The sequence below is a fragment of the Cornus florida genome, unplaced genomic scaffold (genome assembly GCF_030987335.1).
Source record: "Cornus florida cultivar Cherokee Brave unplaced genomic scaffold, ASM3098733v1 CherokeeBrave_3.0.0_Hap2_Chr07, whole genome shotgun sequence".
NCBI classification, from domain to species: Eukaryota; Viridiplantae; Streptophyta; class Magnoliopsida; order Cornales; family Cornaceae; genus Cornus; species Cornus florida.
Window position 1 is genome coordinate 56,425,824 of NW_026775577.1, and position 72,089 is coordinate 56,497,912.

Sequence of the window (72,089 nt, forward strand, 5' to 3'; positions counted from 1 at the left end):
ATCTAGAAACAAGCACATGAACATCTATTCTAACATACATAGACATATAGATAAAATGAAATGATCAATTGAAAGCATTTAAGCACATAAATCATTGAACAATCAAGATCTATATATATCAAAGTGTCAAAATATTAATTACAACACTAATCCCACAATAATACACAAGATTAAGATATAGAAAGCATGCCGATGTCTAGCCACTTATGGTGATGTTGCTCCAACCCTCAAGGGCTAACTCCATGGAAGAGATTTGCTCCTTGGTTGATGAAGAGTCTCCAATGGTGTCTCTAGCCTCCTCCTTCTCTAAGCTTGCTCTCCAAGAGATGATATGAAAATGATATTGGCTCTCCCTTGTAAAAAATAATCTTTATCTTTATATAGGTAGGTCAAATGACACCAAAAAATGAGCTGGGGTTGTGCACACAATATTCCCTATTGATTGGATAAAGGATAACTTTCAATGAGCTGGAAATTTAACTTTTTTGCACTGGAGGAAGTTCGATCGATCGAACCTTGGACTTGGATCGATCGAACATTGCTGAGATCCATCGAACTTAGGCTGGATCGATATTCATTGGTGACGCTTCTTGGATAATGACTATTCTGAGATATTTTGAAGATATTTTTTGGAAAAGGACAAAAGTGGTTGGTAGGGTGGTACAACTAGATAAGATCAATCATTTGGATAAGGACAAAGCAGTTTGATCGATTGAAGAATGGTATTAGATCGATCGAACTTTTGAGATCTCTGAAAATGTCATCATGGCTCTGATCCATCTTGAAGTGCTGAAATCGATCATGTTGGATCGATTGAACTTTGATCTGAGATCGATTGAAGATATTGATTTCCACCTTTTTCTTCCTTTTGCTTCCACTTGGCTACTTTCTTTGATTTATCCTAGAATTGCTTCAATTAAGCTCTTATTTGGCTAAATTAGCTTATTTTCGGGATAAGTGCCTGAAAATGGAAATAATACTTAATCAATCTAAAACGGTAAAGTAAGATAGATAAAGGTATTAGATTGCCTAAGCTTAAGGGGTTTAAATACGTACTTTTCAGCGCTCATCAGATTTACCGGCGATGAAGGACAGTAGCTGAGCTCTGTTTGAATGGACTGAACAAAACGGCGGCCGTGGAGAAGATTGAATGTTAAGATTAAAGCTCACTGAACTGATTATCACCAGATTGAAGCTTTTGGGTCACTACAATTCACGACTGAAGTTCGCCGAATTATTGAACGAAGCTCACCAAAGCTAATGGTATTAAAGCAGCTTTTGGGTCTAACTGAAGATCATCGAAATTGTTGAGTCTTTGAGTGTAGCTCACTGATCTGAAGTGGAGTACGTCAGAAATGGGTCTCATATGTAACTCTGGCCAGAATGATTCTTCAATGAAGAACACTATTGGTTCATCTTTGAGGCACACTAGTTTGGTCACCAGTGGTAGTGCATGTAGATGGTGGAGCTTGCGTGGACGTTATCGATTTTATTCTCTCTATTGTTAATTTAGATGAAGCTAAGTTGGAGCACGCTGAACTTAGTGAATGTAAAGCTTGCCGAACTGAATTGGGTGAATGTGAAGCTTGCCAAACTGAACTGGGTTCGCCAGAATTCGGATTGTTGTTCGCTATGAGCTTCTTGGTTTGGTAGTTGAAGCTCAATGGTGGAAAATGCAGTTTGTGGAGGTCACAGTTCTGTCACCAGTATTGTTCTTATTGCTTAGAGCCTTCAATGCAACTCCAGACGAGATTGGTCTCTAAATTCAGCTTGTCAAAACTGTTGAATCTTCGATAATGGGTCACCGACAAGGTAGAGCAATTAAGCTTACATGAACCGAATGATTAAACTGGGTTTCGTTGAGGTGGGTTCGAAGGTCACTATCACTGGTGGAGCAAGCAGAACTTGGGTTCACCGGATTTAATGGATGGAATGAAACTTAGCCGAAGTAGTTGATGAGGAAGAAAACAACTGATTTTATTTGAGGGGCAAAATGGGAAAAACAAAGGGCAAAATTGGGTTTTTGTATTTTTTTTTTTGGCCAAAAAGTGGTCAGAGGGACTAGTTGTGCACCTTTTTTGAATTTTGTGGACTTACATGCACATTTTCAAAAAATAGGGACTAGTTTTGCACAAAGTCTATATATCAGGGGGTTTTTTTGCACTTTACCCTTATTTCAAAACATGTAGTTAAATTACACAGTGCATTTAATTAAATTAAGGCTATGTAGTTGTAATCAAATAAATAGAGAATGAATTAAATATGGAGTAGTATTTACTAGTGAATTGTCAAATCGGTCAGAAAGGAAATGTTCTTGAAATGAGATGTATCCTCTCTTAATTAATATATATGGAGTTCCCTAGGCCAGCATATACGTATATGAAGAGACGTGCAATATTGGTACATTTCTCAACGTAACAGCTAGCTAGCCATCCTCCAAGCTCCTCCTCCTTTTTCCCCTTTCCAATGGCAGAGAACTCAAAGGATATAAATCGTCTCCAGTCGCTTCTCACTGGAGCCGGTCCAATTGTGGGACCCGTGGCAAGGCAGGTAAAAGGGAGAAGCACTGTAGTTTTTCGGATACCTGCTTATATGTTTTGCTTTGCTTATACTCTGTTACAGCAATACATTTTGCTTATAATCTATATTTCATTTTGATCTCAAAATGCCCCCCAAAACCAAAATTAAGGTTGGAGCCAAAACTGATCTGATATATATATACAGATATATGCCTCTGATATGTGATATTTCTCTGGTCTGATCTATAAACCGAAAATGAAGACGTGAAGCCTCTGCTCTGTAAACTAACACATAAAATCGAAGCCTCTGCTCTGTAAACCAACACATAAAGATGAAGATTTATGAAGAGAAGGTCAATGATTTAGGCACATAAAGATTTTTGAACATAAAAAGGACCCAGTTCAAAACCTCGGTTGGGAAAAATCGTCATACATTCCGGCAACAAGCTGAACTTCTTAATTTACCTTCCGACGAGATGCTGAAGCTACGATCATCCATTCTGGCAAGAAGGTGAAGGATTCCGGCGATAAGGTGAATGTCCGATCATCCATTCCGGTGATCAGCTGAAGTTCCGATCAACTAGTCCTGCTAAAAGCTCCGATCATTATAAGTATTAGGTTGTAATTTTGAATTTTTTGTAACTTTATTCATAATGATATATGAAATCCGGCGGTGATTATTGGTAATCCAAAAATCTGAAGGCTGGGTTATTAATCCTGATGAGCATGAATGCTTCTTATTTTCAGGCAACCCGAGAATTGGGAAGCTTGTTGTTGTGCGTATTTAATGTTCCTATTTATCTTTTTTAGCCTTTTTCTCTTTTTCTGAATGAACCCAATTAGTCATCACTGAACAAAGAAATTTTTATATTGTATATGCATATACCAGATTTTGATGTTTGTTCTTCTGCCTATTATATGTCCATATTTATCTATTTTAGCCTTTGTGAAATAACTTTATTTGTGAATGAACTATATTAGTGATCAGTTATAATAGAAGTTTACGATTGTATATGCATATACCATTTTGAAGCTTGTTCTTGTGCCAATGTTATGTCCATATTCATCTGTTTTAGCCTTATCCAATCCTAAACTTTATTACTTTTCAATTTGAATAAAATTGTAGAATAGTATTTGTATATCCCAAATATTGAAACATGTGATGTTGTATTTATGAAAGTGTTGACATATGTTATAGAAAAGTTATGTTGTGAAGGTCAACATATGCCACATGTAATAAAACGGTTGCATTAATGGTAATGCATTATAGTAGTGTAGAAGTCAATTATATGTGCATATGTTAAGTTTGCCACCAACTGTGTTCATATATAGTGTACAGTTGTCGTATTTGAGATGTATTTGATCTGTTAACATATGGCACATGTTAGGAAATGGTAGCATGAATGGTAAAGTATTGTAGTAGTATAGAAGTAAATTTTATGTGGGTATGTTAGGTGAAAGATGTGATGTTGTATTTATAAAACTGTTGACATATGTTATAAAGAAGTTGTGTTGTGACGGTAAAATTATGTTTGCCAGAAAATGTTTGCATATCTATGTTAGATGTATTTGTTATAGCAACAGACGCCACATGTTATGAAAAAGTTGCATTAATGGTAATTCATTATAGTAGTGTAGAAGTAAATTTTTAATGGATATGTTAGGTCAAATATGTGATGCTGTATTTATGAACTTGTTGACATTTGTTATATAGAAGTTGTGGTAAGAAAGTCAAATTATGTTTGACGCCAATTGTTTTGATATCTAATGTACAGTTGAAGAAAGTTATATGAATTTTATCTGTTAACATAAAGCACTTGTTAGAAAATGGTTGCATGAATGGTAAAGCATTATAGTAGTGTAGAAGTAAATTTTATGTGAATGTGTTAGCTAAAAGATGTGATGTTCTATTTATGAAACTGTTGGCATATGTTATAAAAAAGTTGTGATGTAAAGGTCAAATTATGTTTGCCACCAATTGTTTGCATATCTAATTTAAACTTGAATTATGTTAGATGTATTTGTTATGGCAACATATGCCACATGTTAGAAAAAAGTTCATTAAATGTAATTTATTATAGTAGTGTAGAAGGAAATTTTTAATGCATATGTTAGGTCAAATATGTGATGTTGTATTTCTGAACCTGTTGACATATGTTATATAAAAGTTGGGGTGAGAAAGTGAAATTATGTTTGACACCATTTGTTTTGACATGTAATATACAGTTGAAGTTTGTTATATGAATTTGATCTGTTAACATATAACACATGTTAGAAAATTGTTGCATGAATGGTAAAGCATCATAGTAGTGTAGAAGTAAATTTAATGTGAATGTATTAGCTGAAAGATGTGATGTTCTATTTATGAAATTGTTGGCATATGTTATAAAAAAGTTGTGCTGTGAAGATCAAATTATGTTTGCCACCAATTGTTTGCATATCTAACTTAAGCTTGAATTATGTTAAATGTAATTGTTATGGCAACATATACCACATGTTAAAAAAAAGTTCCATTAATGGTAATTCATCATAGTAGTGTAGAAGTAAATTTTTAATGGATAGGTTAGGTCAAATATGTGATGTTGTATTTCTGAACCTGTTGACATATGTTATATAAAAGTTGTGGTGAGAAAGTGATATTATGTTTGACACCATTTGTTTTGACATGTACAATTGAAGTTTGTTATATGAATTTGATCTGTTAACATATAGCACATGTTAGAAAATGGTTGCATGAATCGTAAAGCATTATAGTAGTGTAGAAGTAAATTTTATGTGAATGTATTAGCTGAAAGATGTGATGTTCTATTTATGAAACTGGTGGCATATGTTATAAAAAAGTTGTGCTGTGATCGTCAAATTATGTTTGCCACCAATTGTTTGCATATCTAATTTAAGCATGAATTATGTTAGATCTATTTGTTATGGCAACATATGCCATATGTTACAAATTTCTTGGCTGGATGTTAATTCATTATAGTAGTGTACAACTAAATTTTATGTGGATTTGTTATGTTAAATATGTGATGTTGTACTTATTAAACTGGTGACATATGTTATAATCAGGTTATGCTGTGAATGTGAAATTATATTTGCAACCAGTTGTTTGCATAGCTAGTGTACACTTGAATGGTGTTAGATTTATTTGTTATGGCGACATATGGCAGATGTTAAAAAGTTATTGTTTCAATGTTAATGCATTATACTAGTGTGTAATTAAATTTTTAGTGGATATATTAGGTGAAAGATGTGATGTTGTATTTATGTATTTCACAGCAGTGTACAATTGTAGTATGTTGCATGTATTTGTTATGGCACATGTTAGAAAATGAATGCATGAATGGCAATGCGTGATATTAGTGTAGAAGTAAATTTGATATGGATATGTTAGGTGAAAGATGTGATGTTGTATTTGCAAAACTGTTGACATATGTCATATAAATGTTGTGCTGTTAAGATATACTTACTTTTTTGTAATGTTTTTGTAGGTCTGCTATTATAGTTATGGCTATTGGAGAGACAATTATTAACATTGAAGTGACAGATAGTGATTCAGTTTGTGAAATTCCTGAAGTAGAATGGATATCCCGCGTTGATATGCAGTTTAATTCCGAAGAAGCGGCTTATGATTTTTACAATGAATATGGTGGCAGAGTGGGTTTTAGTATTCGAAGAGAGTACAAAAATAACAGTCAGAAGGATGGAAAACTAACATCTAGAAATTTTATGTGTTGCAAGGAGGGAAAAAGAGGTGAGGACAATAGGGACAGGAAAACAAAGAATTGAAGGGCTGAAACACGCACCGATTGTCGTGCATGCATGCTTATTGCCTTTAATGTGGAATTTGGTAAGTACATTGTCAAAGATTTTAAAGATACTCACAACCATCCCCTCATCAGTGAGGATTGTGCCCACATGATGCCGTCGCAGCGAAAAATAAAGTCAGTGCAAGCTATTAATGTGGAGTTAGCTGCCAATTGTGGAATACCAGTTCGTAAAGCCTTTGAGTTAAGTTCGAGACAATCTGGTGGTAGAGAAAGTATTAGCTTCACGAAGGTTGATGTACAAAATTATATTCGGACGAGAAGACAGAACGACCTTGAACTTGGTGATGCGAATTAGCTGATGAATTATTTCCAGACACAGTGTTTGGAAGATCTATCATTCTTCCATGCCGTGCAATTGGACAGCAGTGCAATGATAGCAAATATATTTTGGGCCGATTCAAAAATGATATCAAATTATGGGCATTTTGGAGATGTGCTGACATTTGATACCACGTACAAACTTGTTCATGGGAATCGGCCTTTTGCAGTTTTTCTCGGTTTGAACCATCACCGGGAGATAGTTGTGTTTGGAGTAGCTTTCATGTATGATGAGACAACCGATTCTTTTGGTTGGTTATTCAATACATTCTTGAATACCATGTCCCATAAAGCACCAAGGACGATCTTGACAGACCAAGACGCCGCAATGGCAAAGGCATTAGTCCAGGTCATGCCCGATACAAAACACCTTCTATGTACATGGCACCTAATGTAGAATGCCCAAAAGCATCTTCAGAATTTGTCTGTTGGTGGGAAAGGCATAAAAAGTGTGATATCAAAATTAATGTACGAGATTGAGGGTGAGGAAGAATTCTTGCTGGAATAGGTGTGGATGGAAAAGGAATTTGCTGTAGAGAATAACAAGTAGTTGGCCAACTTATTTGGTTTGAAACATGTATAGGCCAGGGCATATGTTAAACATGTGTGGTCGGCTGGTATGCGTACCACACAGCTTAGTGAGAGCTTCAATGCTCACTTAAAATAATACTTAGCGAGACAATATGCACTGCCAGAGTTTTTCAAGCATTTTAAAATGCTTTTGTTCGACAAACGATACAAGGAGTATGCAGCTGAGTATGACTTGCTGCATAAGATGCCTAGGCTGAAAGCAAGGTCTCCTATTTTAGATCAAGTTGGATGTCTGTACACTACTAATATCTTTGACATTTTTCAGGAATAGTTAATAGTAGCTGGCATGAGTGAAAATGTCCGGAAGTGCAACGACCTTAGTAATGGGGTTTTTTCATATGAAGTTGCGGTTTATAATGATAACTTCCATCGGGTTGTCACAAGGACAGATGACAACTTATTATCATGTTCATGTGGAAAATTTGAAATAGAGAGTATCATGTGCAACCACACTCTGAAAGTCCTTAAAGATGTGATGTATGGCAATGAAATACCCAGCCACTATATTTTAAAAAGGTGGACCAGAAATGGCAAGGACGGCAGGGTGGAAGACATACTTGGCAGCGATGTTATTACAGATCCTAGATTAGAAATTAGGCGACGACACAGGATCCTTTGTCATTATCTAACTGAAATTTCTGCCACTGCTTTAGTGAGCGAAGAGGGATTCAACAATGTTTTGGTACAGGTGAAAATTTTGAAGAAGATTGCTCAAGGAACACAACCTAATCCCAGGCCTGCATGTAACCAAATCGCACGAGCCAATGCCATGGGAAATAGCTTTACAAATATAGAGCTGAATAGTCATGCGTAAACCATAGAGGGATTGACTCCAAAAGGGATTGCCACGAAAGATACATTAAAAGGAAGAAGACGTAGGCTCATACCTGCTTTGGAGAAAGCCACTGCGAAGAAGAGAAAGGCCGTTGTGCCAGGTCGCAGTCGTACTACGACAACCCCTACGTATATTTTAAACAATGTGAGTCTTGTTTTGTGTTTTATATATCCCCTACCTGACTTATAGTCTAACGCACTGATGAAGTGATGATTTTTGGTGAAGTGTGCTGAAATACCAGTAGAGTTTTTCTGCTCCGATGAATGTTATATGCCAACATGTTCAACACAGGGCCATGATTGGGATAACAGTCCGGCTACTTATTTTGATCAGCCCATGACTCCATTAAATAACCAGGTATGTGATGTCATCTAAATTAATTAAACTCATGAAATTATTTAAGAAATTTAACGACCTATTTTTGCATGCATGTGATATAAAAAGGGAGTTGATGTAGATGTTGTACGTGACACAAATTTCTCGCCAATGATCCAAATGCCAAGCATGAATTCTACATTTGAGCAACAAGGGTTCTAGGAATTACCATGATATGGTAGTAGGATACAATAAGTGTACTTCATCACGATTTCTTCGTTATTGCCATGATTGCACTTCCTTTATTTTGCTAAGTGGTCAAGATATTGTAGAGGTGTCACTATACATGATATCTTCTACTCCAGTATATTTGTTATGTAAAAAATATTGTATTTAAGTCACTCCATTCATTTCCCTATTTATATTGAACACTTTATATTTGACCATTTATTCCTTGCCTTCATTGCAATTGAATAGTTTGTTTAGAACATTAAAGACCCTACTTATTATTTTCAACCTACGCTATGCCTCAGATCTATATTTAGGGCATCTGTATCTCCGTAGCAGTCGTCCCATCCCATTTTTAAATTGACAGCCCTTCAAAGTATAAGCAATGGCTGGCCATCGGTTTTACCTTGTAGTGAAGGGCCGGAATGTTGGTATATACACGAAGTTGGAGGAACCAAAGGTACAGACATGAGGGTATGCTGATGTAAGGTATTATCCATACAAAACTCATGCAGACGCTATTCAAGCCCTGGGTAGATGGAATGCCCACTTCCATGGTGAACAGTTAAACATGGATATTGGTGCGGTAGAAGACGATATTCATGTTGTGGAAGGTGGTCCACCTCCACATCCACCTGATCTAGACAGTGAGTGACAACATCGTATTAGGTATAATGAGTTAACAAATGCTAGGGGTGTAATTGTGGTAGAGTGCAGAAGACAAGGTCTGTCAATTCCAAGACCCCGTTCACTTAAAATGAAGCTCTCAGGTACATCAAATATGGATTCCATGATTGGTCAAATCAAACACGAGATCCGGCAACTATATGTGAGATGGCGTAAGTTCCAGAAAGTGAAACATGCTAAAGAAACATACGAAGATCTAGCAGAACAGTTGGCCACCATCTTCAATGACCCAGACCTAAAATCAGATTCAGAAATGTCCGATTTTTCAGACCTAGCAGATGATGACTTTGTAATTCCACCTCCAAGACATGGTAGAAAGAAATAATGTGAGTGGATGTAACAAATATCATTTGTGGAGTTGTACCTTTATTGTAATAGTTATTATCCAATTAAACTAGTGGGAATAACATCAGAACGATTTCATATGTTTAATCGTAATTAATTTATATGTAATGTAGGAATGATTTCGTAACATAAGTCAAAACATAAATTACCGTACAGTTGGACAACATAAATGAACTTTAAAAAAACGTATTAATGATTAACACGTGGGAACTTCCATCTTAACCTTCTAATGTAAATGGACGTAACAAATGTTATTTATGGAGTTGTATCTTTATTGTAATACTTATATTCTAATTAAATTACTGGGAATAACATCAAAACCATTTCATATGTGTTGTCGTAATTAATTTATATCTAATGTAGGAATTATTTCGTAACAGAAGTCAAAATAAAAATTACCGTTCAGATAAAAATTTATTTTATGATGTACACGTGTACACCTGGACAACATAAATGAACTTTAAAAAAAAGTTTAAATGATCCAGATGTGGGAACTTCCACCTTACCCTTCTAACCGTTGTTATATTGAAACGTTTTGACTATTTAACTGCCCTAGGCAAAGTATAAACGGTTAACTCATGTGTCTATTTATATCGCCATATCTAGTCGGTGCATGTATTCGAAAGCCATGGATTCTGTTCTACAGACTATGATTGAAGATGTGGTTAGACGAGTTGAGGCTATAGCTTTTACAAATAGTGCGGAGAAGCATGCATGGTGAGTTATGTTTATACTTTACAATTTACATGCATTAGCGAGTTATGGGTCTTCATTACTGAAATGAGGAATATGGGTGTTGTTCATATTTTAAATGCAGGGAAACGACAGAACTGGGCACTGGACCATGGAAGACGGGTCTACAGTGATACGCTGCAACAATTAATTTACTTGCACGTAATGGACCAGATAAAAGTATCCTAGCAAGACGTATGTACCTGGAACAATGTTTTTAATCTAGGGATCATGTTGCAAAGTTCATTAGGGGAGTGGTATGTGTAGTAAGATCATGTGTACTCTTTTACGCGTTACACTTTATTTATTTGTAAGGTTTAACATGCAAAAAAAATTTGCACAGGTTGATTGGATTGTTTACAAAGAAAAAATAGAGTTGGCTTTCCTCTGTAAAAATGGTTACCGTCCCTCTATCCTATTTGTATTGCATTATTGTTTTCCAATGAAGCGGACAAAGAGGTGGGGATTAATTTGTTAACGTTGTTGAGGACAAATTCAATACTGAGCCCTTCTATCAAGTTTGCCCGTAGAAAGATGTTAACAATTATTTAAAGGAGTTTTGTCTGCAATCGGTCATTCTTTACACATGTTCCAAACTGTTGTCCCGAAGGCAACCATATTGATTGGCATTGTTGGATCATAAACGAGGATGTCATCAATTGTAATCGTTATTGGTGTGATTTAAATATCATGGTTTTGCAAGGTCGTCTTTCGCAACATCACATAGAAGGATTATTTGGGTAGTTCTGCATTTTTATTAGGTTTGTGGGTGGACTTTCGGCACATCACAATGGATTTTATTCATTAATATTTGTAATTCTTATTTAATTTGTGTATGGATATTTGGGTAGTTTTTATTAATTTTGTTTTTTTTTTTTTTTTTAAATATATTTGGGTAGTACTGTTTTCATTCTATAAATTTTAATTTTTTACTTATGTGAATTGTTCACATCCTTCCTTTTTTTCAACGGTCCCATTACCCCTTAAGGTATGAATTCACACTAACCTTTTACAAATATATTCTTTATATATATATATACACATATACATATATGCTTTAAATGTAAATTTTTCCTTGCAGAGGATCCATTCCCACATCACATAACATATATCACAACTTTATTTATGTTTTAAACATGTGTCACAACTACATAACATAACATAACATGTGTCAAAAGCAGGTAGTTAATGGATAACCTATTTCCTCTGTTTCAAAGAAAACAATTAGCGTTCTATAGGGATATTTCAATTGAAACATCGTCGCCATATCTGAATCGCTGCGGAGCACCATTCTGTCGAGTGTGTCAGGGATAGAAGCATATATGTTCATGGCAAAAGGATGTGGAATAGCACGAATGAATGGCCGTACACATAAATCTTCTAAAAATTTCAGGTAACCATAATTTTCTGGGTTCACATTTCTGATTTCACCAGTATGCCGACCATAGTGAACAATAATGGAAACCATGCCGCGAATGCTGTCTGAAAAGAAAGTGCACAAAACTGACTAGTTCAGTGCTCAGACTGACAAGTATAAATTATATATACACAGTTAAGATAATAATAAAAAAGTATAGTTAAGATAGGAAAACTCACCAACTTCTCGAGTTGCAATTTTATGCCTTGGAATTTTTCTCGGCTTGCAAGAAGTTGCCTTGGATATATTCAGTAAATTGAATAGTAATTAGTAGTTAGCCACTATTAACTTCTCATTTATACCCAACAACTTTATTAAGTATACTTGTTTTACACAAATATCTTAGTTATTAATGCAATACAGCTGCATCTCTTTTTGGCTGAATAAGTAATTGAATGCAGCATTTCCACTCTGTTTTGACGAACAAGTAATTGATTGCAGGTGCATTTCTCCTTCTGCCACACAAACCTCTCTGATGCATCTCTAAATGCATTTATGTATGGTCAGATATGGTAGTTACATTTCCACCCTATAAAACCTAACTATCCACACTTTGTTTAACCACAGGCACAACCAAGATGGAAAGGAAACCTAACCCATCTCCTCCACCACCAGTCCCCCATCCTCAAACAAGCACAGATGAGACTGATGAGTTAGATATGAACCATCCTAACTTTCCGAATACCGTGATAGGTAAGCTGACCCGTGTCATCAAGAAGATGCAGAGGATGGAGAAAGAATTGCGCTTGGTGGAACGTCGCTTAGCAGAGCTGGAAACCGAGCACGACTATGCCTAAATGAACGAGCTCCTTCCTCCATCTCCCATATCCTCTCCAAATGAAGGTCAGAACCCAGACAATGCGTAGAAGGGAACCAATAGTTCAAGTCTTTTGTTATGTCATATATAGATCCATGTATTTTGCAAGCCTTTTGTAGTTCCTATAAGGAACTTACTTTCATGCGTACTGTATGAAATATGAAATTTAAAATATGTGCTTTTTGTATTATATATTGTTTTATGTATTACATATAGGTATCTATTACAAGCAACTAAGATAAAAAAAAAAAAAAAAAAAAACATCATACTATTATACTAACTAACATCACAAATATATTTTATATAATGTAGGAACAAATTAATAACAAAAGATTTATATTACATTTTTACACTATTTTTTATTTCAATAAAGATAATGATTTATAATATTATTTAGTATGAACTTGGGATTATGAAATATAGTGATATTTTTTTATTTTTTTAAAAAAAATTAACGTACATAATAAGATGAAAATAATTTAGAATACGGATTCGGGTTGCTACCACTTAAATGCAAACCTAACACCAATTATATATGGGTTCATATTTTTCAACACAAACCCAACCGTAATTGTGAAATATCAAGCTATTTTGGAAATTTTTTACTTTATCTATTAAGGAAATTTTGACTTTATATATTAAGGAAATTTAAGGAATTGGAAGAGTAAAAGAGAAAATAAAAATAAAATTTTAGGAACTACAAAATTGAGGGGGGCACTGTAGAATTGTTTTCATATATATGGATAAAATATATAAATTTACTAATTATATTATAGCCAAACATAGCTTAGCCACCTAAATAGATATTCGTATTTATAAAACAATATAATTATAATATTGTATTTATGAATAAGAGTATAATTTTCAACTTTAAAATTCTTGACCGTTGCAATACAACCGTTAAGTCTGAAGGCCAGGTGCCGTTGCAACACTGACATAGCACATTCATATACACACACACACACACACACACACACACATGCACACAAATACATACACTTATTTCCTAACTCCTACCCTGATCTTTTTTCTGTTGGATAGTATCCTTGTGACATAGGTCTTCAATGGCTGAATCCAGCAACAGTAGAATATGTCGTAGGGGTGACGGGGCACACCCAAAATGTTAACGTGGAGAATTGAGTCTCTTTCATGTTTCGCACACAAAAGAAAATCCAGGGAGGTGATTCTTCAATTGTGTAGCAAGACGTTCTTTTTTTGTGTGGGTGGATTCACCAGCACCTGTTCAAAACCCAGTTGGTCGTGCAACTACTTCTGCTCCTGCTCCAGACGCCGATCTTCTTAATCTATATTTGTCAATTGCAAAGCCTTTCTTTATCTTCTTTGTTGCAGCAATGGTCTTCCTTGGATTGGCGATTTTTTTACTTATCCTCACCTTGCTGCATAAATGAAATCTGATTTGGACTACTACTTTTGTACTGGGGTGATATGTTATGTAATTGTATTAATAAAATCTCAGATCGCATTACATTGGCGGTTATCTTTCTGCGTGGTTTCTTCTTATTTACATCATACTGTATTAGTAACTAATATCACAAATATTTTTCATCTATTGTATGAACATATTTATAACCGAACATTTATATATATAATATTATAACATAACAGTCATATAGATAATTCAATGCATTAATCTGATTAATTTAATTGTCATACAAACAAATGTTTTATAATGTCACTATATGTCAACTGTTACTTGGATATACCACCACAAACACGTTTTTATCTTATTCGGCATACATCATATTGTATTAGTAACTAATATCACTAATATTTTTCATCTACTGTATGAACATATTTATAATAGAACATTTATATATATAATATTATAACATAACAGTCATATAAATAATTCACTGCATTTATCTGATTAATTTAATTGTCATACAAACAAATGTTTTATAATGTCATTATATGTCAACTGTTACTTGGATATACCACCACAAACACATTTTTATCTGATTTGGCATACATCATACTGTATTAGTAACTAATATCACAAATATTTTTCATCTACTGTATGAACATATTTATAACAGAACATTTATATATATAATATTATAACATAACAGTCATATAAATAATTCACTGCATTTATCTAATTAATTTAATTGTCATACAAACAAATGTTTTATAATCTCACTATATGTCAACTGTTACTTGGATATACCATCACAAACACGTTTTTATCTGATTTGGCATACATCATTCTGTATTACTAACTCAAATCACAACTGTTTTATATCTATTGTATGAACATATGTTTAACGTAACATTTATGTAAATAATATTATACATTTTCGCTTACATCATAGGATTTTATAAATCAACATCACAAATACATTTCATGTCGTGTAGAAACATATTTATAACAAAACAGTCATATAAATATCATATAAATAATTTACTGCATTTATTTGATTAATTTAATTGTCATACAAACAAATGTTTTATAATATCACTATATGTCAACTGTAACATCACAAATATTTTTCATGTACTGTAGGAACACTTTTATAACATAAAATTTCTATCAATAAATGAACAGACGTTTTATTTATCATATGTTTTCACCAACTAACATCACAAATACTAATCAATGGTGACTACCAAATTCTGATTAATGTTATACAGCCATCAATGGTAACATATGAACAAATATTGGTTTTTTTGTTTTACATTCATTCATGGAAGAGATGAGGCCAGCGAGTACAAATCACATCTTTTTTCATTCCTATCGTCATTAATTAATTGCACTAGCGTCTCAGAACGCATTGCTTTTGTGTCTTCCTGCAACATTATCAATATTGTATAAATAAATGTAAGTATCAATTAAATTACTTTAAATATACTTGCTCGTAAAACTTATCAACATATTTACTTATATGTTCAAATTTATAGAAAAAAAACATTCCCCATTCCACGTCTCCATAAACCTCATCACATAAAGCCCACATGATTCGCTGAAACGAAAATAAAAAAATAAGTCAACCGATCAACTGTATTACAATTGGTTTACAACTAACCCGCCAAAACCGTATAACCTCACGTTTACATGAAACACACATTCAATTATACATACCTGTCAGGTTGTTGGGGTATTTTCTTTGGTATGTATGTACGATATTTTGTCATATCTTCACTAACCACAATCCCAGCAAACTCTTTCTGTTGATCAAAGCAAGTTTTTTTAAAATATATTGCCACTAAAAATTCTTTATATCAACTGAAGCTGTATATACATACCAACAAATTAACATATCATTTACATGTATGGGTTGTTCCCTTTGAACAAATGTAATCCACCCTTCACTTGCGACGATTTACCACAAACAACAACCAATGCACATCTATGCATGACGGGAATAATAACTGCACCAAGATCAGTATAAAGTTAATCATACAAAAACCAATGTTTAAAAATTTATATCCAATAAATAAAAGACATACTCACCAACTGTGCTTGCATGGTACGTGGAAGAAAAGTCATCTCAGAATCCTTAAAGTATTTTGACCAGACTTGCTGTAGGACAGGCTAGCGTCCAGCTTTAGTCTTTATCTTCATCACATTGAAATCAATTATGAATTGTACTGCTCTACTACTAAAGCAATACTTCTCCCCAGCAAGTCCTTCCTCCATGTTTAGTATATTCCCAAAGAAATTAATCACCTTTAAATAAATATATTTAATTTAGAAAAATTCAATTTGTATACCATCTATGCAATAGTAATGTGCGAAATTCATTCAACTCACATCATCCGACAACCACCTATCAGGGAATACACTTTGAATCTGATGTCGACTTATAGTGAGACCAAACATGGAAACGATTATTTCACTGAAGAGACAATTCATAACAATGCTTGTAAATTAAGTATCATACTCACACATTACATATAAAAAAATGCAATAATTATTTAAACGCAAACATATGTAATGCAGAAGATGAAAAGTGTGCATTAAAAAACTTACAAACTATCTCTATCAAACTTTCCCACATATGTCAACAGCATTTTCTGCTCCTTGGTGAGATGAACCATTTTATTGTTTTTCTTTACATAGTCAGCGTAAGCATATCCACAGCTCTTCACTTTCCTCTTCCCCCTTGCAACCTTTACAAGTCCTTCATTCTCTGTTAACTCACTGTCTCGACAACTGGCCATAACAGCAGCATTCAACTCATTATTTTCCTCAGTACATAGCAGAAGACTGTGAGTTGGAGTAGAACAGGTCTCATACTTTTCACCCTGCTCCTGCTCATCATCATCATTACACTCTTCCTCACTTCTTTGATCAGTTTCTTCATTTTCACTTCTTTCATTGCCATTGCCAGACTCTCCATCATTTTCTTCATCCTCACATTCCTCATTTTCTTCATTGCCATCCGTAGAGTCTCCATCACTTTCTTTATCATCATCTTCCTCATTCTTCATCCTCAACTTCTTCATCCTCACTTTCTTCATCCTTAACTTCTTCATCCCCACCTGATTCCTCAACATGGTCAACATCATCATCATTACCATCTACATCACTTCGTTGCCCACCCAACCCATTATTCTTCTCTTTGTTCTCCCTTGACAGTCTTGCTTTTTTTTCCCATGTCCCACTTCTTAAAGGCAGATAACATTTTTGTTAGGCTTCTTTTGGATTTTAATACATTGAATTCAGCCATTTGTATATCCATTCGCACTTTAGTTATACAAGCCTACGAAAATTAAGGACAATTAGTTCACATAACTTTTGCAAACATATCCTGTAAATAGAGATAATGTATTTTACAACACAATTACCTCCACATCCAAGTCAGAAAAATGATAATCATCAAAATCAATGTTTAAAGAAGGGCCAAAACCATCTTCGGCTGGTACATCATTACCACTGCTGCTGCTGCTGCTGCTACATGTCTTCGGCTTCAAAGGGATCAACTATTTCCATTCCATATTTAGATAACACTACTCTATCATCAAATTATAATATAGATATATATATATATAACTATTTTCAACAATACCAAATACTATTCGTAAATAGACCTGTCCATACATGACAAAAATAATTACCTGTCCATGTCCAAAACCTCCATTACCCATCTCCCATCTGATTCGTGATTGTACAACCTTTGATGTCCAAAAACCTAAGCTTTTAATATCTCCCTCAGGATAAGCTCGGTATTGCGTATCACAACGCATAAGATAAAACAGCCGATTTAAAAGACCAATAATTAAAGTAATTATTTCTTCTGTTTCATAAAATTAATATGTAATTCACACACATTTTAAAGGCAAATGTATAAAAATCATGACCAAGGATACCTGCAAAAAAATCATACAACCACCGTATGACTTTTTCAGCTTCCCGTCTCCAAATGGTTCCAGGGTTCTCACCAAACAATCACGGACATATCCGCACCAGTTGTAACTGCTAATTGCATTCACATCATCCACAGTTTTCAACAAGCCCCAATGACAATTATTACGACCGGTGGGACTGAGTACAGTACTGCAAGCAAAGAGCACAAACGCTCGCTTGAATTCATCCATTCCCTTTACTGTTAAAACCTGCTCTAACAATACATCTTGGTGCATTCGACCAGCTTCTTTATAACCACCTTCATCTATCCACTTAGAATCAAGATACTGATTATTTTTTGGCAGTTTTGGAACACCAAATGGTATGCCAAGGATCAAGTGGATATCGGCTGAATGGATGGGTATATAACCTATGTCCTCAACTTTTATACAACATTTTTCAGAGTCAAATTTTTTATTAAATACATACATAACTCCCGGGATAAAAAAGAACATTTAAGTTCCAGCAATTTTTCAAATCCAAGCTCCTCAACAGCCTTTATCTTTTCCTCATCAAGCTGTGACCCTGCTTTGTGAAACTTGGAAAGAGAGCATCTGTGCCAGGCACCTTGGGTCCGATTGATCTTTTCCTTTTTCTTCTACTTCAAAGGCATATGATTATAACACATCATGCATACATTCTAGGTTTCGTCATCAAATAAAATATTTACATTAAAATTTAATCACCCTTTCTTTTTTTGGGGCCTTTCTTTCTTCAGGAAGCTTGTCGTACTCTTCCTTTCGTCTTGTACACTCCCTGATCCATGGCTCTTTATTATCTGCAGACTTTGCATTCCATGTCTATCTAGCAGATTTGTGCACCGCAAGCATCACTGCCTTCGGTAACCTGTCATGTTTTGAGTGCTCTTGCCGTTACTTCCTAATGCACTCGACCCTTCATGTATGCATTGCATATTATCACAACTTATTTTTACATGTATCATGTATTAATTCCATATTGCATCAACATATTTTTCTAACACGATAAAATAATTAACTACCCCAACTCAGTTTCACAATTCATAAATTAATAATAAAAACCACAAATACTTTCAACATATACGTACGAAGATTTGCATATTTCATCACCTACTATTTGTAACGCAATACAATACAAAAGTTGGACAGATCAATTTATTATGCTCACAACTTATCTAAACATGTATCATGTATGCATTTAACTTATTATTTTTATTGAATCAACATATTGACCTAACAACTTAAAAAAATTAACTTCCACAACTCAATCTCATAATTCCTAAATTAATAATCACAACCACAAACACTTTCACTATATGTAGGAAGATTTCATATTCGAAAATAACAAATTATTATTATCACAACTTTTTAACACATGTATCATATATCAATTGCATATACCATCATATTATTTGGCTAACACGTTTAATAAATTAACTTCAAAAACTCATTTTCACCATTCCCAACCATAAAATCTGAAATAAATTTCTAAACCCTTAAACAAACAAACCGTTACATAATCAATGTTTACCTATACATTAAGAATACTGTGGGAGGCCGGTTCACCAAATCCTGCTCACCACCGGAAATACCAACACTGTTTCGTCCTTCACCTGAGGTTTGTCCTTCATGTGAGACGTTTTCTGTTCTAGCGTCATTGGTAGAAATTGACTTCTTCTTCTTAGATACCTGGAACGTACGTTTATTGGCACTGCTTTGTCCTTCACCTGAGGTTTGTCCTTCATGTGAGACATTTTCTGTTCTAGCGTCATTGGTAGAAATTGACTTCTTCTTCTTAGATACCTAGAACGTACGTTTATTGGCTTTCTTCCTCTATATAGATTTTAACCTAGCCATTAAATTTTGAAATTTCCAACTTCAGACGAAGACAAAGATGAAGAGGAGACTATAGGAGTTGGAACGAAGAAGAACAGTGGAATTCGGCTTCACAGGACGCGAGGAAGACGACGAGCAGAGGAGAGAGATTAGGGTTCTGTAATTTTACCCCCAAAGGTAAAGTTGAAGGTAATTTTTAACATAAAAAGATTAAATGTAATTGTAAATTATGTATTATGATTTTGTATAATGTATAAGAGTATGGTGTATTAGTATAAGTGTATGGGGTATTTGTACATGTAGTAAATGAAAATAGTATATCAGTAATTTTTTTGGGTAAATGCTAACTGAGTGCTGACTGGATGGTGACGTGGCAAATGGGCTGAGGTGGTTCACCTCAGCCATTGGATGTGCACTGGATCTGCTCCAGTGAGAGGCGTACTGGAGCAGATTCGCGTCCGAATTCAAAAGGCTTGAGTCTCACCACAACCACATTAATTTACTGCTATATCTCTCTCTCTCGATATATATATATATATATATTATATCCAAGAGAAATGAATGGCTTCATTAGCTCTCTCTCTCTCTCTCCCCCCTTCATTAGCGCGCACTCGCTCTCTCTCTCTCAAATGGAAAGTTGATCCATATACCTCCTATGTGTCTATATATACATATACACACGCGTGCGCGCGCTAGGAAAAGGCACTTTTTTTTATTTTTTTATTTGAAACTTGTAAAAATAAATCTTACAAAAAAATACAATTTTCTACAACTCTTTTTATATTAATTAATAAATATTTTTTATATTAATAAATAAATACTGAAATATTTTTAAATTAATGGTAGAATTTGAGTTTTGTAAAATAATAAATTCTTTTATGTTTTTATATTAATACTGATATATTTATATTTTATATTTTATTAATTAATAATTTTATTTTTTCATACTGAAATAGTTGAGTTTTGCAAAGTAATAAATTCTTTTAGGTAATTTAAATTTTATTAGGTAATTTCTAATTTGAATTTTATTAGGTAATATTTAAAAAATTATATATATATATATATATATATATATATATATATATATATATATAAATTTATTATATGAAGTTTGTGGTTTTTTTTGAAAGAACCTAAGTTATATTTTATTTTCTTTAAATATATACTTATTTAATATGTGATAAAGTTTATAGAAAATAAAATAGGTAATTTGTGATAGAATTTTATATAAATTATTTTATTTTCTTTAAATATATCCTTGTCTAATTAGATTTCCTTTTAATAATAAACTCACGAATCAAGAAAAAGCTAGAGATTTTCTTTTATTAAAAAATTCATAATAATAAATAAATAAATAGGTTAATTTAAATTTTATTAGTTTAATTTTAGAGTTTTATAGAGTTTTTTGTTTTTTATAAAAACACTTTTCATATGAATTAATAAATATTTTTTTCTCTTGGAACATTTAATAATTGTGTTGATAAAAACTCTTTTTATATCAATTATATATATATAAATAAATATTTACTAAAACACTTAGACAGAGTTTTTGTATTTTTATTTGAAATTCTGGATTTCAAAAATTCTCAATTTATGTACACTCCTTCCTTCATGCCTCTATTTATAGGTTTCTTGGATTAATAGGATGATGACATGTGTCCCCTTGATAATGACATAATCATAACTGTGCCGGGCCGGTTATATTGTTATAATTATTCATAAAAAATAACTATTCTTTTTATATCAATTAATAAATATTTTATTGTGATTGATTTTAAAAGGTAATTTTTAGAGTTTTATAGAAACTATTTTTATAAAAACTATTAATATGACAATTTATTTCGTCATCTTCCTAATCCCTTTTCATTGATAAAATGATAAATGATAGATATACATTCATATTTAGCGCCGAATTTTTAGCAAAAATAACATATCTGTGACGCCCCAAGTTTTTCAACCCGGTGCGTCAGTGATGAACCGAAAGATGACCCGATAACGGATCCGAAATGCGGAAGCAAAAGACAAACAATGGTCTCTAGAGATACAACATGACTCTAAGACACCAATGTGACCCTCAATGAGGTTACGGAACCCAAAGGAAACAAATACGGAAGCAACGTTTCAAAAATGAACAAGAATGAACCTAGGGGCAAAAATATCATTTCCAGCTTAAAAGTGAGTGCCATCGAGCACACCATTGGAAAGATAATGAAAAATTAATAAACTTAGACTCAAAAATCGCTTGATTCGGAGTCCGGATGAAGAAGATATGGCTAACGGAAGAAATAGGGGCAAAACGGTCAAAAAGTACCAACCCAAGAACATCTAACCGGTTAGGAGATCTTTCTAACCGGTTAGAAAGAAAAAATCAGTGACCAACTCACTGCCCACACTCATCTAACCAGTTACGAGATTCATCACCCATACACTTGACCCGTACACTTGTACTACAACTCAGCAAAAACCTGGCAACAAGGGTTTTTATGGAAAAAAAAAAAAAAAAAAAGAAATTTGAGGGCCTAGATGACATTTTCTGGAAAAACACAAAGAATAAACCCCCCTCAAAATCGAGTTTTCTACATGACATGTGAGAGAATTCAAAAAAACAGCAATGTAAAATGCCAAAAATGTCCCTCCATGAAATCCGGTCATGGAGGTCCAAAAAGCTGTTAAATTGAAAAACTGAGAGCTGAACTTCGTAAGCGATTTTCGATACCAAGACGACATTTTCTGGAAAAACACAAAAAAGAAACCCCCCCTAAAATCATGTTTATATTCAACCATGTTAAAAGAAGAAAATAAAACCACATTAAAAAGTCTAGAATGCCCCTAGATCAGAATATGCAACAAAAGTGCAAAATGAATCTGTAGGAGGCTCAAAACACAAACGATGAGGTTTTGCTCGGAAATGACCATGCACGCAAACGTAACATACCTATTTAGACGCGCTACAATGGTCCATGGCTTAAAAATACTGTCGATGCAAAATCTGACCCCCCAACGGCTGAAAAGGTAAGAATGGACTTGGAATGGAAAACATGGAATCCAAAAATATAAAATGGAGTCAAATAACTGTTTGGCCCTTGGCCACACTTCATACAAGATTAATAAGACCCTATGAAAGAATGAGAATGGAATTCCCACACCCGATGCAACCATGGTGAAGTAATGACTTGCAATTTTTCAAGATTTTCATAATATTTCATGACATTAAAAAGTACATAGAATACAATATAATGGTCATTGGCTTCCGGCCTCATCTCATACATGTCAAATACATTGTAAAGTGCGTACTTAAGTACACATTACATACATGGAATCAAAGAATACAAGTTTTACATGTAAGGCTAAAAATGACATTTCATGCTAACATTTGCATGAAATGGAAACTTGAAAGCTATACAACATCCAAGGAATACTAAGCATCACGAACCAAGTCTTCGTACCTGAAATATGCCCCAGTAACTTTGGGGTGAGCAACACAAAGCTACTCGTAGGAAATGAGCATGCATCGACCTAGCATTTTACAATTTTATCACCTTAAGGTGAAACATATTAAAGGGGCTCATGCTACCTAACGTCTATGTCAAATTAAGACTCAGGGAGCATCCTAAGCTACCTTAGAGTCTAAGCAACAAGAATCATGATATACATACGTATATGAAACGAATCATGGTTGGGAAAATCTAAAGAACATAACAAGAAGAATACTTGAACATAGATTAACATGAATTGCATTTTCAATACAATTAAGCAAGATTTGGAATAATCCATACAACACGACAAGAAGAAACTAAAATACATGGATCACATAAAGCAATGCAATTTACAGGATTGGAATATACCAATTAACACGATAGGGACAATACACGAAATCAAGAACATGGAACAATATCTATGCAATTAACAAGATTAGTACATTCTGATTAACACGAAAAGAGTTATACAAGGATTCAAGAATAAGGCATAATGTCTATTCAAGTTAAACACGGATTCAAGAACAAGGCATAATGTCTATGCAATTAACAAGGATGAGACATTCGATGAAATACGAAAAGAGTCATACATGAAATCAAGAATAAGGCATAATATCTATGCAACTAAACAAGAATGGGACGTTACATGAAACACGAAAAGAGTCATACATGGAATCAAGAACAAGGCATAATATTTATGCAAATGAACAAGATTGGAACATTCCGATTGACACGATAAGAGTTATACAGGGATTCAAGAACCAAACATAATATCTATGCATTTAAACATGGGTAGAACCTGTTGGCCTAAGGATTTTATCTAAAGGTCAATCTTATGTTTTGATGATTACAAACCATTAATGATGTTTATATACTAATGTTTTCATTGAGTGATATATAGTTGATCAACATTCAATCCTCAATGATAAGCTAGAAGATCCATTCCAAGTATTCTAAAGCGTTCCAAACATTCAAGCAATTGATTCAAGGAAGCATCAAAGTTTCAAGAAATCAAAGAAAAACTCGAACTTCAATGATCACAAAAAGCATTTCAAAGAAAGAAAGCAAGTCTTCATCAAGCCTAAACGATCATGGTCAAAGAATGAAGAAAAGGGTAGATAGGATGGTGAGAGCTTAAGATTCAATGTCAAAGTATATTTGAATATTTTTTGAAGCTCAAAATTATAGGAACATGCATATCATATATCATTCATATGCTCCTATGACCATTAGCAATAGACTAGGAACTTCATTTATATATATTGTCATATGAAATCTTTGCTAAGAAAGAGTTAATTCAAGCTTGATAAGCTTTGAAAGAACTCATTTTTTAAGCTAGCAATTCTAGGACCATGCACATTAATCATTATATTTATTTTGGTCTCTAAAAAAAAAAGGAAAAGGCATTGAATTAATTTTTCATCTTTAAAGCCTTTGTTGCCAAAATTTGGTAAATGACTCTAGGACACAATGCACTTGAAATTTATCATCTACATATGTCCTTAGACTCTTAGAAATAGGCCTTGAACTTAATTGAATCATTCATCAAAGTCCTAGGTGCTAGAAAGATGGATATCTCAAAAGAAGCTATTTTCAGCCTAGAAAATTTCAGACCAGCTCGCACTAAAACTGCTATAACTATTTGTGTAATTGGAATTTTTACACAAGGCCAGTGGCATTGGAAAGCTGACTTCGAGCCCTTGAGTTTAGACTTAAATTTTACCTAAATTGGATTAAAAATGACTGAAATATGAGCTTCACAAAATACATGATTCTGGTATGCGAAATTTCTGACCAGGTTGCACTAAAATGGCCATATCTACTTCTGTGGTTGGAATTTTTGAGTAAGGCCAGTTGGATTAGAAAGCTGACTTCAAGGAAATAAATTTAGACTTAAATTTCACCTCATTTGGTGTTTCATGGACTAAGTTATGTCCATTTGAAGTCATACACTCTTTTCTGTCCAATCCTAAAGCAGCCTTCATGTAAATAGAGTTAGTTCTCTCAAGGCAAATGGAGCCACCTCCATTCAAAAAAAGGAGCCTGCTCCATTCTTTTAATAGAGTCGCCTCCATTCAGAAATGAGCCTGCTCCATTTTTTTGGAGCCGCCTCCACTCAAAACTAATGAGCCTGCTCTTTTTACTCCAGTAGCATTTCTTGGCTCGCAAAACAATCCTTCAGAAAAGAGCCTGCTCCACTTTTTTAATGGAGCCGCCTCCATTTGAAATTGAGCCGCCTCCACTTTTGCAAAGAGCCGGCTCCTTTGAGGGTTTTGAATTACAACGGCAATTTTCCTGCATTTAATTCTTCCAACCACTTTTAACAGCTATATTGAGCTGCGATTTTATATATATATACAGAGGGGTTGTCTGCTAACAAATCGACACCATTTAAGAGACATTATATTACATTGCAAAGAGAGCTTTTGTTCTTAATCTTCTCTTCATCTCTCTCTCATTCACTCTTATTCCATCTTGAGAAATTCCAGTAAAGATTAAAAGGGCTTTTGCTCTTGTTTTAATCTTCATAGAGTTTTTGTTCTATTATACTACTTGAGAGAGCATTCAAGAACATTCATTCAAGTGCATTAAAGAGAGCTTTTGGCTCTACCATTATACAGAGCTTTTGTTCTGGTTTTACTCACTCATAGAGCCTCTGTTCAGACATCGATCTTCATCTCATATACAAGCTTCCATAGCTGAATCAGAGTGAACTTCAGAGAGCATTTCGTGAGCGTTTGCTGAACTTTTATTCTAGTATTTCATCAGAGCTTTTGTTCTGCATTTTCCTCATCATCTCTTATACATTTCATACTTAGAGTTTGAGCTTCACTTGATTTCATATATACTCTATTGTGAGGTTTGATTTGTATCAGTTCTTGAGAGGATTTCTTGTACTACAAATTCTATTTACAAATCTGTTGTAAGCCTAAGAGGAAGAGTTTCTCTTAGCAAAGAAATTGTAAGGGCTGGTATGGCCTATGTAAAACTAAGAGGGTGGTCTCTTAGCAAGGATATTGTAAGGGTTGGTGTGACCCAAAGGAAGACTAAGAGAGGTTTTCTCTTAGCAAGAAGTTACTTCTAATCAAGGTTTGCTCTCCACCCATAAGGAGAAGCTATATTGGATTGGGAAGTCTCAAGAGGGATCTTGAGCCGAGGAGTAGGAGTTTTTGAACCTCGCAAAAATCGCCGTATTATAGTTTGCAATTTCTCTTCCCTTATCTCTTTTACAATTATGCTATAAATTATTTACTTTCATATCTTGATTTCATATGTTGATTATTGCACAATAGGTTATATTATTGATTAGAAATTGTATATCTATAATTTGCAAAAATTGGCCATTGACTCTATTCACCCCCCCCTCTAGAGTCAATTCTTGGGCAACAATTGGTATCAGAGCCTAGACTCTATTAAAGGACTTAATCGTCTTAGAGTACGATCATGGCTAATAATAGTAGTATCACACACTTAGAAGGTTATCCCATTGATAAGCCTCCTTGTTTTGATGGAAATGATTATATTTATTGGAAAATTAGAATGAGGGCCTTCTTAAAAAGTATTGATATTGATTTATGGAAAGTTATAGAAAATGGTGGTCATATCCCGACCAAAGTTATTGAAGGGAATGAAATTCCTAAATTAAAAGGTGAATGGGATGAAAATGATCATAGATTAATACAATGCAATACTTTAGCCATATGCCATCTTTATTGTGCATTAAGCAAAAATGAGTTCAATAAGATTATCTTTTGTAAAACGGCTAAAGAAATTTGGAACTCACTTGAATTAGCCTATGGAGGATCAATTAATGGTGAGGAATCATATATGCCTATGCTTATTGAAAAAGATGTTGCTTCCATCATAAATGAAAATGAATTAGTTAGTGAGATGTATTCTAGTTCTACTAACATTACTAATCATTTGAATTTTCTTAGTAGAACTTACTCTTCTTCTTATAGTGAAGAAAATAAAGCAACTCAAAAGAAGAGTATAGCTCACCAAGCTTCTAGCAAAGAAGCAAGTGACATTAAAGAGTTGGACAAACTTTGTCTCATGGCCGATGAAGATGAGGTAAATTCTAATCACGAATTTTTTGATATAGAAGCCTCTTATAATGAACTAGTTGGTGCACATAATGAATTACTTGATGTGTTTAAAGAGTTACATGGTGTCCTAGAAAAAATGACTGTGAAATGTTCTTCTCTTAAAAAGGAAAATCACAATCTCTCTCAAAGACATGAAAAAGTCCAAATGAAAAATGATTCTTTGAAAATGAAAAACTATTATCTTGTGCAAGAATTACAAAAGATCCAACTTGAAAATGAATCCTTGAAAAAGGAAAAGGATAATGTACTATCTATAGAGCCACCATCAATTGATTGTGTTTCCGAGTATAAATTTTCAAAGGAAGTCATTGATGATCAAAATGGCACTCTAGCAAAGACAACCAAAGGAAAAGAGAACTTAAGTCCTATGCTTGGAAATCAAAGAGTTGTCTGTTTCAAAAATGAGATAAGATATGATCCTCATACTAAATATGCATGCTTGTTGAGAAGAAGAAAGCATTTGTATGATCACTTTGTCAAAAGTGGTACCCATTCCTTTAAATGCAATTATTGTAAGAGGCTAGGATACAAAATTCATAATTGTCCATTTAGAAATAAGACAACAACAAAAAGAATTTGGGTTCCAAAAGGAACTTATATGCCATTACCTAACTCATATGGACCCAAGAAAATTTGGGTACCAAAAGAAAAATATGCAACATTTTCTTGTTGGCATCTTCTTCAATCAAGGATTAGGAAGGAAGCATCATGCTTGGAACAACCCCAAGGGTAAGTATTGGGTATCAAAGAATGCCACGTGAGTATGTTTTGTAGGTTAAAGACCTCTTCTTTCAAGAACAAGTGGATTCTCAAAAATGGATTACTAAAGTGCATAAAGAGAAATCAAAGTCATGATTTCCCCTCGCTAATAAAAGGATGAAGGATGCACTACATTGAGAAACCATGCAAAAGCTAATGGAATTACTTGCTTCAGTAAATATCCCCTTCTTCATCATAAATGTGCTTTTAGTTGATAAGCTTAAATATGTCTTGATTATGCTAGATAAAAGGTAATACAAGATTCTTTTCATGGCATAAGTATTGTGGATGGTGATCTTGACATGAATGCTACTTGATAATAAAATGTTTATGGTATAGATTTTGATAATTCATATAAAAGTAGTATGTTATGTCACATTGTTGATTCTTATTGCTACTTTATTTAAAGTTAATCAAATCTATTAAAGTGGCTTTGTCTAAGAAAATAATTTATATGCTTATGTGATGATAATTGTTTTATCTACATTTTATTGGCATCGCTCCTTACATATATGAAAATGAGGTTGTTCATCTTGAAAATGTTTAGATGGACTTGAGAAATGATAAATCATATAGGTTCCATCTTGAATACCTAAAGGAACAAATCTCATTGGAAGAACCATCTCATTAAAATGAAGAATGAGAATTTATAATGCCTTCCTAAGAGTTGAAGTGTTCTCTACTATCCAAGTGATCATTCATTGGAGAACATTTTATATGTGCTAGATAAAAGAACTAATTCTCTCTTATAGTTGTAAACTTTTATCTGTATTTCTTTTCATTCATATCATGATAATCAACATGTGCCATCATTGGAAACTAGGCTAGAATATCTCTCCAAGTCTTCAACCTTGAAGAAGGAATTAAATGAATGACTTTATGCACATGCGTCTTTGGTTAAAGGAACAATAATGCTACATGTTTTTGCATAAAATGATTTTTATCAAATGCACTTTTAAGTGACTTTAAATTCAAAGGTCTCTAAAAATAAACTACCCAGATTTAAATTGCATATATTTTGAACTACATGTTTAAAATGATCTATAGCCTATGTGGTTAAAAATAAGCTCCTAGAGTTCTTTTCAAAAGGCTTTGTGGTTATCTCATGGATGTAGACAGAATACCATTCATTAGCCTAAAGTTTGCAAGGCATTGCTTATTTACACATATCAATTTATGTCAAAGGTTGCTAAATGAGGTGCTTTCAGCTGAAATATACAAGGACATTGTAATCCTTTCTTATACTGGAAGATCAGGTGTATTTCCTCACTGTGACAGCTGAAATATTGCTCGACATTATCCATAGTAGGGTTGGAAGTGTGTGGTCTATATAAAGACTGTTATAGCAAATTGAAAGGGTGAGCCTCAAAGTAAAAAAAAAAAAAGAAAACCCTAGAAAAGAAAGCTAAATGAGAGTGTCTTGAGAGGCCATATGAACACATGATTTCCTGAGTTCTTAATCAAGAATGAAAGCTGAATACATTCTCAGAAATCAGTGAGCAAGTGTATTAACATGAAATATGACTGAGGGCTTCGAATTCAAGGCAGTGGTGCAGTGATTTTACAACTTTGTCCTTGAGTGCAGAGTTTCTACAGAAACTGGTCTATAACTGTTTTTGAGGCTGAAATTAAATTGTGAAATGAATTGTTTAACCTTTGACCTTTTGTGAGAAGATGAACCAAATGTGAGAGAGCAGACTCCAATTGATGTTAAGCCGCATCCAAAAAAAACATTGCAAGTGTGATTCATTTTTTTTTAATCATTATTTCTAACACCACTTGCTGCTCGAACACCTATGTTTCAGGCACCATTGATTCTCGAAAGCTTTGTCTTCATTTTTTTTGGGTTTATTTAGTGGAAGAAAATTGATAGAGCAAGTGTTGTTGCTTACTATCGCAAGAAATTTTTAGTTCCTTAAATTCCTGTTATTATCAAATTGCTAATTGGATTAAAATTCAATTTTACACAAGCATTATAATGTTTCACTCTACTGTTATCAATATGTACTAATGTTACTCAAAGAAATTGCTTCACATGTAAACTTACTGATTGGAAAAGAGCCGGCTCTAATAATTTTTGAGCCGCCTCCAAAATTTTTTTGAGCCGGCTCCAATAACTTTTGAGCCGCCTCCAAATAAATTTTTGAGCCGCCTCCATGTTCAAGTTTGAGCCCTCGGCATTCTCATTATTGGACATATCAGTTGCAAATTCCAGAGAGCAATTCGGCTATGGCATCCCATTATCTTCTTTGAGCATCTTCACATGTAAGTGTCATTCCTCCAATCAAATCTAAATTCCATGTGCTCTTGCTCTTTATTTGAAATTTCAGTCATCAACTTTTAAATGCATCACCCCTAATCTATTATTCACTGAATTTCTCTTGAATGAAATGAATATCATTCACCTCCTCTTATGGATTTTATTATAATTCCATTTTGGGTTTCCATTTCTAGGCTAATTTTATAAATTTCATACCCTAGACCTTGTCACATAACAACTGTTCTTGGGATTTTTCAAGCATAAATTTTTCTTAGCACTTGGTATCAAAATTTTGACTGGATAAGAATTTTATACTAGGATGTTTTATTATTTCAAAATCCTTTCACTTATCACTATCTATCTTCAGTTAAAACTGATTTGAGTTTTGAAATTATCAGTGAGTTTTTCATTGGATTTTTATTTAACGAATTATGTCTGTAATTTTAAGTTAAAAATTTAAACTTATCCATGGCTTCTATATATGTAAAATGAAAATTTGCTTCAAATTTCTTCTTATTTGTTTAAATCTTTCAAGTTTCTCATGCACTACTACTTCAAAATATGGCAAGAAACTAGTTTATCCTCCCACCTTTTTGAGATGACAAAGGGGGAGAAAGATGTGTGATTCATTATGCTTGTTATGCTTATGTATATGTTGTTACATTTTTAGACACATATTGAAAGGGGGAGACTTATACACTTTAATGTCTAAAATATTTGTTGTTCAATGTATGCATATCGATAGGGGGAACATTCTTTAAAAATGCTACTCCACCTTGACAATAAACACATCAATGTTTTGTCATCATCAAAAAGGGGGAGATTGTTGACCTAAGGATTTTATCTAAAAGTCAATCTTATGTTTTGATGATTACAAACCATTAATGATGTTTATGTACTAATGTTTTCATTGAGTGATATATAGTTGATCAACATTCAATCCTCAATGATAAGCTAGAAGATCCATTCCAAGTATTCCAAAGCATTCCAAACATTCAAGCAATTGATTCAAGGAAGCATCAAAGTTGCAAGAAATCAAAGAAAAACTCGAACTTCAAAGATCACAAAAAGCATTTCAAAGAAAGAAAGCAAGTCTTCATCAAGCCTAAACGATCATGGTCAAAGAATGAAGAAAATGGTAGATAGGATGGTGAGAGCTTAAGATTCAATGTCAAAGTATATTTGAATATTTTTTGAAGCTCAAAATTATAGGACCATGCATATCATATATCATTCATATGCTCCTATGACCATTAGCAATAGACTAGGAACTTCATTTATATATATTGTCATATGAAATCTTTACTAAGAAAGAGTTAATTCAAGCTTGATAAGCTTTGAAAGAACTCATTTTTTAAGCTAGCAATTCTAGGACCAAGCACATTAATCATTATATTTATTTTGGTCTCTAAAAAAAAAAAAGGAAAAGGCATTGAATTAATTTTTCATCTTTAAAGCCTTTGTTGCCAAAATTTGGTAAATGACTCTAGGACACAATGCACTTGAAATTTATCATCTACATATGTCCTTAGACTCTTAGAAATAGGCCTTGAACTTAATTGAATCATTCATCAAAGTCCTAGGTGCTAGAAAGATGGATATCTCAAAAGAAGCTATTTTCAGCCTAGAAAATTTCAGACCAGCTCGCACTAAAACTGCTATAACTATTTGTGTAGTTGGAATTTTTACACAAGGCCAGTGGCATTAGAAAGCTGACTTTGAGCCCTTGAGTTTAGACTCAAATTTCACCTAAATTGGATTAAAAATGACTGAAATATGAGCTTCACAAAATACATGATTCTGGTATGTGAAATTTCTGACCAGGTTGCACTAAAACGGCCATATCTACTTCTGTGGTTAGAATTTTTGAGTAAGGCCAGTTGGATTAGAAAGCTAACTTCAAGAAAATAAATTTAGACTTAAATTTCACCTCATTTGGAGTTTCATGGACTAAGTTATGTCCATTTGAAGTTATACACTCTTTTCTGTCCAATCCTAAAGCAGCCTTCATGTAAATAGAGTCAGCTCTCTCAAGGCAAATGGAGCCGCCTCCATTCAAAAAAAGGAGCCTGCTCCATTCTTTTAATAGAGCCGCCTCCATTCAGAAATGAGCCTGCTCTATTTTTTTGGAGCCGCCTCCATTTGAAAAAGAGCAGCCTCCACTCAAAAATAATGAGCCTGCTCCTTTTACTCCAGTAGCATTTCTTGGCTCGTAAAACAATCCTTCAGAAAAGAGCCTGCTCCACTTTTTTAATGGAGCCGCCTCCATTTGAAATTGAGCCGCCCCACTTTTGCAAAGAGCCGGCTCCTTTGAGGGTTTTGAATTACAACGGCAATTTTTATGCATTTAATTCCTCCAACCACTTCTAATAGCTATATTGAGCTGCGATTTTATATATATACAGAGGGGTTGTCTGCTAACAAATCGACGCCATTTAAGAGACATTATATTACATTGCAAAGAGAGCTTTTGTTCTCAATCTTCTCTTTATCTCTCTCTCATTCACTCTTATTCCATCTTGAGAGATTCCAGTAAAGATTAAAAGGGCTTTTGCTCTTGTTTTAATCTTCATAGAGTTTTTGCTCTATTATACTACTTGAGAGAGCATTCAAGAACATTCATTCAAGTGCATTAAAGAGAGCTTTTGTCTTTACCATTATACAGAGCTTTTGTTCTGGTTTTACTCACTCATAGAGCCTCTGTTCAGACATCGATCTTCATCTCATATACAAGCTTCCATAGCTGAATCAGAGTGAACTTCAGAGAGCATTTCATAAGCCTTTGCTGAACTTTTATTCTAGTATTTCATCAGAGCTTTTGTTCTGCATTTTCCTCATCATCTCTTATACATTTCGTACTTAGAGTTTGAGCTTCACTTGATTTCATATATACTCTATTGTGAGGTTTGATTTGTATCAGTTCTTGAGAGGATTTCTTGTACTACAAATTCTATTTACAAATCTGCTGTAAGCTTAAGAGGAAAAGTTTCTCTTAGCAAAGAAATTGTAAGGGCTGGTGTGGCCTATGTAAAACTAAAAGGGTGGTCTCTTAGCAAGGATATTGTAAGGGTTGGTGTGACCCAAAGGAAGACTAAGAGAGGTTTTCTCTTAGCAAGAAGTTACTTCTAATCAAGGTTTGCTCTCCACCCATAAGGAGAAGCTATATTGGATTGGGAAGTCTCAAGAGGGATCTTGAGCTGAGGAGTAGGAGTTTCCGAACCTCGCAAAAATCGCCGTGTTATAGTTTGCAATTTCTCTTCCCTTATCTCTTTTACAATTATGCTATAAATTGTTTACTTTCATATCTTGATTTCATATGTTGATTATTGCACAATAGGTTATATTATTGATTAGAAATTGTATATCTATAATTTGCAAAAATTAGCCATTGACTCTATTCACCCCCCCCCCCCTCTAGAGTCAATTCTTGGGCAACAGAACCTACCACATAACATGAAAAGAGTATTAAATTTTCAAAGAATACAACACTTGAAATTTAAGGAGTTAAATAACAAATGAAGCATAAAATCTATGCAATGAGACAAGATTGGTGCATTTCACATACACGACAAGTTTAAATCTTCAAGGAATCGCAACTTAAAATTTAAAGAGTGAAATCAACCAATGTGGAAACTTGGATATCGCCCGGATCAAAACCGTACTCTTGAGATCACTTTAGGGCTACTAACCCATGGGTACCTTTCCCCTAGTGCGCACTATAGTTGTAGAGGGGCATTCCCCCGTACTAGAACCAAGTCCTAGCTATGTCAACTCTTGAATGATATCCCAAGTTCCAAAATCAACCAGTTGTGCAAGTCAAGATAGTATCAAGATACAAGAAATGCATTTAACCACATTCCATGCACAACCAAGATTTTGGAACACACAAGTCATGCCCTAGATTCACAACTATGATGGCATGTGAAATATCAAGAAATCATCAAGTGCATCGATATAAACTACAAACTAGGATTTAAAACACAAGGAATCCATTGATGTGAATATACCTCTAGTATAAGATTAATGATTTAATTATTGGTTTGGCAACTCTTGAACAATTAAATCATTCCAATGTAAGGGTACAAGTTCATTAGCCACACTAATGGAGCTCAGTTGCAACAAGTCATGATACATGATAATTAGGCAAAAGCCCCATGAAATACAAGTCTAACTCATTAGAATACTAAGTAGAAATTAATTAAGCTAATTAATTAATTTATCTAGAAATCAAAGTTTTCCAAAAATTCTCAAAATAACATATATGAATGTCCATTTCATGGTGATTGCAAATATCACATCAATTTCACAAAGTGAGCAAGATATAAACATGTGAAATTCAATTAATTTAAAATTAATTAAATCTCTAGATTTCAAAGGTTGTCCAAATGATCCAAAATTAATATGTAACAAGGACTAAGTCATGGCCATGCCATATATCAAGTCAAAATTGGAAAACAAGTATGGTACAATTAAGTAGAATTTAAATCACATTTAAATTAATTTCTAGATCGTGAACCAAAAGTGAACATATGATTTGTATAAACATCAATCGCATGCAAGATAGCAAGAATATAACCTAAAACACCCCCTACCTCAATTTGAGATGAAAACCTCAAATCCCCACTGAAAAAAAAAAGTGTTCCGAATTCGCCGAAACCGAAGGGTTTTGTCGGGGACAACACGATCTACATGAATCTGAAGGAAGTCCCATGAAAATCACAACTTGACCTCAAACCCAAACTCAAGAAATGGTCGAAAATGAATTCTAATAGGGGGGAATGATAGAACACGTTGAGGGGAACAATAAATGTAAAGGCCGAAGGATTTCTACCAAGGAAATCAAGTGGAGGAGAAGGAGAAAGGGTGGCAACCAAGGAGCTCCCATGGCTTCCGGCCAAGAGGTGGAAAAGATGAGTGAAAATCTGATTTTTCACTTTAGGGCATCCTATTTATAGTAAGTCTCAAAAACTGCCCCGAAAGGGCCCCGCTAGGTCTGAAAAAGTGGATTTTGAGTAAACGTGCTCAAATAGAAAAACTCTATGAATGAAAAAGATTCAAAATGAGAAAATATGAACAACAGAAGAAACGGCGTTGAAAACTGAGTTCCGACCAGAGAGTTATGCCTTGAACAAGTTCGGCGACAACCGAGTCCAGAAACTCTAAAACTGGAGAAAAATGACCAGAAGGAATTTCAAAGAGTCCATGACTCGACAAAATGTGAAAATGAATCCCATACGAGGATCCAGGCTCCAAACGAGGTATTTTGCAATAACTTTTGTTAATTGCACAATGGCCCCTACAAAAAGGGTTAACTGCGAAACTGCCCCAGAATGAGAAGATATTTTCTTAGATACCCCTGAAATAAAATATCTTCAAAAGATATTTATGAAAAACACCCCAAGAAAAGAAAAAGTTTCTGAAGAATTGTGCATCTATTCCCCTATGGACACCGGGAGTAACCAGAGTACTTTCTTGTAAAAGTAAAGATACGTATTTCGAGGAAACCACTGAAGATGAAGGTACGTGAAGTAAAAACTAACTCCGAGCACGAAAAGTGAGGTTTTGCCAAACAAGTGACAAACGGAGATAAAACAGAATAGGGAAGAGGACTAAATAGCGCATAGTGTCCGAAAAGTAAAAATGTAGAAATGATTCGGTCCTCAAAAGAAGTTGTCAATCCACGGAAAAGAGTTTCAGAAATCATTTCCAAGCACTCAAGACGACACTAAGCGACAAGAAACAGAGTTCAGAAAGAAAAATTAAATGAAAAAAAATTCATTCGTAAAATTTCAATAAAAAGAGAAAGGGAGGTAAATGACCGGGTCGTTACAATATCATATCCTAATGTATTTATATTTGTAATTTTTCTTTTTCATTTTTGTTTTAAATTTTTCAATAATTTATTAAATAAAACATTGAATTATATCTGTATCAATTAATAAATATTTTTTATTAAAAAAACTCATAATAGATAGATAAATATATTTCCTTTTTAAAAAAAAAAAACTCATCATAAATGGATAGATAGGTAATTTGTGTTAGAGTTTTATAGAAATTCTTTTAAAACCTTTTTTTATATCAATTCGTAAATAATTTTTTTATATTAATAATACTTGTCTAATTAGATTTCCTTTTATTAAAAAAACTCATAATAAATAGATAAATAAGCAATTTGTATTAAAATTTTATAGATCCTCTTTAAATATATCTTTGTCTAGTGTAGTAGAATTTTATTAAAAATAAAATAACTAATTTGTGATAGAGTTTTATAGAAATTAATTTATTTTTTTCTTTTAAAACCTCTTTTTATATCAATTCATAAACAATATTTTATATTAATAATACTTGTCTAATTAGATTTTCATTTGTGTTAGAATTTTATAAAAACTCTTTAAATATATCTTTGTCAATTGTGATAGAATTTTATGGCAAATAAAATAAGTATTTTGTGATAGAGTTTTATAGAAATTATTTTATTTTCTTTAAATATATCATTGTCTACTTAGATTTAATTTTATTAAGAAATTCAGAATAAAAGCTAATTTGTGGTAGAGTTTTAGAAAAATTATTTTTATTTACATATCAATTAATAAATATTTTTTATATTACTAATTATTGTCTAATTAGATTTTCTTTTATTAAAAAATTCAAAATAATAAATAGATGAACAGGTTAATTTAAATTTTATTAAAAAATCATAATAAATGAATAAATAGGTAATTTGTGTTAGAGTTTTATAGAAACTCTTTTAAAGCCTCTTTTTATATCAAATAATAAATAATTTTAATATTAATAATACTTGTCTAATTAGATTTTCTTTTATTAAAAAACTTTTAATAAATAGATAAATAGGTAATTTATGTTACATTTTTCTAGAAACTCTTTAAATATATCTTTGTCTAGTGTCATAGAATTTTATTGAAAATAAAATAGGTAATTTGTGACAGAGTTTTATAGAAATTATTTTATTTTATCTAAATATATCCTTATCTAATTAGATTTAATTTTATTAAGAAACTCATAACAAAAGCTAATTTGCGAAAGAATTATAGAAAAATTATTTTATTTTTTATACCAATTAATAAATAGTTTTTATTTTAATAATTTTTGTCTAATTAGATTTTTTTTTATTAAAAAGTTCATAATAATAAATAAATGTAATGACCCTATCATTTTACGTCTTTTCTTTTTTCGGAAATTATCTTTTTTCGTCTTTTCCTTATTTCGTCCTCTTCTCGTTTTTTACTTTTACTTGCATAACCTCATTTTTTGTTCTCGGATTTCATTCTGGTTTTGCATACGTCCATGATATTTAAATTCCATAACATCTACATTTTTACTTTTGAAGAAATGCATATTAAATGCTTACTTTCTTTGTAAAAGCCATGAAAACAAGACTTTTTGTAATTATCTATAACTTGAAGGGTTTTTGGGTAATTAAGTAAAGTAATTATTTTTCGTCTTAGGGACCATTTTACAAATTAATTTGGAAGATATTTTCAAAAGGACCTTTTTGCAATTTCTGAAAAATGTGACAAGTGTCACATTCCTACGGTGCCACTTGTTGATTTTGTGGTGAAACCACTTGGAGGCTTAATCTCATGACACATGGAGGGTGGAGATTCACCCACTTGTTGTCCTAGGATTGGTGCACTTGTTGGCATGGATGGTTGACAAGTGTAGGGTTAATATTTAATCTTGGAAGCTTACTTGGATTCATGACAAGTGTAGGACTCACCTTTAGTCTTGCATTAGTGTGTATGTGTGAGGTAGTGCAAGAGCACCTAGTGAGTGGAGAAGCCCACCAAATTAGCTTAGGGTTTACATATTTTATTTCATTCATCACTTTCCTCTCAAGAACCCTAAGGAAGCCACCATTGGAGAAAAGCTTGACTAGTAGGTTTGACTTCATTTTTGGTGCCCTTTCACTCACCTTAGAACTTTGAACTTGGAATACTTTAGGTTCCTCCCACTCCCCTCTACAAAACCCTTGTTTGGTTTTTCATTTTTAAGCTTAGTTGCCTTGGATTCAAGAGGAACAATCCTCTTGTGAGGTAGGGGGTGTTATCATTTATCTTCCAAGTGATTTTTTTTGTTCCTATAGTGATATCTAAGTTATATGTTTGTCTTGTATTAAAATGAGAAATAAATGATTAATTAAAACTTGAATGTAATTCACTTTAGACTTGATAAATAACATGACCATGGCTTAATTCATAACATATGTTAATTTGAGGTCATTTAGAGTCGTTTTAAAAATCTAGAGGGATTAATGAATTAATTTAATTAATTTTTATTTATATGCTCTTATGACTTAAATCAAGTTTTGAAGTGATTTATATAATAACCATGACATGTACTACAACATGTATTAAATTGAGCATGTTTAGATGAGAAGTGAAATCTAGGGAATTTAGTTATTTTATTTAATTGTTCAAACTATGATTTTAAACTTATATCATACTTGTGAGGCTATGTTCTTGTTGTTGAATGATATTGTTGTAATTAGTGGCAAATTGCATAATGATTATTCAATATTCTTCATGCCATTTTAGTTGAGAACTTAGGGCATGTATTGTGTTTCCAAAATTGATTTGTGCATGTTGATGGCTTTACATTATATATATATGTGTTATGTTGATACTGATGAGCACTGAAAAGTGCGCATTTAAACCCGTTAAGCTTAAGCTTTCTAGTACCTTTATCTATCTTACTTTGCCGTTTTAGACTTATTACGTGTTATTTATATTTTCAGGCACTAATCCCAAAATTGAGCTAACTCAGCCAAATAAGAGCTTAATTGAAGCAATCCTGAGATAAACCAAAGGAGGGAGCAAAGTGGAAAAAGAAAGGAGCAAAACGGAATCAAAGTTGTGCAGCTGAAAAGTTCGATCGATCCAACTTAGAGTTCGATCGATCGAACATCTATGATCGATCACAGTTTTTCTCGATAGATCCAACCTTGGCCTTTGCTGAAATTCCAAGTTGATCGATTGAACATCACCTTCGATCGATCGAACCCTATTTTGTCCTATTCAAATGATTGATCTTATCCACAGCTGTACGCCTACCAACCATTTTTGTCCTTTTTTTCCATAAATATCTTCGAAATATCTCAGCCTTGTTCTTATCCGGAGGAGTCAGACCACTTCGATCGATCCAAGATGCAGTTCGATCGATCGAACCCATCTTCGATCGATCCAAGTTAAGGTTCGATCGATCGAACTTCCTCCAGCGAGAAAAAGTTAAAGTCCAGCTCATTTATTCTGTCCTTCACCCAATCATTGGAGAATATGCCGTGCACGACCACAGCTCATCATAGGGTGTATTTGACCTACCTATATAAGGAATATGATACACTTTTTGGTGAGGAGTCTAGAGTCTCTTGTCACACATTGAAAATCATCTTGGAGGCTATTCTTGGAGAGGAAGAAGGGAGGAAGCTAGAGCAACCATTGGAGGAGATCTTCATCTACAAGGAGTAGCCATGGAGTTAGCCCTTGAGGGTTGGATCATCACTACCATGAGTGGCTAGACATCTTCTTGGGGCTAGAGTTAGCCCAAGCATGCTTTCTATACTCTAATCTTGTGTATTATTGAGGGATTAGTGTTGTATGATACATCTTGATATTCATGTATATATAAATCTTGATTATTTCATGGTTTGTATGGTTTAATGCTTCCAATTGATTATTCTATTCTACCCATATGTCTATGTATGCTAGAGTAGGATATTCATGTGCTTATCTCTAGATTTAGTGTTTTTAATGCATGTCTATGTGTATTGATGCTATAGATCTAGAGATTATCAAGATGATATGCTTAATGAATGCTATTTTGGTTCATTTGATGGTTTATGCCTATTCTTAATGGTTTGTGCCTCTCCCCTAGTCTAGATAGCTTTATTTTCGTGCTAGTAGTGTAGATTTAGTGTAATGGTAGTATAATGTTAGATGGGAGGACAATCTACTCTTGATGTTTGATGTTCCATGCTTGTGAGTCCAAATGGCATATTCCTCTAATATTGTGTTGCATGTGGATTATGAGCTTAATGAAGAATTAATGACTTGTTTTGATCTATTGTGCTATCCCCATGTTGTCTAGACAATATATGCTCTATTGCTTAGATATATTGTGCTCTTCACATGATGTTTAGACAATACTTACTTGATTTGTCATCCTTGCCAATTGAATCAACCTAATGCACACACACCCTTATCATATTGTAACACATCCATTACCCTCAATTGATCACTTGTTAGTAGTATAGAAAAGTATTGCTTGGTGGTGATCTCTACACCCCAAGACCTCTCTCTCTCTTGTTTACCTCATATTATTTTATTTAGTTGAATTCAATTTAGCTTAATCAGCCAACCAACCAATTGTGTGATCACTCGACCAACTAACCCTAATTACCACAGTTCACAATTCGATACACCATCAAATCCCTTGGGACGATCCCTACTCGCCCTATCTATATTTTATATAGAGAAAGGTAGTAGTGGCTTTTTATAAATGTAAAACTTGGCCACCTCCTAAACACACACAACTCTCAAGCTTGACTTGGTATCGCGACCCTTGTAAAAGAGGACCCGGTCAGTTTTTGGCGCCGTTGCCGGGGATTTTAAATTGGCAACGTCAAATTGTGAAATTCAATTAGGATTAGTACTCTTTTGATCGTGTCTTTACTTTCTTTTTATTTTCTGTTTTTGATTGCTTATTGAATTTGTTCTCCATTGACTAGGTGCATTGAGCAAGGAGCTAGCAAAGTAATTCCAAGCTAAGGAGCAAAGCAAAGCAAAGGAAAAATGCTTAAAATGAAAAATTGTTAAGTAAAATTGCTAAGCTAAGCTTTTAATTTTGGAGTTGAAGTGCTAAAGGACTATTGTGAGACCTTCTTACTCAACCTCCTTAGTTAAATCGGGGGCCCACGTGGAGGCATTTATTTTACATACATTGCATTTGAAAATTGTGGTTGTGAAGTTTAATTGCATTGTTGAGAAAGTTGCTTATTCGTGTTGCATTGTGCATGCATGGTCGTCATTCATTGAGACCTACTCTTGTCCCTCTTGATTTGCATTTAGAATCCACTATTAGGAATCCAAGGGGAAGAGGAAGTTCACATAGAACCAATCTACCAATGGATGCTCTCAATGATGATCATGTTGAAGACCTTGGTCACATAGACCAACAAGGCATCCTTCACCCTAATGTGCAAAATGATAATATGCAAGTTCCATTAGGCATGCCTAGGCCATACATTCATCAACCTCCTCAATAACAAGGCCAAATTCCAATGGGAATTCCAAGGCCAATGGATGCACCACAACCCCCCATCATTAATCAAGCTCAATATAACCAAGGTGTCCATGTTGCACCTCAAGTTGCTAATCCACCACTCGCATTGAGAGATCACTATGTGCCTAATGAGTATAATGCACCCACATGCATTCAATTGCCACCATTTAGAGCACACCATTATGAGATTAAAGCACAAACAATCCAAATGCTACCTAACTTTCATGGACTTCCTAGTGAAGAACCTTACAAGCATTTGGATGAGTTTCTTGAAGTTTGTTCTACCGTTCGATACACGGACATGCCGGAAGAAGTTTTAAGGCTGAAACTTTTTCCATTCACCCTTAAAGATAAGGCGAAGTATTGGTTCAACAACCTTAGGCCTTTTTCTATAACTTCTTGGGCAGAAATGCAACAAGAATTTTTGAAAAAGTACTATCCGGTTTCGAAGACCAATGCTATGAGAACCGCCATTAGGGAATTCACACATGGGGAGGGAGAAACTTTCCACGAGGCATGGGAACGCTTCAATGAATTGCTTAGGAAGTGTCCTCACCATGACATGCCTAAATGGCAATTGGTCCAATTCTTCTTTGAAAGCTTATCGGACAATTATAAAGGCATGGTTGATGCTTCAATGGGAGGTTCTTATATAGACCGGCAAGAGGAAGACGTGTGGCATCTTTATGAGAGCGTGAGTGAAAAATCTTTGCATAGAACATTGTCATCTAGGAATGGTAGAAATTCTCAAGGTAGGAAGAGTGTTGGCTTACATCAAGTTGACCACTCAAATGATATAACCGCCGAGATGAAGTCTTTATCTCAAAAATTTGATCAATTGATCAATCAAAACTCGGCGAATCAAGTGTCTTCCTTTCCTAATCATTCTCCTAGAGCTCAAAATGAATCATGTATGACTTGTTCTAGTGTTCTTCATTCTACTTCTAATTGTCCTCATGGACAAATTCAAAATGAACCCATTGAGCAAGTTAATGCAACATTTGTGAACCAAAGGAACTATCCTTATGGTAATCATTACAATCCCAGTTGGAGGAATCATCCTAATTTTTCTTGGAAAAACCAAGGGGAGGGCTCAAACTCTTCCCAAGGCGGTTTTCAAGGGAAATACATTCCACCTCCCCTTCAAAACCAAGGATCCCAAGGTTCAAGACCATATAACTCACAAGGAAATCAATTTACTAATTCTCATTTTCCTAACCAATCATATTCTCAAGGAAATTCTAGAGGTTCCGCTTTTGAGGAAAAGGTTTTAAATGCTTTGGGCACTCTAGAAGCAAATACTCAATTGTTGCATTCTCATTCTCAGTCAATTGCCAAGCTAGAAACCCAAGTAGGGCAAATAGCTGAAACACTTAATGCTAGAGAGAAGGGAAAGATGCACGTGAATGCCCCAATCAAACAACAATGTGTTGCAGAAACCAAATCCTCATTGGAAGGGCATAATGTTGAGCATGTCAGTGCGGTAACAACCTTGAGAAGTGGTAGGGTAGTAGACAATCAAGTTAGAATGCCTAATGAAGAGAGTGAACCGGTATAACCTCAAGTTATCACCCATCCCGTTCCACACACTATTCCTCATTCATTGCATGTGCATGATCTTGAGAATGAGAAGCCCTCAAATTGTGAGTTGAAAGATGATTTCCAAAGAGATTCATTGAAAACAGTGTTGAAAAATGTGTTTGAGAAAAGTTCTTTGAAAAATGTTATTCATGATTCTTCTTTAAAAAGTGATTTGAAATCCAATGAATCGAACAAGTCTAATGCTGAAAATTCTTTGAAAGAAAATGCTGAAAGAGTTTTTGAAAAAGCTCCATTTCCGGACGCCTTGAAAGGGTCCATTTCAAAAGAAAGGCAAAAGACCAAGAACAATGAGATAATGGATATGTTTAGGCAAGTCACAGTTAATCTTCCACTTTTGGATGCAATTAAGCAAATTCCGGCTTATGCCAAATTCTTAAAAGACTTATGCACCCAAAAGCGGAAGAACAAGAGCCAAACATCAAAAAAGGTGGTCTTAACCGAACAAGTGAGTTCCATTCTACAACACAACACTTTGCCAAAGTTTAAGGACCCCGGTGCACCTACAACATCTTGTGTCATTGGTGAACATGTCATCAACCGGGCACTTCTTGACTTAGGGGCTAGTGTTAACCTTCTTCCCTATTCGGTTTATATCAAATTGGGCCTAAGTGAATTGAAACTGACGTCGGTGGTTTTACAACTTGCCGACCAATCCATTAAGAAGCCTAGGGGGATAATTGAGGATGTGTTGATTAAGATTGATAAGTTCTTCTTCCCGGTTGACTTTGTTGTCATTGACACGGAACCGGTGCCCAATCCAAAGAACCAAATTCCGGTTATCCTTGGCCGTCCTTTCTTGGCAACCTCAAATGCCATCATAAATTGTAGGACAGGGATAATGAAGATTTCTTTTGGGCACATGAGAGTGAAGTTGAACATCTTTAACCCCACACCCAATCCATTTGACAAATATGAAGAAAAGGTTAATGTGGTAGACGAATACCATGATCTTGCTTGTGAAAGAAATGAGCTTTTGTGCATGAACAATGTTTCAAAGCCTTCATCTTCATCTTCAGCATTGCATGCCAGAAAAGTGATTTCGAACTCTTGTTGTGAAAGGGCGTGGAAGCCCAAGGAAGGTTTTGACAAAGAACTCAAGACGTCTTTTGAGTTTACCCCAACAAGTTCTTCTAAGAACCATTTGTTGGGAGTGACTCAAAACATCTCTCATCCCAAAAAGGAGGGGATGCATTACAAGATCTTTGATCCAGGCTAAAAGAGCCCAAGGTCTTGCTAGAGACGTTAAAGACTAGCACCGAAACTCGTAGGATGTCAAAACCCTATTCCTCCCTCATTTCTATCTTGCATTTTGATTCTTGCGAAGTCTAGATACTGTTTTTGTGGTTCATATACATTGGAAGGAATTGAGTAAGGGATTGCATGAGCATTCAAGTCATTTTGAGCATTTAGACATAATTTCGATTGATCCAAGTCTTGGTTCGATCGATCGAACTTTGGTTCGATCGATCCAACTATGGACTCGATCGATCCAGCTCTCATTTTGCACCCAACACTTAGAAAAATTTTGGCCCTGCATCCAAATTCCAAAATGCATGCTCTCGGGATCTCCAAATTCTCAAAAGTTCGATCGATCGTAAACCATTTCGATCGATTGAACTACCTTTCGATCGATCCAACATGTGGTTTGATCGATCATGAGTCCCAACACTTAGAAAAATTTTGGACCTGCATCCAAATTCCAAAATGCATGCTCTCGGGACTTTTCAAAATTTTTCATGTTCGATCGATCGAATTCCAAGTTCGATCGATCCAAGGTTCCAACACATCAACTCTTGAACCCTTAAACTTGTACATTCTTTATCCTCTTCGATCGATCGAAATCTTTCTTCGATCGATCGAAATTTGCATCTCAAAAAAAAAAAAAAAAAAAATGCCATTAAGAGTGGAGACCTAAGTTCGATCGATCGAACTCCATCTTCGATCGATCGAACTCTGCATATCGTGTTTTTAAAAATATAACCGAGTTGGATCGATCACTTTGGATCGATCCAACTTCAAAAGGAAACCACAACCTAGTCTCCCTCTTCTCTCAATCCGGCTAACCTCCATTCCAATCATCTTCCCCATCTCCGGCGAGCCAATTCCGGCAAGGTAGAGCCTTATTTTCACCGCGGCTTCGCACCCTCTCTCTCATCTCATCCCTCTCGGTTTTGAGGTAAATCGCGAGCCACTTCTTGATTTAAAAGTTTAATCAATGCATGATTCATGATTTTCTATATTGATTTATGTTGTATGTGTATTAATCATCCATTTTGAAGCATCAATTTCATGATTATGGTATACATATTCACACATGCATTCGGCCGAACCAAATTGGGGATTTTTGATTTGATTTGGCATTTGGGGAGTGTTTAGATGTTGAAGATGGGCTGTTTGGTGTGTAGATGGGCCCACAAACACGTTTGTGTGGGCCCCGTGCTCTAGATCTCACAGATCTGTGACTTTTCAAATTCGGCATTCGCACAGTTCGATCGATCGAACTTGTGCTTCGATCGATCGAAGTAGTGAACTTCATTTCACTATTTTCGATCGATCCAATCTTGTGCACTTTCATGCTTCGATCGATCCAAGTGTTGGATTAATCCAATTCACTTCGATCGATCCAACTTTTGAACATTTTTCACTTCGATCGATCGAAAATTTCTGTGATCGATCAAACTTAAAGTTCGATCGATCGAACTTTCACAGATCATACATACACACTCCATTCATCTCATGTTGTCTTCATGCTATCTTTATATGCACAATGCCTGTGATATTCCATATTGGATGCATTTCATACCTACATTGCTTAGCATGATTCACATATCATCATCATCATAGATTCATGTCATCCGTATTTTGTCTATCTTATTTGACATACATGTTTCTATTATGCACTTAAATTCTTATATCTGGCACTGACTTATATTGAAATTTTCTTGTCTTTTTGCAGATCATGCCTCCGCGGTACAAGAGTATAGCCAGGAGATCTTCGGGGCCACAGCGACCCCGCAGACATATGCGGCCCGGGATAGAGATGGTTGCAGAGCCATCTCATGCTCAGGCGGAGCCCGCACAGGCTACTCCCCCTCAGTCCCCATCCCACGAGGCTGAGGAGGGAGCTGACCACATGCCATCTACATCCCAGGCTCCTCCAGCCTTCACACCATCACCTTCTCCTGTGCGCCACCAGGCAGATGCAGCCGCCATGCCATCACCGCAGCCACCTCTACCGGCTCAGCGCCGTGACCAGTTGCTGCTGAGATATGCAGCTATGACCGTGGCTCAGGAGTCGTACTTCGATACTGCGTACTTCTCCGAGTCTATCCTGACCCGGTCTGGCTATCAGGATATCATGCAGCGGGGCCTCTCAGCCATCTTTGCCCCAGTCACCGGCCTTCTATACCCGCGACTGGTGCGGTTATTCTTTCAGCATCTCTGGCCCTCGCTACGATCTACCGCGGAGATGATCACTACACTGGACGGCCACGAGATTGTCATCACAGTTGACACTCTGGCCCGTGCTTGCCGGTGCCCACACAGGTGTCCACCTGAGCTTGCAGAGACATACCCGAGGCTGCATCGGCCTTCATTTTCTGACATGGCTGTCTCCTTGACAGGCCATCATGCCGGTGGTCAGACATTCGCCACCAGGACCTTCTTGCCTAACGACCTCTGGTTCATTAACACAGTTCTTTTCCAGAACATCTACATGGCGGGCCACAAGATCCAGAGGCGTCATGACTACTTGACAGCTCTTTACGCTTTTTACACGGGCTGCTGGGTATCTATCCCAGTCCTCATCTGGAGCGTGATGAGGTTACTGTATGATTCTTTCATTTCCAGGAAGGACCTTAAGCGGTCCAAGGTCCTGCCCTTCGGACACCTCATCACACAGATCCTTCTTGACCAGCGCTACAGAGTGCCCCCAGATGAGGAGCCCCTTGCACAGTCCAGCTTCTATAGGAGGAGCGACTGGAATAAGAGCTACAATGCTCTTATTTGGAGTCTTCAGGAGCCAGCTGTAGAGGCAGCCCAGGCACAGCCGGCACCTCCAGCAGCAGCAGATATTGCAGCGAACGACACACCAGTCGGTCCGGCTACCGATCACATGGACATTGACCTGGAGCGACCTGCGGAGGAGTATGTCGATGCTGCAGATGATGCTGATGCTGATGATACCAGTGATCGAGCCGCTGCTCAGGAGCGAGTTCGGGAGTCTTCTTCAGAGGCATCTCTGCCTGAGTCTCCTGTTCCCACTCCCGGATTCGGAGCACGCTTGCAGACACTGGAGGAGGACGTAGCAGCCATGCGAGCCGACATCACTGCCCACCGAGCTGAGTTCACCTCTTTCAGGGCGGATGTCATGGCTTGCTTTGCCAATCTCTCCAGCCGACTCCTTACACCTGCATCCGCACCTGCACCTCCAGCCACTACAGATCTTCACGATCAGGCCTCCTGAGACTCCACCTCCAGTTGTTCTATGCTTTCATTTCTTTTATTCTGGATCTGTATTATATTGTCACTGTTACTGTATTATACTTTGCGGCCGGTCTGTCGGCTTTATTATTTTATTGATGTACCTGCACTTTATATTCTCTATATATTGCTTTTTGATTATGGATGTCTCTTAGTATCTCATATTCATATGTTTGACTCCATCAGGTACACCACAGTGACTTCAGTGAGAGATTGCTGCCTAATTTTTCAGGACCACTCTTACACCTCTCTCTCTATTCTCTATTTATCCCATCTTACACTTGCATGTCCACTGTGCACTGATTATCCTATCTTGTTATCTAATGAGTTTATCCGAGTGCAAACTTTTCAGGACCACAGTTTATCCCAAGTTTGGGGGGGGCCATGCCTCCCACTTTGGATACTTTTATCCCGATCATTCATGTCTAAAGCACTGGTATACTCTTTCCTTTGTTCTCTTCACACATTGAGGACAATGTGCAGTTTAAGTTTGGGGGTATTGGTGTATGTTTCAGTGTTACTTTAAAATTCAAATTTTGAGCATGTCTTGTGTATTTGAGGGATATTTCTATACTTGGTCCATTTCTAGCTATGATTTTGATCTTTTGAGGACTATATTGCTTAAAATTTAAAAATTGCTTGACTTGAGAGTCCAATACTCCTTGTATGCCTTGAGGATGCCATTTAGGAGTAAATTTTTCAAAAGATTGATATCTTGCTTGCATTTGTGGTCCACATCATCCTGATTTTGTGATTGTTTTGAGATTCATTCTAGGATTCTACACTAGCACCGGCGCACGCTAGCATTCAATTGTGGGGTACATGCTTTGTTGATTATTGAATTGGTTATATCCCAATTGGGCTAGTAATGCATTGAAAGCTTTCATTCTTGATAAAGGTGGATAACAACCCCTTTTCATTGAGTAGCCGGGATTCTTGCCTCATTAAGCAGTGAACTTCTCGTGCCAAAAGGTGGAGGGCCCAAACTCTAGGTTAATAATTGATTAAAAAAAAAAAAAAAGTTACAAAAAGCAATAAAAGTGAGGACTTCTCCCAAAAGGTGAGAAGTGGGAAATGATTAGATGGTTGTTGTCTTGATTTGTAGCCTAGTTGATTTGAGTTTGTAAGTCTATAGGGGTGTCTTAACACCTAATGCCCTAAAGCCATCTGGTTTGGGAGTCATTGACCTAAAGCTCGCTACATGAATCTTCTAGAAAGCTTAAGAGATCAACACATTGCACAATACTTCCATCTTTGATCCTCAATTAAAAATAAAAAAATAAAAAAAAAAATAGAGTGAAAATAATAAGTGCACCTAGAACAGTAAAGCTTTAATAAAAGGTCCACTCTCTTATCTTGATGATCGGTACTAGATTTGTGTGCTAGTTTGAGGGTAAGGATGTGATTACTTCTCTAGTTGGCTAAGATAGCAACACACTTGATGCTGGACCTCTCACATGGATTCTAGACTTGTTTCGATTTTCATGATCATTTTCTTGATATGTGGAGGACCATACTTGCTTGCTTGATATTGAAATTTTGGGAGATTGTTTAGAAATGGTTGAAAAATTGCATACTTGAGGTAGTTTTCTTCCAATGCTTGTTTGCAATATTGGTGCCTCTTTTGAAAGAATGAGTTTAATGTTTGTGGGTACCATTTCTGGAAACCCTCACGAGACTTTACTCGTCCACTAGGGGTAACCTAGGGGTTAAAAGGCTTGTTGCATATGCTAAATGCAATCGTGTTCCCTACGAAAGTGGCGCTATCATTTTACTTGCTTTCCAGTTTATACTTGTTTAGTTATTCATTTCATTCCTTTACTTCTTAGTTCATTGCTAGGGACTAGCAATATTTAAGTTTGGGGGTGTGATGAGCACTGAAAAATGCGCATTTAAACCCGTTAAGCTTAAGCATTCTAGTACCTTTATCTATCTTACTTTGCCGTTTTAGACTTATTACGTGTTATTTATATTTTCAGGCACTAATCCCAAAATTGAGCTAACTCAGCCAAATAAGAGCTTAATTGAAGCAATCCTGAGATAAACCAAAGGAGGGAGCAAAGTAGAAAAAGAAAGGAGCAAAAAGGAATCAAAGTTGTGCAGTTGAAAAGTTCGATCGATCCAACTTAGAGTTCAATCGATCGAACATCTATGATCGATCACAGTACTTCTCGATAGATCCAACCTTGGCCTTTGCTGAAATTCCAAGTTCGATCGATCGAACATCACCTTCGATCGATCGAACCCTATTTTGTCTTATTCAAATGATTGATCTTATCCACAGCTGTACGCCTACCAACTACTTTTGTCCTTTTCCCCATAAATATATTCGAAATATCTCAGCCTTGTTCTTATCCGGAGGAGTCAGACCACTTCGATCGATCCAAGATACAGTTCGATCGATCGAACCCATCTTCGATCGATCCAAGTTAAGGTTCGATCGATCGAACTTCCTCCAACGAGAAAAAGTTAAAGTCCAGCTCATTTATTCCGTCCTTCACCCAATCATTGGAGAATATGCCTTGCACGACCACAGCTCATCATAGGGTGTATTTGACCTACCTATATAAGGAATATGATACACTTTTTGGTGAGGAGTCTAGAGTCTCTTGTCACACATTGAAAATCATCTTGGAGGCTATTCTTGGAGAGGAAGAAAGGAGGAAGCTAGAGCAACCATTGGAGGAGATCTTCATCTACAAGGAGCAGCCATGGAGTTAGCCCTTGAGGGTTGGATCATCACTACCATGAGTGGCTAGACATCTTCTTGGGGCTAGAGTTAGCCCTAAGCATGCTTTCTATACTCTAATCTTGTGTATTATTGAGGGATTAGTGTTGTATGATACATCTTCATATTCATGTATATATAAATCTTGATTATTTCATGGTTTGTATGGTTTAATGCTTCCAATTGACTATTCTATTCTACCCATATGTCTATGTATGCTAGAGTAGGATATTCATGTGCTTATCTCTAGATTTAATGTTTTTGATGCATGTCTATGTGTATTGATGCTATAGATTTAGAGATTATCAAGATGATATGCTTAATGAATGCTATTTTGGTTCATTTGATGGTTTATGCCTATTCTTGATGGTTTGTGCCTCTCCCCTAGTCTAGATAGCTTTATTTTCATGCTAGTAGTGTAGATTTAGTGTAATGGTAGTATAATGTTAGATGGGAGGACAATCTACTCTTGATGTTTGATGTTCCATGCTTGTGAGTCCAAATGGCATATTCCTCTAATATTGTGTTGCATGTGGATTATGAGCTTAATGAAGGATTAATGACTTGTTTTGATCTATTGTGCTATCCCCATGTTGTCTAGACAATATATGCTCTATTGCTTAGATATATTGTGCTCTTCACATGATGTTTAGACAATACTTGCTTGATTTGTCATCCTTGCCAATTGAATCAACCTAATGCACACACACCCTTATCATATTGCAACACATCCATTACCCTCAATTGATCACTTGTTAGTAGTATAGAAAAGAATTGCTTGGTGGTGATCTCTACACCCCAAGACCTCTCTCTCTCTTGTTTACCTCATATTATTTTATTTAGTTGAATTCAATTTAGCTTAATCAGCCAACCAACCAATTGTGTTATCACTCGACCTACTAACCCTAATTACCATAGTTCACAATTCGATACACCATCAAATCCCTTGGGACGATCCCTACTCGCCCTATCTATATTTTATATAGAGAAAGGTAGTAGTGGCTTTTTATAAATGTAAAACTTGGCCACCTCCTAAACACACACAACTCTTAAGCTTGACTTGGTATCGCGACCTTTGTAAAAGAGGACCCTGTCAGATACATATATGTAATGAGCACAAAATGTTGATTTTGGAAACTTGGGGATGTCGTTGTTATGACTATGGCTAGGGCATGGTTCTAGTACGGGGGAAAGTCCCTCTACAAGTCTAGTGCGCACATAGGGAAGTTACCCATGGGCTAGTAACCATAAAGTAATCACATTGTCGGTTTGATCCGGCGTGACGTCCAAGTATCCACTTTGGTTTGATTTCGCATTTAAATTCCATGTTGTTAACTTTGTGAAATTACATCTCATTATGTTATGTTGAAAGTTCTATTGTCACTTGATAGCATGAATTAAATGGTATTGGATTGTAACTTGGTACAAAGATAAACCCATGCATTCCCTACGAATAAACTTGTTTACTCACCCCTAAGTTAATGAATGTTTTGCAGGTAAAGAAGCCTTAGTGTGGGACGCACAGTATTCTTAGACTTACTAGAGTTCTTGAAGTATTTTTGATGACATAGAATATGCATATGTTAGCATATCTTGTCCTACCTTGTTTACTTTGATAAAGCTTGTACTTATTGTCTAAGTTACGTAATGTGCACTTAAGTGCACCTTTTGACACTCTTAGAATATGTATGTAATGAGGCCAATGGCCAAGGACACATATATGCCATGTATGCTACTTTATCTTTATAGTTTGTATGTGGAACTTAAGGGATTTCATCCATTGAAGGGTCATATTTTGCATATGATGTCCCATGAGGCCGTAGGCCATTGTAGCACGTCTATTTCATCATAATACATTTTTGTGCATGCTCACTTGGGCAAAATTCACACCATTTCATGAAATGAACTTCCTTTGGACACTTTTTGACATTTTAAATTGCATATCTGATGTGAGGGTATTTTAGGGATTTTACCTTGACAAATTAATTCCGTTCTTTACATGGTCACTTAGAAAATGTGATTTTAGGGGGGGGGGGTGTCTTCTTCGTGTTTTCCCAGAAAATGCCATCTTGGCATTGGAAATCGCATCCGAAGTTTAGCTCTTAGTTTTTAAATTTAGCAGCTTTTTGGACCCTCTAAACCAGTTTTCTTGGGAGGGCATTTTGGGTATTTTACATTGTGTATTTTTTAATTTTTCTTATGAATCATGTAGAAAACTCGATTTTGAGGGGAGTTTCTTCTTTGAGTTTTTCTAGAAAATGTCATCTTGACCCTCAAATTTCCATTTTTTCCGGAAAAACCCCTACTACCAGGGTTTCTTGCTACCCATTCTGCCGCCTTCACATCTAAACGGTTACGAGGGGTTTCCTAACTGGTTAGATGAGTGTGGTCAGTGTATTTCTCATGAATTTTGGCCTCCTAACCGGTTAGATGTTCATGGGTTGCCTCTTTTGGACCGTTTTGCCCCTTCTTCTTCCGTTAGCCATATCTTCTTCATCTAGACTCCGAATCAAGTGATTCTTGAGTCTAAATTCATTAATTTTTCGTTGTCTTTCCAATGGCGTGCTCGGTGGCACCCACTTTTAAGCTGGAAATGATGATTTTTCCCTTAGGTTCATTCTTGTTCGTTTTTGAAACGTTGCTTCCGCATTTGATTCCTTTGGGTTCCGTGACCTCGTTGAGGGTCATAGTGGTGTCTTAGAGCCATGTAGTATCTTTAGAGACCGTTGTTTTGTCTTTTGCTTCCGCATTTTGGATCCGTTATAGGGTCATCTTTCGGTTCATCACTAACGCACCGGGTAAAAAAACTTGGGCCGTCACAAGTGGTATCAGAGCCCCTGGGTTCGAAAACCTTAGGACGACGGGTTTTGGGTGCATAACATGCTTTTGTTAGTGTACTTTGATTTATTAGCATACCTTTGATAACATGTTTTTGGCATTATAACATAATTACATGTTTCTTGGTGACATACTTGTTATTATGATATGTCTCTATGTTTATATGCTTATATGTTTAAGAAGCATCCTTGTTTGACATATTGCTTAAGTGCTTAACTGTTTAAACTGCCTTCCTTGATTGCTTTATTATGACCGTATGTTACATACCTCATCTTGCTTCGTATCTCTTACTTTCATAGTACGAGTTGCATTTGGTCATAATAACTTGTGTTATTGTTAACCTCTTTTATTGCATATGCTTAGCATCATGGTTGTCACACGTGGGGAGTCTTCGCGTCAGGGTGTTGAGGAACAGGTGGATGACACCGAGTTTACGAGGGGTCCAAGGAGGCCTAGGATTCCAGTTCGTGGCACGGGTCTAAATCCACCACGAGCTCCGACTTACGAGGAGCAGATTGCACAGGGAGTGGCTCTAGGGATGTCAGAATCCAATCAGGCGATGTTTCGCCAGCAAATGGCGGGGATACAGATTCTGGTACCGGCACCAGCACCGGCACCAATTACTAATGAGGCATTGGACTACTTCATGAAGTTACAGAGGGTTAAGATCTACCAATTTGCAGGGAGTATGGATCCGCTTGCCTCAGAGGCATTGTTTGATCTCATGGTACACAAGCTCGATAGCATGGCAGTGCCTACAGACCGATTGAGGATCTCCTTGACAGCCTCTATGTTCATGGGAGATGCCGATATCTGGTGGAGGTCTATGACCAATATCCACGATGTGGAAGTGATGACTTGGGAGTAGTTCAGGACATTGTTCTTTGACTGCTTCTTTCCAAGGGCTATGAGGCATGATATGAGAGTGCAGTTCACAAGTCTCTATCAGGGCAAGATGAGTGTCATTGAGTATAAGACACGCTTCACTTCTCTTTCCCACTATGCACCGAAGATGGTAGCCACCGATGAGCTCAGTGCAAAAAAGTTTCAGGATGGGTTACATCTTGATATTAGGCCACGGATCAGTGTTGGATCTGAGGACTTATGGGGAGGTAGTACAGAAGGCTATACTAGTTGAAGCAGAGGACCAAGATCAGCTTAGGATCAAGGGTTCATATAAACAGCCACGTGGAGAGGCTTCATTAGTATCCGTTAGGGGTCAGTGGAAGAAGGCTAAGTCCGGGGACAGTTCACGCACTCAGGGAGAATCACAGCAGGCTCGGTCTACATCTGCAGGTCCAGTATCTTCAGGGTCAGCCCAGGGAGTCATTTGTCACCACTATCAGCAGCCGGGGCACATCAAGCCTCGTTGCCCACAGTTGCAGTCTCAGGGCAGTCGTTCTCAGACTAGTAAGTCTTCAGCTTTGACGCAGGGACTTCAGGGGGTTTGCAATTACTGCAAGCAGCCTGGACATTTCAAGAGGGAGTGTCCGCGCTTACAGAACAGGGCACAGAGTGGCGCAGGCCCACAGGCCACACCGACACAGTCGATAGTTGCACAGTCAGGTTTTAGGGTGCCTCAAGCACCACAACCAGTTGCACCAGTCAATTCGTATCCTGGTGAAAACCCTACACCTACTGCTTCCGGACATCAGTCAGCTTAGCAGGGCAGTTCACAGCAGTCAGGGGCTCAGGGATGAGTTTACGCACTGCCACAGGTTGATACCTCCGCAGGGGCTTCTATAGTTCGAGGTATCTTTCCAATTTTTAGTTCTTAGGCTAGAGTTCTTGTTGACATAGGTGCATCACATTCATTCATATCTGCATCATTTGCACATTCTTTGGGTCTGGAGGTCATGCAACGGGATAGTTTCCTTTGTGTTGACACACCAGTTGGTGGTCCAGTGTTTTTGGACTGTGTTTGTCGGGGTTGTGCTATCGAGATAGCTGGACGGACATTGGAGTTTGATTTCGTTGTTCTCGATATGATGGGCTTTGACGTCATTCTCGGGATAGATTGGATGTCCTTCTTTCGTGTCACGATCGATTGCTTCCATGGGCGAGTGTCTGTTTGCACTCCCGCGGGGGATTGTTTTCACTTCGTGGGAGATCGGAGCGATTCCCACCCGACAATGATTTTTAGTATCGGTGATTGGAGTCTCTATAGGTCCTACTTGGCTAGCCTGTTAGTTGACGAGGGTAGCATTCTAGGCCACATTTTTCTAACAGTTGTAGACGAGTTTTTGGATGTCTTCCCGGAGGAGTTGACAGAACTCCTTCCTCTTCGGGAGGTTGTCTTTGCCATCGATGTCATTCCTGGTACTGCACCTATTTCTATGGCACCATACCGTATGGCACCGACAGAGCTTGATGAGCTGAAGGCTCAATTAGAGGATTTGAAAGCTAAGGGTTTTATACATCCTAGTGTTTCACCCTAGGGAGCACCGGTTCTTTTTGTGAAGAAGAAGGATGGGTCTTTGAGACGTTGCATCGACTATCGTAAGCTGAACCATGTCACAATCAAGACCAGGTATCATTTGCCTAGGATTGATGACTTGTTTGATCAGTTGAAGGGAGTAACATGCTTTTCAAAGATTGATCTGAAATCGGGTTACTATCAGTTGAGGGTTAAGGATGAGGATGTATCCAAGACCACTTTCCGCACACTGTATGGCCATTATGAGTTTCTAGTGATGCCATTCGGTTTGACAAATGCTCCAGCAGCTTTTATGGACTTGATGAACCGTGTATTTAATGACCATCTTGACCAATTCGTTGTAGTCTTTGTTGATGACATTCTTATATACTCAGCTTCGGTGGAGGAACATGAGTATCATTTGAGGATAGTGTTGCAGATCCTTAAGGATAATCGGTTATACGCTAAATTCGAGAAATGCAAATTTTGGCTACCAAAAGTGAAGTTCCTTGGACATGTTGTGTCAAAGGGTGGTGTTGCAGTGAATCTAATAAAGATTGAGTTAGTGATGCATTGGGGGCGTCCGAAGACAGTGTTTGAGATTCGGAGTTTTCTTGGCCTAGCAGGCTATTACCGGAGATTTGTTCGGGATTTCTCTCATTTAAGAGCACCTATGACTCAACTTACCGGCAAGGGGGTCAAGTTCGTATGGAACAAGGCATGTGAGTTTGCTTTTTAGGAGTTGAAGGTCAAGTTAACATCGGCTCCAATTTTGATCATTCCTGAACGTGGTTTAGGTTATGTGATCTTTTGTGATGCTTCACGAGAAGGTTTGGGTTGTGTCTTGATGTAGACAGAGCGGGTGGTTGCTTATGGGTCTCGACAATTGAAGACTCACGAGTTGAACTATCCAACACATGACTTGGAGTTAGCAGCAGTTATTTTTGCCCTGAAGGGGTGGAGACACTATTTGTACGGGGAGAAGTTTGAAGTTTTCTCCGACCACAAGAGTCTCAAGTATCTCTTCTCTCAGAAGGATTTGAACTTGAGATAGCACAGATAGGTTGAGTTCATGGAGGATTACGATTTTGAATTACAGTATCACCCGGGTAAGGCTAATGTGGTGGCTGATGCATTGAGTACAAAGATGTATCACAATCTGCGACGATAGTTTTGGTGGCAGGGCATGAAACGGGATGTTTCACAATTCATGGCTCGATGCCTTACTTGTCAATAAGTGAAGGCAGAGCATCAATGACCGGCAGGATTGTTGCAACCATTACCAGTAGCTGAGTGGAAATGGGAGTATATCACTATGGATTTCGTGACGGGACTTCCAAGGTCTCAAGTAGGGAATGATGCCGTTTGGGTCATAGTTGACAGGTTGACTAAGACGGCTCACTTCTTACCCATGGCAATGATAGATAGTGCAGAGAGACTGAGTGGGCTGTATGTGAGACAGATCATCAAGCTTCATAGGGTTCCTATATCCATTGTTTCGGATAGGGATCCGCGGTTCACCTCTTACTTTTGGCAGATTTTTCAGGAGGCTCTTGACACGGGGCTTCATTTTAGCACGGTATTCCATCCTCAGACTGATGGACAGTCAGAGCGCACCATTCAGGTATTGGAGGATATGTTACGGGCTTGTATCTTGGATTTCAGTGGTAGTTGGGAGGACTACTTGCCTTTAGTTGAGTTTGTGTACAACAACAGTTACCAGACCAGTATTGGCGTGACACCTTTTGAGGCGTTGTATAGCAGACCTTGCAGATCTCCAGTTTGTTAGACCGAGGTCGGTGATACTGTTGCCTTGGGTCCCGACATTGTTATTGAGACTACAGAAAAGATCAAGTTGATTCGGCAGTGGTTGGCTACCGCACAGAGTAGACAGAAGAGTTACGCTGACAGGAGGAGGCGATCATTGTCTTTTGAGGTAGGGGACCATGTCATTCTTAAGATTTCTCCGCGTAAGGGGGTCCTGAGATTTCGACTGACTGGTAAGTTGTCCCCTAGGTTCATCGGACCATTTGAGATTTTGAAGTGCGACGATAAAGTTGCTTATCGGTTGGCATTGCCACCAGACCTAGATAGGGTTCACGACATCTTTCATGTCTCTATGTTGAGGAAGTACGAGCCAGACCCATCGCATATTCTGCGGTGGACTGATGTGTTTATTGATGAGGACGTGACCTACGAGGAAGGTCCGGTCCAGATTCTTGATTCACGGGAGCAGGTCTTGCGGACCAAGACCATCCCATTGGTCAAGGTCTTGTAGAGACACCATGGCATTGAGGAGGCTACCTGGGAGCTCGAACAGGAGGTTCGCTCTCGGTATCCCCATTTGTTCTCTTTTTAAGGTACGGTTCGATTTCGGGGACGAAATCCCTTTAAGGAGGGTAGGTTGTAATGACCTTGTCATTTTACGTCCTTTCTTTTTTCAGAAATTATCTTTTTTCGTCTTTTCCTTATTTCGTCCTCTTCTCATTTTTCACTTTTACTTGCATAACCTCATTTTTTGTGCTCAGATTTGATTCTGGTTTTGCATACGTCCATGATATTTAAATTCCATGACATCTACATTTTTACTTTTGAAGAAATGCATATTAAATGCTTACTTTCTTTGTACAAGTCATGAAAACAAGACTTTTTGTAATTATCTATAACTTGAGGGGTTTTTGGGTAATTAAGTAAAGTAATAATTTTTCGTCTTAGGGACCATTTTACAAATTAATTTGGAAGATATTTTCAAAAAGGACCTTTTTGTAATTTTCAAAAAATGTGACAAATGTCACATTCCTATGGTGCCATTTGTTTATTTTGTGGTGAAACCACTTGGAGGCTTAATCTCATGACACATGGAGGGTGGAGATTCACCCACTTGTTGTCCCAGGATTGGTGCACTTGTTGGCATGGATGGTTGACAAGTATAGGGTTAATATTTAATCTTGGAATCTTAATTGGATTCATGACAAGTGTAGGACTCACCTTTCGTCTTGCATTAGTGTGCGTGTGAGAGGTAGGGCAAGAGCACCTAGTGAGTGGAGAAGCCCACCTAATTAGCTTAGGGTTTACACATTTTATTTCATTCATTACTTTCCTCTCAAGAACCTTAAGGAAGCCACCATTGGAGAAAAAGCTTGACTAGTAGCTTTGACTTCATTTTTGGTACCCTTTCACTCACCTTAGAACTTTGAACTTGGAATACTTTAGATTCCTCCCACTCCCCTCTACAAAACCCATGTTTGGTTTTTCATTTTTAAGCTTGGTTGCCTTGGATTCAAGAGGAACAATCCTCTTGTCAGGTAGGGGGTGTTATCATTTATCTTCTAAGTGATTTTATTTGTTCCTATAGTGATATCTAAGTTATATATTTGTGTTGTATTAAAATGAGAATTAAATGATTAATTGTAACGTGAATGTAATTCACTTTAGACTTGATAAATAACATGACCATGGCTTGATTCATAACATATGTTAATTTGAGGTCATTTAGAGTCGTTTTAAAAATCTAGAGGGATTAATGAATTAATTTAATTAATTTTTATTTATATGCTCCTATGGCTTAAATCAAGTTTTGAAGTGATTTATATAATAACCATGACATGTACTACAACATGTATTAAATTGAGCATGTTTAGATGAGAAGTGACATCTAGGGAATTTAGTTGTTTTATTTAATTGTTCAAACTATGATTTTAAACTTATATCATACTTGTGAGGCTATGTTCTTGTTGTTGAATGATATTGTTGTAATTAGTGGCAAATTGCATAATGATTATTCAATATTCTTCATGCCATTTTAGTTGAGAACTTAGGGCATGTATTGTGTTTCCAAAATTGATTTGTGCATGTTGATGGCTTTACATTGTAAATATATATGTTATGTTGATACATATATGTAATGTGCACAAAATGTTGATTCTGGAAACTTGGGGATGTCGTTGTTATGACTATGGCTAGGGCATGGTTCTAGTACGGGGGAAAGTCCCTCTACAAGTCTAATGCGCACATAGAAAGGTTACCCATGGGCTAGTAACCCTAAAGTAATCACATTGTCGGTTTGATCCGGCATGACGTCCAAGTATCCACTTTGGTTTGATTTCGCATTTAAATTCCATGTTGTTAACTTTGTGAAATTACATCTCATTGAGTTATGTTGAAAGTTCTATTGTCACTTGATAGCATGAATTAAATGGTATGGGATTGTAACGTGGTACAAAGATAAACCCATGCATTCCCTACAAGTAAACTTGTTTACTCACCCCTAAGTTAATGGGTGTTTTGCAGGTAAAGAAGCCTTAATGTGGGACGCACAGCATTCTTAGACTTACTAGAGTTCTTGAAGTATTTTTGATAACAAAGAATATGCATATGTTAGCATATCTTGTCCTACTTTGCTTACTTTGATAAAACTTGTATTTATTGTCTAAGTTACGTAATGTGCACTTAAGTGCACCTTTTAACACTCTTAGAATATGTATGTAATGAGGCCAATGGCCAAGGACACATATATGCCATGTATGCTACTTTATCTTTATAGTTTGTATGTGGAACTTAAGGGATTTCATCCATTGAAGGGTCATATTTTGCATATGACGTCCCATGAGGCCATAGGCCATTGTAGCATTCTATTCATCATAATACATTTGTGTGCATGCTCACTTGGGCAAAATTCACACCATTTTATGGAATGAACTTCCTTTGGACACTTTTTGACATTTTAAATTGCAAATCTGATGTGAGGGCATTTTAGGGATTTTACCTTGACAAATTAATTCCGTTCTTCATATGGTCACTTAGAAAATGTGATTTTAGGGGGGGTTTCTTCTTCGTGTTTTTCCAGAAAATTCCATCTTGGCATCGGAAATCGCATCCGAAGTTCAGCTCTCAGTTTTTAAATTTAGTAGCTTTTTGGACCCTCTGACCAGTTTTCTTGGGAGGGCATTTTGGGCATCTCACATTGCGTATTTTTCAATTTTTATCGTGAATCACATAGAAAACTCGATTTTGAGGTGGGTTTCTTCTTTGAGTTTTTCCAGAAAATGTCATCTTAACCCTCAAATTTCCATTTTTCTCGGAAAAACCCCTGCTACCAAGGTTTCTTGCTACCCATTCTGCCGCCTTCACATCTAAACGGTTACGAGGGGTTTCGTAACCGGTTAGATGAGTGTGGGCAGTGTATTTCTTGTGAATTTTGGCCTCCTAACCGGTTAGGAAGGTCTCCTAACCGGTTATATGTTCATGGGCTGCCTCTTTTGGACCGTTTTACCCATTCTTCTTCCGTTAGCCATATCTTCTTCATCCGGACTCCGAATCAAATGATTTTTGAGTCTAAATTCATTAATTTTTCGTTGTCTTTCCAATGGTGTGCTCGGTGGCACCCAATTTTAAGTTAGAAATGATGATTTTGCCCCTAGGTTCATTCTTGTTCGTTTTTGAAACGTTGCTTCCGCATTTGATTCCTTTGGGTTCTGTGACCTCGTTGAGGGTAATAGTGGTGTCTTAGAGCCATGTAGTATCTCTAGAGACCGTTATTTTGTCTTTTGCTTCCGCATTTTGGATCCGTTATCGGGTCATCTTTCGGTTCATTACTGACGCACCGGTTTGAAAAACTTGGGCCGTCACAATAAATAAATTGGTTAATTTAAATTTTATTAGTTATATTTTAGTTTTATAGAGTTTTTTTTTTTTTTTTTTCAAAAAAAAAAAAAAAAAAAAATAGAAACCATTTTCATATCATCAATTAATAAATATTTTTTTATATAAATAAATAAATACTTAAACACTGAAACTCTTTGCAAATTTAATAATTGTATAGATAAAAACATTTTTTATATAAATAAATAAATAGTAAAACTCTTTGGCAGAGCTTTTATATTTTACTCTACAATTCTGGATTTCTAGAATTCTCAATTTCTGTATCCCTTCCTCCTTTTTTCATGCCTCTATTTATAAGTTTCTTGGATTAATAAGATGATGACATGTATCCTCTCCTTATAATGACATAATTATAACTGGGCGGCGGCCGGTTATATTGTGATAATTATTCATAAAATATAACTATTCTTTTTTTATCAATTAATCAATAATAAATAGAAAATGAAAAAATTATTTAGTTTTATGTATCAATTAATAAATATTTTTTAATTATTAAAAAACTCATAATAAATAGATAAATAGATTTCCTTTTATTAAAAACTCATAATAAATATATATATAGGTAATTTGTTTTAAAGTTTTATAGAAACTCTTTTAAAACATCTTTTTATATCAATTAATAAATAATTTTTTATATCAATAATATTTGTCTAATTAGATTTCCTTTTATTAAAAAAACTCATAATAAATAGATAAATAAGTAATTTGGGTTAGACTTTTATAGAAACTCTTTAAATATATTTTTGTTTAGTGTAAAAGAGTTTTATTAAAAATAAAATAGGTAATTTGTAATTAGGGGTGGCAATTTGACCCACCCTCGTGGTTACCCGCCCCACCCAACCCCGTTTTTTGTGGTTTTGGGGAACCGTTTTACTTATTTGGGCGGGGATGGTTTGATGTAATAAAAACTCGCGTGGGTTTGGTGCGGGGGAAGGGGGAGGTCGCCCCGCATCGCCCCGCCCCGTCTAGATAGGCAAATTACTTAAGTACCTTTATTTTATTAGTGTGTATATTTCACACTATATATTAAGTACCCTATATAACAATATTAAAGTAACAAATGAATTTCATTAAAAGAAAAGTTGCAATGGTAAAGAATTGGAGATGAGGAAAAAAAAAAAAAAAAAAAAAAAAAAAAAAAAAAAAAAAAAAAAAAAAGAAGAAGAGCAAATCCATTTCAACATTAATTAAATTATGGTCTTAAACGGGGTGGGGTGGGTACCCGCGGAGGTAAAAATGTTAAAGGGATGGGGTGGAAAATTTCCCCGTTTTTGCGGTTTTGGGCGGGGACGGAGACGGGGTTTTTAAACGGTTGTGGGGGTGAGGGAGGGTACACCCGCCTAAACTCGCCCCTGTTGCCATCCCTATTTGTGATAGAGTTTTATTGAAATTATTTTATTTTCTCTAAATATATCCTTGTTTAATGAGATTTAATATTATGAAGAAACTCATGATAAAAGCTAATTTGTGAAATAATTTTAGAAAAATTATTTTATTTTTTATATCAATTAATAAATATTTTTTATTTTAATAATTATTATCTAATTAGATTTTCTTTTATTAAAAAATTCATAATAATAAATAGATAAATATGTTAATTTAAATTTTATTAGTTAGATTTTAGTTTTATAGAGTTTTTTCTTTTTTTAATAAAAACTCTTTTCATATCAACAATTAATAAATATTTTTTTATATAAATAAATGAATACTAAAATATTGAATCATTTTGCAAATGTAATAATTGTATAGATAAAAACATTTTTTTATATCAATTAATAAATATTATTTTATAAAAATAAATAAATACTAAAACTCTTTGGCAGAGCTTCTATATTTTACTCTGAAATTCTGAATTTCTAAAATTCTCAATTTCTATACCCCTTTCACATTTTTCCATACCTCTATTTATAGGTTTGTTGAATTAATAAGATGATGACATGTGTCATCTCCTTATAATGACATAATCTTAACTGGGCCGGGCCGATTATATTATAATAATTATTCATAAAAAATAACTATTTTTTTATATCAATTAATAAATAATAAATAAATACTGAAAAAATTTATTTTATTTTATAAATCTGTTAATAAGTATTTTTTATTTTAATAAATATTTTTTATTTTAATTAAAAAACTCATAATAAATAAATAAATAGATTTCTTTTTATTAAAATAACTCATAATAAATAGATATATAGGTAATTTTTGTTAAAGTTTTATAAAAACTCTTTTAAAACCTCTTTTTATATCAATTAATAAATAATTTTTTATATTAATAATACTTGTCTAATTAGATTTCATTTTATTAAAAAATTCATAATAAATAGATAATTAGGTAATTTGTGTTAGATTTTTATAGAAACTCTTTAAATATATCTTTATCTAGTGTGATAGAATTTTATTGAAAATAAAATATGTAATTTGTGATAGAGTTTTATAAAAATTATTTTATTTTCTCTAAATATATCCTTGTCTAATTAAATTTAATTTTATTAAGAAACTCATAATAAAGCTAAATTGTGGAAGAATTTTAGAATTTTTTTATTTTTTATATCAATTAATGAATATTTTTTATTTTAATAATTCTTATCTAATTAGATTTTCTTTTACTAAAAAATTCTTAACAATAAATAGATAAATTTTTAATTTAAATTTTATTAATTAGATTTTAGTTTTATAAAAACTTTTTTCATATCATCAATTAATAAATATTTTTATATATAAATAAATAAATAGTTAAATACTGAAACTCTTTGCAAATTTAATAATTGTATAGAAAAAAATATTTTTTATATCAATTAATAAATATTTTTATATATAAATAAATAAATACTAAAACTGTTTGGCAGAGCTTTATATTTTACTATGGAATTTTGGATTTCTATAATTCTCAGTTTTTGTACCCCTTCTTCCTTTTTCTATGCCTCTATTTATAAGTTTCTTGGATTAATAGGATCATGACATGAGTCCTCTCCTTATAATGACATAATCATAACTGGGCCGGGCCAGTTATATTTTGATAATTAACCATAAAAAATAACTATTATTTTTTATCAATTAATAAATAATAATTAAATACTAGAAAAAATTATTTTATTTTATATATCTATTAATAAATATTATTTTAGTTTAATAATTCTTTTTTTTTATTAAAAAAACTCATAACAAATAGATATATAGGTAATTTGTGTTAGAGTTTTATAGAAAATCTTTTAAAACCTCTTTTTATATCAATTAATAAATAATTTTTTATATTAATAATACTTATCTAATTAGATTTTCTTTTATTAAAAAACTCATAATAAATAGATCAATGGGTAATTTGTGTTAGATTTTTATATAAATTCTTTAAATATATCTTTGTTTAGTGTGATAGAGTTTTATTGAAAATAAAATAGGTAATTTGTAATAGAGTTTTTATAGAAATTATTTTATTTTCTCTAAATATATCATTGTCTAATTGGATTTAGTTTTATTAAGAAACTTATAAGAAAAGCTAATTTGTGGAAGAATTTTAGAAAAATTATTTTATTTTTTATATCAATTAATAAATATTTTTCATTTTAATAATTCTTGTCTAATTAGATTTTCTTGTATTAAAAAATTCATAATAATAAATAGATAAATAGGTTAATTTAAATTTTATTAGTCAGATTTTAGTTTTATAGAGTTTTTTCTTTTTCTTTTTTTTTTTTATTTATAAAAACTCTTTTCATATCATCAATTAATAAATATTTTTTTATATAAGTAAATAAATACTTAAATACTGAAACTCTTTGCAAATTTAATAATTGTATAGATAAAAACATTTTTTATATCAATTAATAAATATTTTATATAAATAAATAAATACTAAAACTGTTTTGTATAGCTTCTCTATTTTACTCTCAAATTTTAGATTTCTAGAATTCTCAATTTCTGTACCTCTTTCTCATTTTTCCATGCTTCTATTTATAAACTTCTTGGATTATTAGGATGATGACATGTGTCATCTCCTTATATTGACATAATTATAACTGAGCCATTGTGATAATTATCTATAAAAAATAGCTATTCTTTTTATATCAATTAATAAATAATAAATAAATACTGAAGTACTGAAACACCGAATTTTTTTACATATTTAATAATAATATAAATATAGATATAGAAAGGATGATGACATGTGTCTTCTCTTTGTAATGTCATAATCATAACTGGGTCGAACCGGTTATATTGTGATAATTATTCATAAAAAATAACTATTCTTTTTATATCAATTAGCAAATAATAAATAAATACTGAAAATACTGAACACTGAAACTCTTAGCACATTTAATAATCATATAGATATAGATATATATTTATAAACAGTTTGTAATTATTATATGATATTTTTTTAATTTATATTTGATTTTAATTTGTTGTTAGTTTTTTATTAATATGTATCTTCTGAACGTTGCGTCATTTTTTAAATTAATTTTTAAAGAATATTGTGTTTTTGTTTTGGAAGAAATAAAACTTTAAGAGGAGGAGATTTGGTGCGAATGATTTCTGGTCAAGTCCCTAGTTAAGTCATGCCTTTTCTTTTTTCTTCTTTGCAGATATATAGATGAAATTTTGTTGCTGTGCCATGTCGTTGTCAATGTCTGATTTTAGTCAAATAAAAAGGTAAATTTTGGTCATCAATGGTTGAGATATATTAGGTTTATATCCAATGACTCTCCATCTAAAATGTATCAGCTAAAAAGGGTTATGGTAAGCATTCAACGAAGTGAAAGTTTTATATTGAAAAACTAACGGCTGGATTTTTTTTTCTTTTTATCATGTTATTCGTTTGGATCTAGAAGCTTCTGTGGTATGCTTTTTAACGGCCGATATCTTCTATTCTAGAAGTTTCTCCGAAATGGACAGTTCAGATTTACTATAAAGCAATTTTGCTTTTCTATAAATTGAATAAACTCCCTTATTAAAACCCTAGATCTGTATCTCTCTCCTCTCTCTCTCTCTCTACTCCATCAACCTACACGAAACTAGGAGCAGAGGACAAAAACTCAGAACCACTAATAAGAAAGAAGGAACATAAACCCAAATATGAGGAAGACTGCAAAACCCAGCAACCAAGGAGAACTCAATCGTCATTAGAATCATCAGGTGGGTATCAATAGGTGGAGATTCAGGGGCTTTTGGTTTTCTATTTCCATTTGCGGCTTTTCCATTGCTCGGAGACTTCCCATTGCCGTTCGGAGCTGCTTTTCCATTGCCATTGCCCTGAGCTTTTGCCAATGGATCCATTCTCCTTCTTGTGAATCGAAGATACTTTGACACAAAGAGATTCCATGGTCTTATTCAGAGCTATCTGGTCAGCGACCATCTGATTCAGAACGGTATTAAGTTTGCTAGCAACTTTCACTACGGGAGCGAGGGCTTTGTACACAGCATCCATATCAACTTTAGATGGGGGCGCTTCAGTACATAATTCTGATTGAGAAGTCACTTGTTGGCAAGATAACTGACGGCGCCTCAAAATTTCAATCTTACTCAATCCTATTTCCGATAGGGGCAGTTGACAATTGAATCCGATTTTTCCCACTATTCAGTAATAGTGCAAAAATAAGGTTTGACTAAAATCAACCCTTTGCCTTAGGATTAGTCAGTTGCATGCGTTTGGTACTCAATTTGAGATTTTAGTTGTGAATATATTTAAGACTTAATTTAATTAATTGCAAGTGATGGGTTGAATTATTGTTGTTAATTTTACATTCTTCCTAGTATTGTTATTATAGGGGATGTGAAATTCTTGGTCTCGAGGTCTCATTTGATGAACATGCTCTTGTTCGGCTAATGATGAGCAGATATATCATGAGTTTTCACTCTGTCTATACACAAAACTGGAAAGGTATATTCTCATCCTCAAGTAGAAGACAGAATTGTTGGTGTTCTGTGTGTGTGTCTATATATATATATATAACCTTAAGACAGAATTCTTGGCCATGCTAGCAGACTTGAGACCGTTCTGAATCAAGTGGTGGCTGACTAAAAAGCTCTCAATAAGACTGTTGTAATACCCTGTATTTTATTAAAGACTTTGGTTTATTTAAATTAATTAATGTGTAGATTTCTTTACTATTATTATATTGAGTTCATTTAATTGTGCATGTATTATTATTAATAATTTTATTTGTTAATTATGTTTATATTAAGCAATATTAGTTAATTAAAGTATTATATTTGTGTTATAAAGTATTATTACGATATAATGTATTCTTATGTAATAATAATAATAATAATAATAATAATATAATTATAATAATTTATTAATAATAATAATTATTATAAGGATAATAATAGAAATAATATTAATAATCTTATTAAAACAAAGTCATGATGTATGTTTGAATAAGATGATTTCATTTATGGTTAATTGGGGACTTAGGGGCATTGGCTTAATGTGATATAGGTAGGGAGATGGGAAGGTGGAAAGTTAATGGAAAATTGACATTTTAATATTTATATTATATAAGTTAGTTATATATATTTATGTTGCTACCATGGATTAGTTCACATACGTAGAAGTAAGAAATAATATTGTGGGCTATTCTGCAAGTGTGGAAAGGAATAGAAAGAGAGAGAGCAAGAAGTTGATACCGGTGTAGGCAATTTTACCCGATTTCGCGCCACCGACGGATTTATTTAAATCCTAAATGGCAGGTTATTATCTACTTTTCCCCTTTGAATCCATAAATTAATTGTTTAGATTATTTAAATAATTATAGAGCTTAGAGATCATGCTAGGAAATTTATTAAATTAATTTTTTTAATTTATTAAAGAAAGGAAATTTTAATTATTAAAGGTGGTAGATAATTATTTTATGGCCTATGTAATCAAAATATAGCTAAAAATAATTATTATGGCCTTTGGGATTTTTTTTAGAATTTTCTAGAATTTTCCGGTAAGTTTCTGCAATTTCTAGCGACCTTCCGGCGAGTTTTCCGGTCGCCGGCAATGGGGGAGATGACCGGAGTGATCCGGTGTGATGCGGCGTACTGCAGGTTGGTGTGCACGCACATCCTGGCCATTGGGAGTGTTAGATTGATCTGGTGCATCGTGGTCCATGTTAGCGCGATACACCCGGATCAATAACCGTTGGATTAGGTATAAGATGATAGATGGATCCGGTGAAGCGCGCCTACAGCAAAGCACATGCAACCAACGAATTAGGATCCGCCACGTCTGCAAGAGCCTTCAACGCGCGCGTGGAAGCGCGTGCGCGCGCGTGGACGATGCCACTCGCGCGTGGCGGCGCGTATGGGCGCGTGAGCGTGTGGGAAACCTAGGGCTGCGCGTGGGGAACCTCTGGGAGGCGCGTGGGGGTGCGTGTGGGACCCCTGCAGCTACTAGAAATGACCAGAATACCCCTAGGGCCTGTTTTGTAAATTCCAGAACCTTAAACTATGTTTTTAGGGTAGGTGTCGGTATTTACGGGTTTAACGGGGCACGAAATTATTATTTTATTACCTGTTAATTATTATTATGGCCGATTAATATTTCCAAACATTAATTGCCCCGTTTACAGTACGGATCGCTATTAAATGAATGTGATTAATTTAATAACACCGTCATATACTAATTGTGTTATTAAATGGTATTTAATCATTAATGTTACGATTCCATGGTTAGTCATGTAAATTATCCATTATATATTATGGGATGTTTATACTGTTAATCATATATAAACCATGATTATTAAGATGTGTGCAGTTCAGAGAATAAATAGACTGTTTAAATTATGTCGCATTTATATTATATGGATGTGTTGCCATATAGAACCATGTGAGCTGGCTAATAAGTTTAGACTCATTTATACCTTATGCATTCGTTGCGATAGACAGATGTGTGGCTGTCGGGGTATGTGGTTTAATATTATTGGCATGTGTTGCCTAATTGACATACTCGGTATATTTATTAATATTGTTGGCATGTGTTGCCTAATTGATATGCTCAGTATATTCATTTGTACATGGAGATGCGTTACTACTGTGTAGTCTTTACAGTCTGTGTTGTCAGTATCTTATACCATGTATAATAGCTGATTTCCCGGGTAGGGAAAGGAGACACTTAACCACCTAGTGTGAGTCTAAGTGATCACCGTCTATTCTGGTTGAGGTCATATTATACATTGGGTAGTTCCCTTAGGAGGTATACAGATATAGTACTCATCCATAATGATTAATTTATTTGATTATCTGATTTGGGTCACAGTAGAGAGGACTTGCTCGTGGGGTTGACCCACCATTGTTGTTATTTCAGGATACGGTCAGTACCCGTTCCAAGGTTGAGGTTAACAGTGTGGGACCACCATCCGAACTCATCTACTCTTACGATCCAGTTCAGGGTAGAAGTTTTATGTGTTACTTCAGTTTCAGTTTTATTTACTTTTGACGTTGAACTCTCAGGTTTATATTTAGGGATCCTTGACATAGGATTTTCAAGTTGTAATGGAGTACTGTATTAAATAAAGGATGGATGGATGTTGTATTATTTAGTGTTCCTTTCCTGTCTAAATTCTTTTATTATTATCATTTTGTATTCCATGCTTGTATGTTGCCAATTGTTTTTTATATCCCTCGTTTTTCGTGTATAAGCCTAATCAACTTATGCGTGGAAAATGTGGGGGTGTTACAGTTGGTATCAGAGCATTCCAGGTTCGAGTGTCTTAGGGATCTGTGTTTACTATACTTCCGCGATGTGTATTCTGATAATTAGAGCCTAAGTATTAGGGTTTTTTGTATTCTTTTAGTCGGTCCATTATAATGTACTGACGTTAGATTTTTCTGAATCCAAAAGAAGGATGTCTCGGCGTGGGACAAGGAATGCGAACCGTCATTGCAGTATTTCCCCAACTCAAATTGAGAATCAGGAATTTTCCCCTCAAGTTGATATTATTGCACGAGCTGTAGCAGCAGGAGTAACATCTGCTCTACGAAACCAGCAACCTCCTCCGATAGTACCTGTTCCTGAACTAGTGGCACAGCCAATGTCATGGGACAAAACTCGTCACTCGTTTATCAGAGGGAATCCACCATCGTTTGCGGGGTCCACAGATGTCTTGTTAGCATATCAGTGGAAACAGGAGAGCGAGCGTCATCTTCGGATGGTAATCTGTACCGAAGTGCAGAAACAGATGCTAGCTACGTTTATGCTGATAGGCAATGCATTACAGTGGTGGGAGTCTATTACTACTGTCGAAGAGAGGACCAGATTGACTTATGCTGAATTTCAGACTCGCTTTGATGACAAGTATTTTCCTATGTCAGTAAGATCAGCGATGAAGACTGAATTTCTGGATCTGCAACAGGAGGATATGACTGTGGCTGAGTATGAACAGAAGTTCATTAATTTGTCATTATTTGCACCAGAGGAGGTCAATACGGAAGAAAAAAAGAGAGACCGCTTTGTTAAGGGGTTGATATGGCCGATTAAAGTGGTGATCATAGGTAGTCCTGCATATACTACTTATATCCAGGTGGTTAATGCCGCTTTACAGCACTGCCAGATGAGGAGTGATTACCGGAAGTCCAAGGGAGATAAGTGGGCTAACCGAGACTACCAGACAGTGAAGAAAGGAAGCAGCAGTGGTACCAAGTCCAATGATCGGGGCAGATTTCAAGGACATCAACCTTGGAAGAAAAACAAAGGAAACCCAGATGTGCAGAGGGATGGAGTCCCTAATCAAGGTAGACAAATTGGGGTACCTCAGAACGGACAGGAACAGTTTTCGGGAAATCAACAGAGGAGGCAGGCAGGTCCTTTTACAGGACGTTGTTATCACTGTAGAGAGATTGGGCATCCGGCCAAGATGTGTCCCAAAGCTAAGCAGGGACAGTATGGGCAGCCGAGACCTAATCAGCCATTACCTCTACCGGCCCCACCGATGCCACGTGGGCAAGTTCAGAATTTTCCGGCACTTCCAGCACCACCATTTCCTCTGGGACAACCTCCACAGCAGTTGCATCATGGCATAGTTTATAACTTCATGCCACATAATGCGCAGGCTCCTCAGGCTATTGAGGGTATGTTTTCTATACATGGTAGAACTGCTCGTATACTGTTTGACACTGGTGCATGACATTCTTTTGTGTCTAGATCTTTTGTTATCTTATCTGGTATGACGACTCAGTTATGTGACCAACCTCTTAATATTTATACACCATTGGGAGTTGGCGCAATTTTAAGAGAGTGTAGCGGTGATATCCTTATAGATATGGGCCGGCTTCGATTTCTTGCAAATTTGTTAGTGTTAGATATGCATTCGTATGATGTTATACTTGGGATGGACTGGTTATCTCAGTACCATGCTCAGGTTAACTGTTACGAAAAGTCTATTGTATTTGCTATACCAAGACAGGAGATGTATCTTCTTGTTGTACCACAACCTGATAGAAGGCCTAGCACTTATTTATTCGTTCTTGAGGAGCACTCACAGGAAGCGACTATGGTATCTCTTGACAGTATCCCGGTAGTACAGGAATTCTAGGATGTATTCCAGGAAATTCCAGGCTTGCCACCGAGTCGAGAGATAGACTTCGTCATTGATTTAGCTCCAGGCACTACGCCTATTGCTAAGGCGCAGTACAGAATGGCACCAGTGGAGATGCGAGAGTTGA